General features: G+C 41.2%; 4 protein-coding genes across 5 annotated transcripts in view; 2 read left to right on the forward strand and 2 right to left on the reverse strand.

The window, feature by feature from the left end:
* Positions 1 to 6,227: 6,227 nt before the first annotated feature.
* On the reverse strand, positions 6,228 to 19,722 carry LOC307047491 (uncharacterized protein). Its single transcript, XM_079694502.1, has 2 exons — positions 19,018 to 19,722; positions 6,228 to 7,806 (listed from the first exon to the last, which is right to left on the reverse strand). Exons 1-2 carry the CDS (start codon positions 19,256 to 19,258, stop codon positions 6,761 to 6,763), a joined length of 1,287 nt encoding a protein of 428 aa, XP_079550628.1. The 5' UTR covers positions 19,259 to 19,722; the 3' UTR covers positions 6,228 to 6,760.
* A 7,613-nt stretch (positions 19,723 to 27,335) lies between these two features.
* On the forward strand, positions 27,336 to 39,940 carry LOC307013555 (uncharacterized protein). The gene is made up of 2 exons (XM_079640962.1): positions 27,336 to 27,487; positions 38,176 to 39,940. The coding sequence occupies exons 1-2, from the start codon at positions 27,358 to 27,360 to the stop codon at positions 39,267 to 39,269; spliced, it is 1,224 nt and encodes a 407-aa protein (XP_079497088.1). The 5' UTR covers positions 27,336 to 27,357; the 3' UTR covers positions 39,270 to 39,940.
* Positions 32,715 to 35,547, forward strand: LOC307045995 (uncharacterized protein). Its single transcript, XM_079692082.1, has 3 exons — positions 32,715 to 32,820; positions 33,093 to 33,185; positions 34,852 to 35,547. The coding sequence occupies exons 1-3, from the start codon at positions 32,716 to 32,718 to the stop codon at positions 35,101 to 35,103; spliced, it is 450 nt and encodes a 149-aa protein (XP_079548208.1). The 5' UTR covers position 32,715; the 3' UTR covers positions 35,104 to 35,547.
* Positions 39,941 to 66,465: 26,525 nt separating the features above from the next.
* LOC307013554 (uncharacterized protein) overlaps positions 66,466 to 72,089 on the reverse strand; it is a 13,928-nt gene continuing 8,304 nt past the window's right edge. Inside the window, exon 2 of one of the 2 annotated variants that reach the window (XM_079640961.1) lies at positions 66,466 to 67,932. In XM_079640961.1, the coding sequence (XP_079497087.1) occupies positions 66,923 to 67,932 (1,010 nt within the window). In that variant the 3' untranslated portion in view covers positions 66,466 to 66,922. Of the gene's footprint in view, positions 67,936 to 72,089 lie in introns of both variants that reach the window. The other variant, XM_079640960.1, reaches the window with a different exon arrangement.

Here is a 72,089-nt window from a genome sequence, read left to right on the forward strand (position 1 = left end):
CGGGCAGAGACTCAACAGGGCTGGTGAACACGTCGTGGTAGGTGCTGACAAGACACTCCTTGGTCAGGTCTCCCTTCCTGCAGTGCTCCACCTTATTCAGCTCCTCAGGAATGGTGAAGCGTATCAGACCAAGTCTCTCACATGTCTCACCCGAAAGCAAGGGCCTCTGGCCAGTATGCACGATCTCAAAGTCCAGTCTGTGCGTCTTACCCCTAATGACGCATTGTGTGCTGTACACACCTAATGAGCTCATCCACTCACTGTTGTATAGTTTTAATCTGGTGAGACTCTTCAGAAGAGGCGTTCTAGACGCCAGCCTCGTCTTGTCCTTGATGCTCATCACATTGCAAGTGGCTCCAGAGTCGAGCTGGCACCTCTGAACCCCACTTTGCAGTGGCAGGTTGACAAACCACTTTTTACCTTGAGTGTTCACAGCCCCCACGCTCTCCGCTGTGTACACGTCTCTCTCATCGCTGTCCTCCAGTTCCCCTGGCAACGGGTCATCCACAGCATTCAACTGGCGTGCCTGCTGGCCTCTTTTCATGCATACTTTTGCAAAATGGTTAGCAGTGCCACACGAGCGGCACGATTTACCAAAAGCAGGGCACAGGTCACGCCCACGCTTGTGCCGTGTGCCACAGTACTTGCATTCGCCAGCGTCTCTCATGCTCTGTGGTTGTGCAGATGTGTTGGTGGACTCGGATGGCCTGCTGGCAGACCTCCGTCCATATCGCTGTCCTTGTGTGGCATTAATGCTGTCCCCAGGTCCAGAGCTGCCCAGTGACATGGTTTTTAACTTGCTGTCCATGACCTCGGCTGCACGGCAAATTTTAATGGCCTCGTCCAATTTAAGGTCCTTTTCCCTTAGTAAACGACGTCTAGCACCCTCGTCAGTTATCCCGAGAACAAGCCTGTCCCTTATGAGTTCATCTTTTATAGCTCCATATTCACAAGAGGCAGCCTTTTCCCTCAGCCTGGTAGCAAACGCATCCAAGAGCTCTCCATCCTCTTGTTTAAGGTTGCCAAAAACGTACCTCTCAAAGATTACGTTCTTTGCGGGCGTGAAGTATTGCTCCAGTGCCACCAGTATATCACCCGCATCCTTTTGTTGGTCCGCGGTGAGTCCTAGGTTGTGTTTGTAAACATGGCGGCAGTCGTTCCCCATTAGCCTCCTTAGCGCAGCTGCTTGTACCGGCTTTTCTTTCTCGCTGAGCCCGGTCGCAAGCAGATAATCCTCAAATTCTGCTCGAAAGCTCACCCAGTTGCCGTGGATGTCCCCCGCCATCTTCATAGGCTCCGGAGGTGGGATGCTGGATGCCATTGTTCCAACGTGACGCTAATGCTAACAGGCTAACTGAAACTGCTAAACCTCACCAAAACAAATAAATGCACGCCGTCTCAGCGACGGACAGTAGCATGCAGTCCACAGCTGGGTCCTATTTGAGCTTCTGACACCATGTTTGTAGATGTAGGTGCATTAATAAACAAGGCAAATCAGGCTGTGTCTCAACGCCGTGTATTCACATTAAGCAGGTAATCATACAACTGGCGTAGAGTCACGTGAGGCAGATATATATATAACACAGGCACAATACGTCCACAGGGTGGAGCTGCAACCTAGCCTAAACCATTCTGTAACAGTTGTTCCTGGCCCTAGAACCACGATTTTATGGGGCCATTACATCACCAGAAGTCCCAATTTAAGGGGTAATTTCTCCCAAAAACAAAATGTTTACTCACTATATCAACAGCCCCACCAAAAATATTTTCCACCAGCTGCCACTGCCCTGTAGGATGGGCGCTGTAAGTGATGAAAATGGGGGATGTTGGCTTATCTGGCGCCCGCAGCTCACAGCCAAAATGCGAGGGAGCGAGGGGAGAGAGGGAGGGTGCACCGGTACCGGCTCTGTTGTTATTAGAATCTGGTGCTAGCTGCTAACGGAAGAAGAAGATGTTTCTACAATGATGTGGAGGGAGAGTCCTCTCCAGTCAGACTGAGCGGCTGATAACTACAGCTCAGTGAGGTAAAGGACTCTGAGTGTTTAGAAAGTTAACTTTAGTCTAAGTTCAAACGGTTTGGTCACAATTTATGTAAACACATATTTCCAAGGCAGTCCTTTATAATTATTGGGATAAACAGGTTTGAAATCATTTCAATGTATACTATAGGTAACCAAAAATATCCTTTAAAAAAGGAGAGATAAAATAAAATGCATAAATAAATAAATGTTAAGGTAAAATAAGATATGAATGAACAACACAAATAAAATAAGTTACATTCATTTGTTATTGGCTATGGGTTATTGGTTATGTTCACATGCTTATTTGATTACATCCACTTGTCTAAGATGACAACAGAGACTTTCGACCCAAAACCAGCTGTTGACTTGTGGATGCAAGCAGCTAATCAGACTCAACCAGAGAGAAAGTAGTAGGCCTACATCATCAGCTACCATGTCTGACAGAGAGGAAGACAGTGAGGAGAACAGTGAGGAGCAAAGTGATGACAGCTTGTAGGATTATTGGTCATGCTAATGTTGTCTTGTGTTCACCTCTGCATGTGTGTTCTGTGTTCACCTCTGCATGTGTGTTCAGTGCCGTGTGTCTGGCAAATAAAGTCAAGACCCCCTCAAAAGTTACGGTTCATTTCATTTTAAGGATGAGCACTAAGCAACATCTCCAGGTGCTCCTTTGAGAACCAGGGCAAAAAAGTTATGTGCACCCCTGGCCATAGAGGATGCTATTGCAGTAGTCGAGTCGTGAAGTGATGAATGCATGAATCAGGGTTTCAGCAGCAGAGGAGGAGAGTGATGGGCGGAGACGGGCAATGTTTTTGAGGTGGAAAAAGGCGGTCCTGGTGATGTGATTTATGTGGTGGTTGAATTTGGGCTGACTGTCGAAAATGACTCCGAGGTTGCGGATGTGAGGGGGGGAGATAGAGTTTGGCTGTCAATGGAGAAGTTGAAACTCTGGATGTCTTTGATATGGGATGGGGGGCCGATCATGATGATGTCTGATTTGGCGCTGTTCAGTTGGAGATAGTTTGTTTGCATCCATGCTTTTATTTTTGAGAGACAGTTGGTGAGAGTGGAGTGTGTTGTGGGGGTGATGGTTTTTGTTGAGATATAAAGTTGGATGTCATCGGCGTAGCAGTGAAATTGAAGGTTGTGGCGACAAATTATTTTGCCAAGGGGGAGCATGTAAAGGATGAAGAGGAGGGGGCCAAGCACCGAACCCTGGGGGACGCCTTGGGACAGAGGAGCAGTGGAGGAGGTGCAGTTGTTGATGTTGATAACCTGATGTCTGTCGGTGAGGTAGGATTTCAGCCAGGAGAGTGCAGGTTCAGTGATGTTGAGTGATGATTCGAGGAGGGACAGCAAGATGGTGTGGTTGATGGTGTCGAATGCTGCTGTGAGGTCGATGAGGAGGAGGATGGCTCAGGTTGCCGGAGTCAGAGGAGAGGAGGAGGTCTTTGTGATTTTCAGAAGAGCTGTTTCTGTGCTGTGTTTTGATCGGAAACTGGATTGAAATGGCTCAAAGAGGTCATTGGAGCTGAGGTGGGATTTTAGTTGTGAGGCAATGACACGGGAGATTTGAGATGGGCCGGAGGTTGGACATGATGTCAGGTGTGAGTCCAGGTCTTTTGAGAATGGGTGTGACAGCAGCCAGTTTGAGAGAGGGGGGAACTGATCCAGATCTGAGGGAGGAGTTAATGATGGTGGCGATGAGCTGGGACATGGCAGGGAGGCTCTCTTTAACAAATTTGGAGGGCATTGAGTTAAGTGTGCAGGTGGAGTTAATTCCAGTCATCAAGTGGGACAGTTGCATGGGGGTTACAGGGGAGAAGTGGGACAGGGGCTGTGATGTGAAGGGGGGGGAGCCAGGAGGGGAGGTGGGGGGTGCTGATGAGGGTGTCAGATTGCTGTAAATGTTGCTGATTTTGGTTTGGAAAAACGAGAGGAAGGAGTTGCACTGTTCGGTGGTGAAGGACGAGGTGGCGTATAATAATAGATATAATAGACCGTTCGTGATGGACTTTTAAAGGTAAGAAGAAGTTTAAAGATTTATATTGCGGATATTATCAGTACATCTGATTCAAATTAACATGTGTATTAAAGGATGTCTGTGGATTATCCCTAAATTAGTAGATTTAGGGAACGTTTACAGATAACAGATTAAGCCACGGGCGTCGCAGCCATTATATGAGGGTGGGACAAGTCCCCCCCACTTTTTGAAATGATTAGTTTAGACCCCCCCCCCCCCCACTTTTACCATGTGGAAAGTCCTTGAATCGGTCTATCCACTCGCCGCACTTTGTAGAGCGCTGTGTCAGTGCTTCACTATCAAATCCATTCCACTTGCTTATTGAGATAATGACCAAATCAATGAAACTCCGTCCCATGTTTTCAGTGCTGCTTTGTACCAAGGCAGATTCTCACATTGCGCGCGCATGTTCAAGGAGTGTTGCCATAGTTACGGTAGACAGCTCAGATCTGTTGTATGAAGCGATGCCGGTAGCGGAGGTAAGGCACACACACCAAGTGTTCAGGGCATTGTTAATACAGCGAAAAAATCCAAGCTGGCGATCTCTTGGTTTGATATGTTTTCTCCCCCAGACAACATGGACATAAGAAAAAAAAATTCAAAGAAGAGGAAAGTAAGTAATCAGCTGGTAGCAGTTAATCAGTTAACAGTGATGGCGGCGGCAAAAGCGTCTCACTTCTGGAGAGGAGTTTCGTCTTTATGTCATGATAGAGAGATACAAATACTGAATAGTTTAGATGAGAAAAGGCATCGAAATGCCAGGTTACTAGTATTTATCATGTAAACAGGGAACATGAATAACCAGATCTCTCTGTGCTCATGTAAACACCATGATGTCCATGAGACGCAGTCAGTGTGTTTTACTGGAGCCTCAGTTCGATAAGAGATTATTTTCTGAGTTCTTTAATTTAGGTACTCTCTCTCAAAATGGTAATGTGCATTATGTTTTAATTATACTTCTTATCATTCAGAAGATGTTTGTGTGTGTTTATGTTTTACTGTGACAAAAATGTTTGGGCAAAAAAACAGGATTTGTAATTAAACACAAATTCACCTTGTTTCTAATAAAAAGTGTTACTTCACAGTTTTACGACACATTAAAAAAAATGTTTACTTGTAAAATTATCTTTTAAATTGAGAAACATCATATGTGTAATTTGGGATCGAAAGATAATCTTTCTCTCTCCATTGACTTCAATGCACAATTTTTCAGAAATAAGGTCCCATGAGTCCCACCGGAAGGGGAGGGACTTCGCCTCTCTATTATCACCGTTCCAAGCAAACGAGGGCTTTTGTTTTGAAATCACTTCCGCGAGTTTCGCCCCGCCCCTCGCTCCAATGGCCATTAGACCATTTAGTAAGGTAAAACAACAAAAACAAAAAGGCCTCAGACGGTCTTCCGCTAACTTGTGTAATAAAGAAAAACAAATGGACCGTAGATACACGGATTAGGGCGACACCATCTGGTCACAACTTTAAATATTTGACCATGTTTATGTGCAAATGAAGAACTCTCACCGGTTCAGAACCTTTTTCCTTAAGTGAGACTCTTTTATTTTCTGACTTTATGGGTATTTCACTTTATATTAAATACATAACAATAAGAGTGCAGACCATCTAATACACTTCACTATGAATCCAGAACAATACAACTGCAGGAGTATGGATACAGCGAGATGTTTGCATGCATTTGGAGCCGATTTGGGCAGAATCCAGCAGAGTGGATCGTGCTGTTCATCCTATGTAATCTATATGTGAAGACAAAAGTCTAAATATTTAAGATAAAGCTGTGAAACAATCTCAATAATTGGCAGCAAAAATGTAAGGTTTTTTTAATGCATAAAAGGATACATGTTGAGATAGGAAGTTCTAATACCTTAAGAGAAGAGCTTGAATATTACAAAATAAAAAATACAAACTCTTTTGGCTCCTTCCTGTCTGGGTCTTTCTTGGCTTTGCTATCTTCTAGCTCTATTCAGGTTTTTGGAGTTTTTTAAAGCATACAACAGATACTTTCAGCATTATCGGAGCACGCAGTGGAAGCTTGGATGAAACACAGCGGACTTCTAAACAATGAACACCCGCAACTTGGAAGAAATAAAGTTGGGTTTTATGCGTTCTAATATTGCAATGCAAACCCATGATGTAATGACAGTAATTCAGAATAATTGATTCATTGAATGCTCATTTCAGTAGATTTAATCAAACAAAACACAAAGATATTGGACATGGCCTCAAGACTGTAACCTCTTCACATTCTGTTGAAATAGTCAATTACTAGCCTTATCTCACACATTGCTGTTTTGAATCTCTAATATGTGGATAACAGTTGAACTGCATGATGTAACATTTATGCCATCTGCTGGAAAGAAGACTTATCGCTCTGTTGGCGTTGTTTAGACAACAAACACAGAGTGAAGCTCTCATTTGATAAACAATCTTTGAGTACAGACACCGTCCTGCAGAGAGCACACAACCCAACAGCACGTTGTTGGTCTAGCATCACTTTACAAAATGTTGTCAAGGGGTCGAAGAAAAATGAACATTTGTGATTATTAGTGAATCGGTTGCAGGTGGGTGAAAACAGGCTAGGAGAGTAACGTATTACATGTAACGGCATCAGGATACAAAATAGACAAATGTATTCCCTTACCAACACACTTGGTCTTTTTAAACGATTACGCCATTTAAATCTTTTGTCACAAACTATGCAGATCTATTTTTCCTCTCCTGTGTGGATTCTCATGTGTATCTTTAAACTTTTACCCTGTGAAAAAGCTTTCTTACAGACTGTACAGCTGAATGGTTTCTCTCCTGTGTGGACTCTCATGTGTTTCTTTAAAGTTCCTTTCCGTGAAAAATGTGTCTTACAGACTGAGCAGCTGTATGGTTTCTCTCCTGTGTGGATTCTCATGTGTTCCTTTAAACTTCCAGTATGTGAAAAAGCTTTATTACAGAATGAGCAGCTGTGTGGTTTCTCTCCTGTGTGGACTTTCATGTGTTGCTTTAAATTTGCACTATGTGAAAAAGTTTTATTACAGACTGAGCAGCTCTGTGGCATCTCTCCTGTGTGGACTTTCATGTGTTGCTTTAAACTTACACCATGTGAAAAAGCTTTCTTACAGACTGTACAGCTGAGTGGTTTCTCTCCTGTGTGGACTCTCATGTGTGAATTTAAATGTGCACTGCGTGAAAAAGCTTTCTTACAGACTGTACAGGTGAATGGTTTCTCTCCTGTGTGGACTCTCATGTGTATCTTTAAATGTCCACGATGTGAAAAAGCTTTCTTACAGACTGAGCAGCTGAATGATTTCTTTTCAGCACTACGTTCTGGATCACTGACAGATTCATGTCTATTTTTCAATGAGTTTGAGCCTGAGGCAGGTTCTCTGGTCTCCTTCCAATCAGCACTGCCTTCAGTGTGGTCCTCAGTCTTTGGTTGTGAACTGTTCTCTGGATCTGAGTTCCTGGCTGGTTCTGGTCCTCGACAGTCATCTCCATCAGCTTCTGTTTCCATGTGTTCAGTTTCTCTTTGATGAGGCTGTGAGGACTGAGGTTTCTCTTCATCATCTTCACTCTTCACAGGGTCAGGAGTGAAAGTGGACTCGGTGATATCAGCCTCCTCCAGCTCCTGAAGCTGCTCTCCCTCCTGTTCCTGCTTAATGTGTGGGGGGGACTCTGGGTCCTCCTGGTCCAGACTGGTGCTCCACTCCTGCTTGTCAGGGAGAGGCTCTTCTTTAACCACCACCAGCTGCTGGACGTCTGCAGGAAACAGGAAACACAGTCAGAACAAACTGTTAAGTGTTAGCATTTAAAAATCTCATCACCATTACAATGGGGGACATTTTGCAGCCCTAATTAATGCCTTTGTTTTTATATTTTCACATTATCTTTCTTAGTCCCACCTATTGTGTATTTGTGTTGGCTCAAGTCACCTCATGTAGCCCAGCCCCTTTCCACTTCCAGTTAAAAATGTAAAAGGTTTTTTTTTTCTGGCGTAGCACTAGCCGCAATGTAAACAATGAATTGTATTTGGGATCGTTCACAGATACACTACGCCTACAGTAAAGAATGAAAATACTCTGTTACAAATTAAAATACTGCATTCAAACCTTCTTTAAGTAAAAGTATGCAAGTATTAACAGAACATTTTACGGCACCTTCCTATGGGCACCTTAGGGCGACTGTGGCTGTGAGGGAGTGTGGTCGTCTTTCAACCAGAAGGTTGTGGGTTCCATCCCAGCCCATGCAGTCAACATGTCGATGTATCCTTGGGCAAGATACTCAACCCTGAGTTGCTCCCGATGGCATGGCCAACGGTGAATGTGTGTGAATGTTAGGTACTAGAGTAAGGTACACTGCTCTGTATGAATGGGTGTGAAGGGCTGAATGACATGTAGTATGTAAAACGCTTTGAGGGGTCTTAAAGACTGGATAAAGCGCTATATAAGTACAGTCCATTTACCATTTACCTATATAACAGTAATGATGGTGCAGTAAAATGTTCCCTGTCAGTGTTTAATTTATTTTGTATGTTGCATTTTACTGCTGTACATGTTCAAAGTTGCGCTTGTATAAATGATTATAGATGAGGGAACCTGCTAAATGTTAAAGATTTTTTTATTTATATATACAATACCTTTCAAAAGTCTGGACACCTTCTCATTCAATGTTTTTTGTTTATTTTAATTTGTTTTTACTTTGTAGATTAACACTGAAGACATCAAAACTATGAAAGAACACATATGGAATTATCTAGTTAACAAAAAAGTGTTAAAAAAATCAAGAATATGATTTTTATTTTTAGATTCTTCAAAGCAGCCCCTTTTGCCTTGATGACAGCTTTGCACACTCTTGGCTTCTCTCAGTCAGCTTCATGAGGTCGTCACCTGGAATGGTTTTCTATTAACAGGTGCGCCTTGTCAAGAGTCAATGTGTGGAATGACTTGCCTTCTGAATGTGTTTGAGACCACCAGTTGTGTTGTGCAGAGGTAGAGTTAGTGCACAGTGGAAAGCCCTATTTGACTTCAACGTCCAATTGCTGCAAAGATCCACTACTGAGGATGAACAACAAGAAGAAGAGAATTGTTTGGGCCAAGAAACACAAGGATTGGACATTAGACAGTGGAAATCTGTACTTTGGTCTGATGGGTCCAAATGAGAGATTTTTGGTTCCAACCTCCGTGTCTTTGTGAGATGCAGAAAAGGGGAGCGGAATGTTTCTGCATGAGTGGTTCCCACCGTGAAGCATGGAGGAGGGGGTGAGATGGTGGTGGGGGGGGGGGGGGGGGGGGCTTTGCTGGTGTCACTGATGGTGATTTATTCAGAATTCAAGTCACCCTTAACCAGCATGGCTACCACAGCATTCTGCAGTAGCCAGCAAAATATAAATCATATTCTGGATTTGTTAACTAGATAATTCTAGTTAAAGGTGGGGTAGGTAAGTCTGAGAAACCGGCTCGAGATACACTTTTTGTTATATTCCATGAAATGCTCTGAACATCTTAACAAATTCTAGTGCCCTCGAGCTGGTTTCTCCAAAATTACCTACCCCACCTTTAACGTGTTATTTTATAGTTTTGATGTCTTCAGTATAAATCTAGAAAGTAGAACCAATTTAAATAAATAAAAAACTTCCAAAGAGAAGATGTGTCCAAACTTTTGACTGCGTCTAAAACTAGTGTATATCTCTCACAAAATATATATATATACACACACAGAATATATTATAAATACATGTTGGCAATAATTGATTGATGAGATTTTACATTAATTGATATTAATGTTTTAATTACTTAATGACCTTTGTACTAGTTCCCCTATTCTTTATCAAGTAACATTTTAGATGTGTTTAATTTATTATTGAAAATATTTATTAGGGATGCTCCAATCGCCAATTTTAGGGCCGATCGCCGGAATCAGTATCGGCCGATACCGATCCGATCGAGTGGGCGGGGCCTATGGGGATCTTCCATTTAAAGTGATGTTTAAAACTCAGTTAATGGGTCTCATTCACTGGCGCTTCCACAAACAACAACCAACATAATTATTACATTCAAATGAAGTACATTATTCAAGTTTACATTAACTTTGCATAATAACACGGGAGAAATGAGCGGAAGCGCTCTCCCCCTCTCTCTCTCTCTCTCCCTCTCCCTCTCTCCTGACAGCCGGTCAGTATCTCATGCAGCTCACTGATCCACTAATAAGTGACCCGACAGTGAAGAATAAACATATTTATAACTAGTTTAGCTTGTTCCAGAGGTAGATCAAATAGCTAAGTGTATTAGGTCTAACTCTTAGTGTGTGTTTCACTCCGCTCACCGGTCCGTCACAGCGGGTGGAGCTGCAGGATTTCTGCTTCACACACGTTGCATAATCTTAGAAATCAAAATCAATGTTTTATGGCATCATTTAGTTTAAACATACCGTCAGCTTAAATGCTGTTTTATTCTGAAAAATCAGAAGTTCTCTCACAATCTTAATGCCAAGCTTTTATTCTGAAAATCCTTCATCTCCGGTTAGCATTTAGCATGTGGCTAACATTCCTTTTCTTAGAGTTGTGAATGTAAAGTTAAAATGTACACGGAGTATTGCACACCAAAGCCTACTGACTTTAACACTACATCTATAGACATCGAGATATTACTATCGCTGAATATTAAATGAAGGTACAGTTATTTGAATAACTTTTGTTTACAAACGTGAGTTGGTATGACAACATCCGGAACTACCGTAAATGATAACTGCCGTAAAGTATTTCCAGTATTATTAAAGTAATGAATTACAGCCGTTAAAATGCAATAAATAAAAAGTTATGAAAGAGATAAGGAGGAGAAAAGGCGTGTGGATGTAAGCAATGAATGTAAAATGTCGAAATCCTCTGTTTTACGCCAGTGGCGGCTGGTGGAAAATGTTTTTGGTGGGGCTGTTGATACAGTGAGTAAAACATTTTTTTGGGGGAGAAATGACCCCTTAAATTGGGACTTCTAGTGATGTAACGGCCCCATAAAATCGTGGTTCTAGGGCCAGGAACAACCAGGCGGAGTCGGGCTGAGTATGCTAAACTAACTGCGGTCAAGCCAGCCTCCACTCGGGAAAACCTAGTCAAGCCAGGCCTCACGTGATATTTCGGTGCGCGAATATCCTATGCATTACGGTAGAGTAAAAAAAAAAATCATCCCTCTGTGTTTAGATGAGAATAAAACAAAAACTGTCCAGTATCATAGATCCATCTCACTCCAGGGTGATAGCAGGACACCCCATCTAGTCACTCAGAAAAAATCAGGACATTCTGATGTACAGTTTCAAAATAAAAGACCTTTGAAGTCTCATATATGAGCTATCATCCCTGTCCCCAAAGGTCTTTTATTTTGAAACTGTACATCAGAATGTCCTGATTTTTTCTGAGTGACTACATGGCATGGGGTGTCCTGCTATCACCCTGGAGTGTAATTTCTGACTGCCGCAAGCTGAAGCTTGGTTACTAGCTGGGTGTTCTCCAATAAGGGGCCGGGGGAAACAATGTTAGTGATTACTGGTTCCATGTTGATTTAATTTAATACAAATTGTTGGGGGGAACTGAAAGGCTATTACCGTACTGGTTACTTTGCAGCCCGGACATTTCCCCCAAAACACATTTAGACGCTATCGCAACACAGAAGTACCTTTCAAATCCCATCATTTTTAAGACCTTCTAAATCATATTTAAGACCTTTCTTATTTTTTTTGGTCATAGTTAAGACCTTTTTAAGGCCTTACATTCAGATTCTCAAATTTAAGACTTTTTAAGACCCCGCGTCAACCCTGAGGAGACTAAATACGAACATTATATGCAGACACAGACGTGGTTCAGAAACACAGAAATATTAGAAAACAGACCATTAAGGCAAAACATCTAGTTTGATGGATGCTGTCAAAACTCAACTACAATAATATGTGTGTGCGTGTGCGTGTGTATTTAGCACGGGCACATAGTATCTGTCCACGGCTGTTTGAAGAGCAAGCATGGGAAACAAAAGACAGTGTTTACCTCTTTGCATCCAGCTAGTCACACACACAGTTACAATCACACTCCCTGTAATTGACATAATGAATAGATAGTTTAGCTTCTCACCATCATTTGCTGTGGCCCACTGATGTTAACGATCGTAACTGAAAGGCTTTCTGTCAAACGTAAACATTCAGCCACGTGACTCGCAAACTCTCGCGAGAGTTTTACACAAGACGGATCCTTTCTAGCCATAACCCTGCACCGGGCGCTGACATTGGCGCCCGGTGATCATCAGATTTGACGACGCTGATTGGCTGAAATTATGTTTCGGAGCCATAGCTTACAGATAGCAACAGTCAGCTGCTAGTAGCTGCTGCTGCACTGGTTGAGGGCTCCTCTCTTAGCGCCCAGACGAGAGAGGGTAATGATACACGGGCAAGACCAGGCAGGAAACTTATATGTGACTTATCAGTAACTTTAGACATCGCAGTGTTTCCCCTACATACAACATACATTACTGGCATAGGCGAAACAGGCGGTCGCCTAGGGCGCCAGATCTGGGGGGCGCTGCGCTGGTAGCTCTGGGAGGGAAAAACATTTTTGACCGTTGGTGCTCATCCAAATGTTCGGCCTTGATGTAACAACATTCATAATTAAGTAAATGTAACACCCTTTTCACCCCGGTTACACTTTTAATTTGGCTTGTACGGTGGGCGCTGTAAGTGATGAAAGTGGGGGATGTTGGCTTATCGGGCGCCCGCAGCTCACAGCCAAAGTGGTAGCGTGGTAGCGAGAGAGCGAGCAAGGGAGAGGGCGCACCGGTACCGTCGCTGATGTTATTAGAATCTGGTGCTAGCTGCGCTAACGGAGATAAGAAGTAGATGTTTCTACAACCAGGGTGGAGGAGAGCTCTCCTGTCAGACTGAGAGGCTCAGTGAGGTTAAGGACTCTCTGAGTGTTTAGATAGTTAATTTTAGTCCAAGTTATCTCAGTGGGTTTCAAACGTTTTGACCACAAATTATGTAAACACATATTTCCAAGGCACTCCTTTATAATTATTAGGATAAATAAAAACAGGTTTGAAATCATTCCAATGTATACTATAGGACAGTAAACCAAAAATATTGTTTAAAGTTGGAGAGATACAAAAATGTGCATAAATAAATAAATGTTAACAAGGTAAAATAAGATATGAATGAACAACAAAAATAAAATAAGCTACATTTATTTTGTATTGGCTATGCTAGTTATTGGTTATGTTCACATACTTATTTGATTATTAAAATGTAAACCGATCTTTTTCATAAGAACGTTTTATAGTTGTGCCCCCTAGATCAGGTCTCTAGTAATTGTGTGCTCAAAGTGCACCAGATTGAAGCATTTTACATACCTCCGGACCCCCCTAAAGGATGTGACGTCCACCCCCCAATTCAAACATGTTCATACAATACTGAATACATTTGAAGCCATTTTTACATCTATTACCTAAGTCAATAAGTTTCTGCAGTGTATTTGTCTTTTGTAGAAATTTTTCATTTATTCTTTACACATAAGATATCGCCTAAAATCTCACCTAGGGCAGCAAATTGTCTAGAACCGGCCCTGGTAATAGGCCTCAAGAGCCTTTCTTGTGCAGACACATAGAAACAAATTGGCAGGGCGCACTTCACACGCACTAAAAAATTCCACGCGCTCCGCGCTCACATTATGCTCCATCCTAGGGGAAACACTGCATCGTAACACCATTTTAAACAAGATTTTATTGTAGATTATACATTTTACCGATACCAATTATATAATATTTACCTTGTTCATTAAAATGTAAAAAAAAATATATATATATTTTTTAATATATATTTTTTAATTTTAATTTTTTTAATGTGGGAAGAGGTGGGGCGGTGGCCCTAGCGCCCCATGGGCCGGCCGCCACTGTTTGACGCGATGTCGGACATTGAAGACTAACCTCTTAAGCCTCAAGCCTGTTTTTTCAGGTTTCAGGCTCGAAAATGACATGCCAGAACACCACTTAAGGCCAAAGGTCTAGAATAGAGGAAATGAGGAGCTAAGATGAGGCTTGACTTTTTTACTTATTTAGGCAGACATACAGATATTTGTCAGTGTGTGGCAAAATACAAGCAATATAAGATAACGCATATATAAATAATATACACAATAATGCCAAACCCTATAGAAATAATAATCTAGACAAGCTATAATACAACATGTCTCCCTTCTCTTATAATCATAAACACATTAACATATAATGTCAAACACTCTTTACCAGGCAACACAGAGATTCAAAGTTAAGTTACCGCTAATGAATAACGTTCCACTTCCGGTTGGCGGAAAGCGGCAGCAGATGCTCTTATTGTGAAACGCTACAGACATGCTACTTCCGGTAGCCGAGTAGCAGAGCAATAATGAACTGTAAACACATAATATCTCACCTTTAACGGCACATAAACATTTATCCACATAAACTACATCCTATTACATTAATAATATATCTGTGCCACTCAACACTGTGTATTTACACACCTAACTTTGAGACAGGAGTGCCAACTCACTTAAGTGACTTAATGAGCAGCCATAATAATCATGCACGCAGCATCTACCGATCACATGAGCATGGAGACTCTGCATTAAGCCACATCGGCACAGAAGTCATCACAATAATAATGAAGTGTAGAACAACATAACAGGCAGCACTGTGGACAAACACTCACGTTCATTTAGGCACACAATATGAAGCTTTAGACGGCATAACTTTCCTGCAACTACTGACGCACATTACCCTTTGATGTGTGACGTCACCCAAAACACGTGGGTTAGCCCCTCCCCACTATCTAACGGTGCCCACCTCAACACTGAAAGATACAAACTCGCGACGTTATCAACAAAGACGTACATCAAAACATGTGGCGCTTGGTAGCCCACAACGCTAACATGGCTTACCTTCGTCTTTGTCTAGTCTAAACTGGTCTTCAATGGCATTAAAACGAAAACAACGATGCTGTAGTTAATCCATAGGTTAATATCCAATGTGACTGTGTCCCTTTTGAAATGTTCTGATAATCCATAAGCAATAAAACAGATTTTCCGTTGCTTGATATCAGAGCAGGGATATTTCTCCCCTCTGCTGCAAGCTCTCATGCGCAGAGACGCCACCTTTTTTTGTGTGTGTGCAGGACGATTTCCCTTGGATTCTATTGGCTCTAACGGTCAGAAAGAGATGTCACATGTCAAAATCAAAAGGGAGGCCAGAGATATGGAAAATCAACCCAAATGGCCCCAGAAGAGGTTTTTTTTGCTAAATCTGTCTGAAAAGGTCAAATATCACTTGTTTTACATCAATCTTGATACAGGGTACTTATATGTTGTACTTTGGATTCCTAAAGCTTTTAGTCTACTAACCCATCATCCAAAGTTTTCACTATAAGTACGAAATATTTTTTGGACGGACACTATAATTTACAGTTTTTTTACCATGTTCAATCTGAATTTTCTTTAAAATAAAAAACATCTATATTGATACTGACTCTTCTACATCCAACTCACAGGTTTATCATTACTTTGAGAAAAAAGATTATTAATTTAACCCTTTTAGAAGGGAAGATATGGCCATTTGTTCTGGGAATGTCATTTTCGAGCCGGAAATCTGAAAAACAGGCTTGGGACCTAACAGGCTAACCCCTAGATTCCACCGGGTCCGTTTGCGGCGCGTTACGGCTGCGCTGCGTTACGGCTGCGCCGCGGTGCTCACGGCGATCGTGGCCACTCTAGTCAATGGGTGATATTCTACCACACGCGGCGCGTAACGGCTCAGAAGCGTCCCAGAAGCGGCTCGGCGCAGGGCTCCTCTAAAATTAGGATGAATCCTACTTTTGTCGCGGCGCAGCCGTAACGTAGGCAGGGAGTGGAACGGTCAGAGCATCCGGGCCAGGCCCATCCCCCACATATACTAATTTTGCAGATCCCCCCTCCTTCATCACAACACCTTCACTACGACACGCACGGAGCTTTTCATTCTGGAGGTGGAAAAACACACAATTTTATATGATGTAACCAATGCTTTTTACAAGGACAACATCAGAAAGGACAAGGCCTGGTTTTTAATCGCTGGAGTATATAGCATATGCATATATATATATATATATATATATATATATATATATATATATATATATACATACACACACAAAATAATTTTGCAGACCCTATCCCTCCATAGTGTTTCAAGTAGGAGGAGAAATGCCAGCGTTCTCCTCAGGTTTACAGGCACTGCGTACATTATACATATATAGAATAATTATGATGATGAATGCATTTTTTTACCACTAGAATACAGCACATCTTTGATTCATGTCGTCTATAACTGGAATATTATAATTATTATTAGCTTTGTCTGTACAAAGTAGTCTGTCCAGGAAATATGCCCAAATCTGCGAGCCGGCAGGCAAGAGGCTCCGCTTCTGAAATGCTTCTGAAACGCGTCCGGTAGGGTATGACGCCGGAGGAGGCCGGACCAAAAACGTGGCACAGCCGTAACGCGCAGAAGACGGACCTGGTGGAATCTAGGGGTAAGGCGGGGGGGCCCCCCCTTCTTCAGCACGAGAGAGGATATAAGGCGGCGGGTGAGCACAGCTCTGCCCTTCCTTCTTCGCAGCTGCCACCACCGAGACAACACCGGCATTTGTCTCTTCTTTACCTTCTGCTTGTTCTATTACCACGTTACTTAATTAAAGTACCCATTTGAACCTTCTCAGAGACTCCATTTGTCTCTTTATTTTAAGTTTCTCTCCTGGGAGCGAGAGGAGCATCACAGTTTTCTTCAATACCGCTATTTTATTGTCCTTTTCGGACACCTTAAAATACTGCCAGACTGGTGAAGCTATTTTGGCGAGCTTGTTTTGCCGCGCACAGAGAAAAGTGTCATGTATTTTACGTCATCATTTTACGTCATGCGATCGGCATTTTTAGAGCGTCCAATCGATCGGTAGAGAGTGAGTATCGGCCGATATCGATCGGTGGCCGATCGATCGGAGCATCCCTAATATTTATTCATTCATTTCTTTATGAATTATTCTCCCGCAATTTGAATTAATCCAAAGTATTTGTTTTTATTTGCTTTTACACATTTAAAAAGAAAGGTGAATAAAGAAGCACATTAAAACTAAAGTATCAATGTATGTCACATTTAACCAACTAGTGCCCACATGCATGGGTCATATTTAAATCAGCACATTAAATGGCATATTATTCAATGTATGTATTTTTATAAATATATTTATTTTGGTAGGTTTGCTCTTCCGCAATACATTTTAATTATTATAATAAAGTACATGTGTCTAATAATACTTACCAGGGTTCCCACGGGGTCTTAAAAAGTCTTAAATTCAGATTATCAAATGTAAGACTTTTCAAGGCCTTAAAAAGGTCTTAAATATGACCAAAAAAATAAGAAAGATCTTAAATATGATTTAGAAGGTCTTAAAAATGATCGGATATGAAAGGTACTTCTGTGTTGCGATCGCGTCTAAAATGTGTTTTGGGGAAAATGTCCGGGCTGCAAAGTAACCAGTACGGTAAGAGCCTTTCAGTTCCCCCCAACAATTTGTGTTGAAATAAATCAACATGGAACCAGTAATCACTAACTTTGTTTCCCCCGGCCCCTTATCGGAGAACACCCAGCTAGTAACCTAGCAACCAAGCTTCAGCTAGCGGCAGTCAAAAACTCATGTCTCTTCGAATCTACTTACAAATAAATATGGGGAAGTGTAAGTTCAACCGTATTTGGTTGGAAAACATCGAATTTAGTGCTTGGTTGAAACCAGTGGAGGGGAACGTGTTTGAAGCCTGCTGCACCTTTTGAAAAAGAAATAAGCGTTTGTTTTGCTAATGTAGCGTTAGCTACTGCAGCAGCTCCCACAACAACACCGGGGGACCTCCGGGCGACGTTTGGGTCTACGTCAACCCTAAAAGCGGAGGTGCTGTAGACGCTAAATACCGTAGCTAATCACCAATCATACAACAGCAACGATGAAAGATTGTAGCCAAGGCAGCAGAGCCACACACACACACACAATAATTGATATCACGATTATTAAATATGATTATTCATTGACTTTGAAAACATCTATTTATTGAACTTTAAAACAAATAATAATTTGAACAGTATCTTTTTAACTGTTGATTACCCTGAACGTATAATTCAACTGAAAAACCAATACAAAAATAAATGATATTTAAATAAATATCAAAAATAATAAATACCAATAAACAAGATCCATAATATTTTAGAGCGCACTTCCACAAGCTACTAAACATATATAAATATCATAAATAAATATAAATTAGACTCAAATTAATTAGAGCAAATATGTGGTAGTGCACTGTCACAACCTAACAAAGCTAAATAATAGTTTTTTTCGATTATGTTGTTTTTGTAATTGTGGCAGGCCAAAATCGTAATTGCGATTAAAATACGATTAATTGCACAGCCCTAACACACACACAAGCACATAGAGACACACACACACACACACACACTTTTTGGCTAACACAGTTCTGTACTGTTATGCTGTTATGTTCAGTCCTTGTTCTTATGTTGAACATGAATACATTTACTTTGTAAGTAATTGTGGGACGTATTTCTTCTTTCATAGCAATTTTCCTTTATACTTTCTTGCCGTCAAATAGGTCTTAAATTCTACTCAAAGTGGTCTCAAAAAGGTCTTAAAAAGTCTTAAATTTGAGTTGGCGAAACCTGCAGGAACCCTGACTTACATACTTTTACTTAAATAAGATATGAATGCAGTACTTTAACTTGTGATGGAGTATTTTCAGTGTGCTGTTTGTGCTTTTACTTAAGGATGTACTACCTGCAGCAGGTGCTGCTAAAGGGTCTAAAGTGTTATTAATGTGATAATAAAGTGCTACTGAAGAGTGTAAAGTGTTAATTAAGGGTAAAGGGAACAGACCTGCTCTGTGGATCCGAAGCTGAGGCTGTAAAACAGCGTCCAGTAGTTTCTGGAGTCTCTTGTTCTCCTCTTTGGAAAGAAACAGCTCCTCCTCGAGCTCTGCTATTGTTTGTTCAAACAGAGCAAATAGCTCTTCATCAGCAGCAGTGAGTTGCTGCTTCTTCAACGACAGCAGCTTTTTGACTTTACTCATGTCTCCTAGATCACCTTTCCCTATTAAACACACCGTTTCTCTCTCCATCAAACTCTCAATCTGACTAGTGTTGCTAACGTGTTTCCAGCTAGCATGCTAAGCTAGCTCCTATAGTCCGAGGTAAACGCTCCAGAAAAAAGAGCACAGAGTTCATTCAGAGGTTTATCCAGGAACAGATGATGGATCAGTAGTGCTGGAGCTCACACACACTTTCTCAGGAATACACAGAGAGAGAGAACCGTAGCGACGAGACGCCACATGGATCCAGGTTCTTCGGTTATGGCTAGAAAGGATCCGTCTTATGTAAATATGACGTCACGTTCTCGTTGTAACTCTCGTTGTAACTCTCGTTGGAGCGGCTCGGAAACACATCTACAGCAGTGACATGCAACATACACATTAATGCAGCAGCAATATTAATAGAGAAACATCAGACATAATAGTGAAACACTGAAAGGGAACATTGTATTGCACCAGGAGCTATCTTGGGACTTTTACTGTGACAACGTTGACTTGCCTGTGAATAAAAAATAAACCATAGTGTTGGTGATCTAGAGTTGTCATTCTTCTTTGAACAGCAAGACCGCTAACACCCTATTTCAACAATCACACTCCCTGTCATTGACATCATTAATAGATAGTTTAGCTTCTCACCATCATTTGCTGTGGCCCACTGATGTTAGTTAACTATCGTAACTAAAAGGCTGCCTGCCAAACGTAAACATTCAGCCACGTGACTTGCAAACTCTCGCGAGTTTTACACACGATGGATGTAGGCTTGTTTGAGACAAGCGAGACCTGCGCAGACCTGCGCAATTTCGATCAACGTCTTGCTCGTACGTTGCATGATGGTTAGTCATTTTGTCCGACTTGCTCTGGAGGCTCGCTCACATGAGACGTTGAAATCTCGCGGGACAAAGACGCCCGCAGCCTTAAGAGTATATTAAAAAAAATATTAAATAAAAAAATTTTTTTTTTTTAAAATATATATTTCAAAAATATATATATTTTATATTTTTAATTTTTAATGAACAAGGTAAATATCATACAATAGGTATCAGTAAAATGTATAATCTACAATAAAATCTTGTTTAAAATTGTTTTACGATGTCTAAAGTTACTGATAAGTCACATGTTTCCTGCCTGGCCTTGCCCTTGGCATTAGTTTATCATTACGGGGCGCTGCCCCCGAGCCAAACAGCAGCAACCAGCACGTTGCAAAAGTCTCAATAGTAAACTGTGCCGCCGAAACATAATTTCAGCCAATCAGCGCCGTCAAATATTTTGGTCACAATAATGCTGTCGCCATAAATCCACAATGTTGTCTTTTCCGGATGTTCCGTCAACAGTGCATGGTAGATATATTTTGCATTTATTAATAGCCCTCACTTCTTTCCAAAAATCCATAACATTGTTTCTTAGTAGCTTCTTAGCCATGGAATCGGCCCTCATGGCTTGCTCATTTTTACAGATGAAGCGAATAGCTTACTTGTATCTTGCATTAGTAAGCTTCTTGTACTCAAATACAGACCCTTGTTTGGGTCTGCCTGCCATAGCCCATGATTTAGTGGCTTCACAGGCTTCAGCATGACACTCAGCCACATACCTATTCCAGCCAGGCCTGATGTTATGTGTCTTATAGTTACTTTTGTAGTAAGGCTTACTGCCTTCATACAGAGCACTTACTATATCATTTTACATGGAGCGGATATCACCCCTATGCTTTGCATCCTTACAATTAACATCACTACACATAATTGCTTCTCTAGGTAGATGAATATTAGTTAAGGATGTATCCGTCTGAGCATAATAGGATGTAATGTCTTCCTTTGTGAGGGTTGACCAGTCTAGTTTTTCTGTTTGAGCACTACTTACATTTCTGGTTAGCCCAGGTAGATCAGTCGTTTCTGTCGCATACAGAATGCTCATTCCCTCAAGTGAAGCATGCACATCAGCTGTACTAATACAATGATCAAGCCATGACGTAGTATGCCAGGCCTCGCTAATGTAGGTATAACTATCTGCAGGCAAAAGCACCTTGCTTGACAATATAAAATTGTTATCGTGACAGAACTGAGCCATATGCTTGGCAAATAATGAGTTCCTGTCTGAGATATCTGCATTCATATCCCCAATGATATACACACAAGAAGTATTGCTTGGAATAAAGGAATTAATGAAAGCAAGCCTATTTAGATATTCATCCTCATTCTGATGACATTCATTGGGTGTATACACATTTAGAATAATACAATTTCCTTGTCATTGTGAGTAAACTTTATTGCAATGCACCAGTCGGCACAAAGCCTAACCACATTTATTGATGAATCAAGGTTCTTATTCCACAGGATAGCCACACCCCCTGATATCCTTCCTCTGACTATTCCCATGCCAAAGTCAGTAGTAGACTCCCCAGCCCCATGGAAATTATCATTGAAAGAGTTCAGTTTTTCCAAGTCTTGCTTCGCTAAAAATGTCTCTTGCATACATATTATGTCACAGTTCTCCAGAAGGTGGTCAACTACCCATATACGAAGGCCACGACAGTTGTACGACAAGACCCGAATAGTCATTTAGCGAGACAAGTGAGTGCCCATAGCACCAGCAGGCACACTCATTCCCCCCGCAGTAGGTGCAGTGTTTGAGCCGATAGCTCTGCGCGGAATATCACCGGACAAATGCCCTTTCTGGCCAGATCTCCGGATTGTACATTTCACTGACCTCATTGCATTCAGCAGATACTTTAAATGAACCGTATCTACCGTGTAGTTTTTTTTGGCAACAGGCAACCTCACGGTCAAGTTTTTCTTTAAGATACACAGACAAAGTTTCAGCATCTAGGTCTGGTGAGAACTTGGAAGCAAAAACACTCACCAGCTTAGTCTTGATCACTTTGATGTTGCCCGAAACTCCGGTGCCAACAATAGGCACGTTACCAGATTTATTTTTCCGCTCGGGAGCAACAGTGTGCAATCTTGGTTTATCAGCAGCCTTCTCTGAGGCATGACGTCGGCCTTTTTTCACAACATGACTCCACTTTGGAGAGCCTGGCAAACACGTTGATCAACTGGGACTATCCATTGTTGTAGCGCTCTCCACGTTCAGAGCAGAGGCCCCCGCCGCAGCCCTCACTCCGAAGCCCAAGTTTGAGGCTCCTGTCTGTGCTGCCCCCAGTGCTGTGCCGTCTAGGCGGGCCCCGTCCACCGCCGCCGCATCTGAGCCATCAAGGCCCCGTGTCAGGTCAGTGGAGCGCTCTTGTGCACACACGCGGTGATCAATCTCCACTGTGATAGCACGAACATCTTCAAGGTGAGGTCGCCATGGGGGTCCGTCCTCTAATGCCGATTGGTGGTGTGGATGTTATCCTGGGTAACGGCCTGGCTGGCAGCCGGGTGTGGGCTGAGGGTCCACCGCCTACCATGCAGTCATCTTCACCCACTGTGACTGTTAACGCAGAGGAGAATGTTAAGTGCTCTCCTGGAGTGTTTGTGGCTTGCTCTGTGACCCGGGCTGTGAGCCATGCACAGCAGGAGTCTGAGCAGGGGGAAGAGGTCAGTGAGATCGATTCTGTGGTTATTCCTGACTTGTTGTTGTCTGTATCCCGCAGTGAGTTGGTGATAGAGCAGAAAGCGGATGTCTCCCTCAGTTCGTTCTTTGAGGCGGTTCTCTCCACCGAGGATGGTAATGGCGGGAGGATACCTGCCTGATGAGCTACATCTGGGGAAAAGAATATAGGAGGAGCCCAGCCGGATACGTCTCTCTCACTCCTCTGGGCACTCCCTCTGCGCCGGCTTCAGGGACCTATTGCTGGTGTACATTCAGTTGTTTGTGGCTGAGAATAAACTGTTGTACTCTTACCTCTCGTCTCGCCTCCCTGCTTTATGTTTCAGCCCTGGAGCCGGGTTGTAACAGTAATCTATTGAAGATTTTGAATGAACAGGTACTTCTTTACCTTTCTGTATGGGCCCGAGTGTATGTCTGCCGGCATTGTTCAAGCTCCTTTGAAAACTGCAACCGCTCTCCTGGTGTGGCGAATATCACGTCGGGGATTCACCAACTATTAGGATCTCAGTGTGTGGAGTTTAAAGCAATCAAGTCACAGGAGAAAGGAAATACAGTTTAAAGACGGCCGGCAAAAATCACCGACTGTGTGAACGTGAACATTAATAGAATATCACCTCCCATCTTCAGAGCAATCTGACTATTATAACATTAGCGCTAAGAAAGCTTACTTAAATATCTGCCACAACATAAGTAACCGGATCAGAGTAACATTAAGTACAGTCCGCGGCATATCACATCATAATGTATCATATATCTCCTTATCTGAGTCAGCTGAACCGTATCATGCTCAACATGTTTCATTGCATGCTCAGGATGGAGGCACAAATATAATGCCATACACATGAGGGGGTTCAAGGGAATGAGCATGCTGATAAGTTAGCAAAAGAGGCGTTAGGAAAGGAAATAGCAAGACCAGTTTCACTTGGAAAAGGAGAAGGAAAAGCAATAATTAAGAAGAAGGGTATGGAAATATGACAGACAAGGTGGGAGGAGATACCACAAGTTACAGAAATCAGTCACGATGTTTATAATGGGAAAAAGCAAAGTTGAAGAGTGCAGGGGGTGTGGAGTGAAAGAAAAATGTGGAACACATCATATTACACTGTAACATGTACAAAACAGAGTGGGAACAACTAAGAGACTGGGTCAGAGAGGCAGGAAGGGAGTGGAGCCTGATGGGGACACTGGGAACAGAAGGTGAGGGGGTAAGAGAGGCAGGAAGGGAGTGGAGCCTGATGGGGACACTGGGAACAGAAGGTGAGGGGGTAAGAGCTACCAGGAAGGGAGTGGAGCCTGATGGGGACACTGGGAACAGAAGGTGAGGGGGTAAGAGAGGCAGGAAGGGAGTGGAGCCTGATGGGGACACTGGGGGGCGCCGTAAGGGGCTGAAAAGTTAGGACGATTCTAAGGGCCCGTGACTGACAGGGGCCCCAAACATTTTTAGAACATTAAGAAAAAATGAAAAGAAAGGAGAGAAAGTCAAGAGAGAGGGACTAAAGGGCGATAGTATGTCACCCATTTTTTCAAAAGAAGAGGTGGGTGTGGTCCATGAGTGGTGGAAATTAGTCTGTTAGCTAAGCGTAGTCCATTGTAAATACTAATTGTAATGTTTTGCTGACATTAAGTACTGTTAATATCTTCACAGAAAATGCTGAGGTTTTTCATTTCCCTCCTCTTTTAGCTGACATTTAATAAATGCAGGTACATTTTTAGCAGCTATTCATATAAATCATTTGTCCCTCCCCCTGGTGCCAGGACCAACAGATCCATCTTTAGGCTCCGCAGCCCTGTCCCCCCATAAGGCTTTGCAGTCTTGCCATGCAGTCCATTGAAAGCCAGTTGGCTAGAAAGTTGGACTTCAAGGACTTGATCAGTGACTTTGCCTGTAAGAAGGCTAAGCGCTGGGCTCTTGGTGAGTAAGGCTGAGCCAGGGCTCGTAATAACTGTCAAAGAGCAACTTCCAGGTTAAAGACACCTGTGAATAAATGTGTAGGAAAATGATGAATACACTAGATTTTCCCAAAAATATAGAGAAATATACACTACAGTGACATCTGGCGTCGTTTTTGTAAGAAATGTTCACTTCCGCATAAAAAAGCCTCGGCACGTGACCTCCCGCGTGTGACGTAACATGGGGGAAACAAGGGGGAGAGCGGCCGGTGTAACGTATTAATAAACATGGATCCCAATGCTAGTTTTGACACAGAAGAAGTTGAACATGAATATTTGAATGCATATGACGGACCACAACCTTATAATTATGAGCCTGCTAGGCGTCCAAGAGACCAGGAGCAGCCAAGGATTAGAAGAAATAACGGCCATCGGAGAGAAATTGAGCTGTGGTGTGAGGAGAACCAGTGGAGAACTGGGCAGCTATCTTGGTGAGTGACCGGCGTTAGCTACAGAATGTTAGCTAACGTCAAATCACAACATTGTGAAGTTAGCTATCATATATCAGGCTATAACTAAAGTAGCATTGATAATATAGTAACGTTACTGGCAGGACTGTTGATACTGATCCATAACAGAAACTAATGCGCAAGTATCAGCCGTATCTCGCGTTACCTAATGCAACTCCACACTACGGTGCTGTGTACCGGAGGAGAGACGCGAGATACGGCTGATACTTGACGATCTGGCGGAGAAAGGTTGTCGAGCCTCCGTTGATATGTCGTTGTAAATGGCTTGATGGAAAGCAGGTGTGTAGTCGGGGAGTGTGCACAGCTGATTGCAGCAGGTGAGTGGAGGTTGAGCCGGGAGCCAGGAGTGACAGCCACCACGCACACACAAACAACACAGACAGGGGGAAACAAACAAACACAAAGGAGACGGCTGGAGCAGTACAGCCACCACAGCGTTACCTAATGCAACTCCACACTATGTCTTACGGTGCCGTGTACCGGAGGGGAGAGAGAGAGAGAGCAGCGAAGGGGGGAGAGAGAAGTAATACGGTTTTCTGATAAAGCTGTGGAGAATATGTGCTGCAGGGAGGTGGATGCACAACGCACCCAGGAACGAACGCTACCTCCGGTCCTTTTTACTGTGGACTCGATGTCCTGACAGGCTGGTATTTGTGCAACCTGCACAAACACAATACTGCACCATGATTAAAAATGGTGAAATACAATGTAAAACTACCGAAAAATACCAGCTCACTTAAACACAACCGCTCAACTCAATGCAACTACTAACTATACCCGCGGTCAGAGAGCGGAGATGTTTCCCCTGTGTGATGTAATATGACGCGTTTGACGTATGACCTTAAAAAAAAGCAGTTGTTAAGAGCAGAGCTCAAAATTGCTCCTTTCCCTCTGAATTCCTTATCTCTCGTAAAACATATCAAATCCTACATTCACTTTTTTAATTGTAATTTTCAAGCAAGTTTAAGCATAAATGTAGGAAAAAAAACAACCTGCAAGATGCTCTTTAAAGGGCAAGGCTATGGTAACAATATTGGATCACTACACAGAAGATGCATGATGAGAAAAAGACTGAGAACAGGTAATAGACTCTGATTTCGCACCACCATCAGGCCTTTTCACTTCCATTTCCGTTTTGTTGTCCGTTTACACTTTAATACCCGCTTATTTTGTCGTTGGTATGTATATTTTAATTAAAAAACCTGCAGCTTATGTTCTTTTTTTCGTTATAGCATTTTATAAATGATAATATTGGTGTTAATGTTCACTTTATTTAAATTTAAGAGGTCATGTATGTTTAAGTTATATTTATTTTTGATTTATGAATATTCCATTCAATATTAAAAAGGCATGTACACCATAAAAGATGACTATTGAGATCTATTGTCAGGAATGTTAGTGTTATATCAAATAGTGAATTCTACTGCAGCAGAATGTTGCACGTCTGCACAGTGTTATATGTTCACCGCTCAGTGTCAGTAAATATTGTGTGGTTAGTATTGGACTACAAGATTGATGCAACAAGCCTGTACAGGTAGAGTTATTTAAAGCATAAATGAGTCAGTTGGGTTCTGGAGGTGTGGTTACAGCATTGTGCTTGGTTGGCGTGGCCCAATGTGATATCTTTTCATGGGGCCCAAAATCCCTGGCGGCGCCACTGGGAATAGAAGGTGAGGGGGTAAGAGCTAAACAACACAATGGTATAATTCCACAAGTGGCGATATGATGATATGGTGATACACTCTCTTGTACAGTAGGTGGCGGTATGCACCTTAAAGCTGTTTGCAGTCCGCCAAAAACCAAGAGAAGAAGAAGAAGAACCTGGATCCATGTGGCTTCTCGTAGCTACGGTTCTCTCTCTCTGTGTGTTCCTGAGAAAGTGTGTGTGAGCTCCAGCACTACTGATCCATCATCTGTGTGTCTGGATAAACCTCTGAATGGACTCTGTGCTCTTTTTTCTGGAGCGTTTACCTCGGACTATAGGAGCTAGCTTAGCGTGCTAGCTGGAAACACGTTAGCAACACTAGTCAGATTGAGAGTTTGACGGAGAGAGAAACGGTGTGTTTAACGGAGTCTGCAGGGAAAGGTGATCTAGGAAACATGAGTAAAGTCCAAATGCTGCTGTCGTTGAAGAAGCAGCGACTCACTGCTGCTGATGAAGAGATGTTTGCTCTGTTTGAACAAACAATAGCAGAGCTCGAGGAGGAGCTGTTTCTTTCCAAAGAGGAGAACAAGAGACTCCAGAAACTACTGGACGCTGTTTTACAGCCTCAGCTTCGGATCCACAGAGCAGGTCTGTTCCCTTTACCCTTAATTAACACTTTACACTCTTCAGTAGCACTTTATTATCACATTAATAACACTTTAGACCCTTTATCAGCACTTGCTGCAGGTAGTACATCCTGAAGTAAAAGTACAAACACCACACTGAAAATACTCCATCACAAGTTAAAGTACTGCATTCATATCTTATTTAAGTAAAAGTATGTAAGTATTATTAGACACATGTAATTTATTATAATAATTAAAATGTATTACGGAAGAGCAAACCTACCAAAATAAATATATTTATAAAAATACATACATTGAATAATATGCCATTTAATGTACTGATTTAAATATGACCCATGCATGTGGGCACTAGTTGGTTAAATGTGACATACATTGATACTTTAGTTTTAATGTGCTTCTTTCACCATTTCTTTTTAAATGTGTAAAAGCAAATAAAAACAAATACTTTGGATTAATTCAAATTGCGGGAGAATAATTCATAAAGAAATGAATGAATAAATATTAGGGATGCTCCGATCCTCCTATCGGCCGATACTCACTCTCTACCAATCGATCGCAAAACAAGCTCGCCAAAATGGCTTCATCAGTCTGGAAGTATTTTAAGGTGTCCGAAAAGGACAATAAAATAGCGGTAGCCTATGCAACGTGTGTGAAGCAGAAATCCTGCAGCTCCACCCGCTGTGACGGACCGGTAAGCGGAGCGAAACACACACTAACGGCCCGTCCATACAGCGGCGTGCGTTGACGCTTGCCGGCGGGCGTGTCTGACACTCGACCACCAGCCAATCACATGAATCTCCCGCCCCTGACACACAAGCAGCGGTTTGATTGGCTAGAGCTTGTACTGGCATATGATTCGATTGGCTGACGCTTCTGCTGTGGCGTCAAAAGTTGAGAAATGTTCAACTTTTGAAGCTTCGGTGGAAGCTTCAGCCAATCAAATCCCATTTATGCAAATCTGCTAGTACAAATATTAGCCAATCCATCCGCGTGTATGCTGGGAGGGACACACTACAGGTCATTTCCTCATATTCCAAAAAATGGAGGAGAAATTAGTCATAGCGGTAGGGAATCACCCGATCTTGTACGATCAGTCCCTGTTCACCTACCGGGATACAAACCGGAGGAGCAATACATGGAGGGAGGTAGGGCTGTCCCGAATACCATTTTTCGGGCTCCGCATATTCGGTAGTAATCAGCAGCGAATATTTGGTGCGGAGAGATTTTTCTTTTCTTTTTGTATACATTTTCTCAAAAAAAGATTTTTTTCAAATACATTTTTTTTTTTCAAAAAGGTTTCATAACACGCTCCGAACCCGAGACACCTGACAACACGCTGTTAAGCAAAAACGCAGAAAGAGCATACTATTATGATTTATATTTATTTATTGTCTCAGTACTTGCAAACATTAAAACTAAATGTGTCCTCTGTAGGGTAACTGTAGGGTCTGCTGTATTGTTGATGGCTGGGATGCGTGGGGATGCACCTATGGACACAAGTTATTATTAGGCTGAGCTACTCAACTTTATGCCAATAATTGCCTTAGCCCCAGATGTTCCCACATTACTCCTATTATTTTCACTATTCGGATAAAATTAAAAAGCTAATATAAAAAAACAATTTGGTTGCTTGCAACTATTTTCCAAGCAAAGTAAGTGCACGTTTTTATCATGTGTAACGTTACTGTTTAAACGGCGGATAAAGCAGCTTCACCATGGCAACTTGACAACAGCTAAGCTAAGCTAGGCTACTACTTACAGCATCCAGGTAACTTTTCAGAGTTGTTGTGCCACCGTGGTAGGCCAGTTTCTTATCGCATATTTGGCACATATTCTTCTTACCGTCTTCCAATTTAAAATGGTCCCACACAGCTGAAGTCTTCTGCATTTTGTGGGTCAAACGAGGGGAAGGGAGGTGAAGCGTGCCGTTTGCGTTTGTGTCTGTGAGTGAACGCGATGTCAGGAGCACAGGCTGAGATTGTATATATTTCCGAATTTTAACAGTGCAATTCAAAAGTATAAATATAGTATAAGAATATGGCAATTTGCCTTTTATTAATAGCATACATTTAGAAAAAAAAAAAAAAAAACGAATATCCGAATAATGAAATTGAAACCCGAATAGTTGGCCAACGAACGAATAGTCGAATATTCGGGTACAGCCCTAGAGGGAGGTGGCAGAGACAGTGGGTGAAACTGGTAGGTTTTCGCCTGTTTGTGGAGTTTATATCCAGTTTACTTTGTAAACTGTATGCCGGGGCAGGAGATTCATGTGATTGGTTGTTGGTCGCGCTGCTCGCGAGAACTCCCCAAACTTCAGACACGCCCACCACTAAGCTTAAACGCACGCCGCTGTGTGGACGGGCCGTAAGAGTTAGACCTAACACACTTAGCTATTTTATCTACCTCTGGAACAAGCTAAACTAGTTATAAATATGTTTATTCTTCACTGTCGGGTCACTCATTACTGGATCAGTGAGCTGCATGAGATACTGACACACTCAAAAAACTGACTTTTTGGTGTAGTAAAATATATTTAATTAACCGTCGTACTTTTTACATGGTAATATCAAGATTCACAAAGAACTAAACATTTTTTAAGTAACATTTTAAATCTATACACCTTTTGTTCATGTAATACATTTACAGCCAATCAATCAATCAATCAATGTTTATTTATATAGCCCAATATCACAAATGTTACATTTGTCTCAGTGGACTTCACAGTTTGTACAGAATATCAGTATGACAATACGACACCCTCTGTCCTTAGACCCTCACATCGTACAAGGAAAAACTTCCAGAGAAAACCCACAGTTTAAAGGGAAAAATGGGAGAAACCTCAGGGAGAGCAACAGAGGAGGGATCCCTCTCCCAGGACGGACAGACGTGCAATAGATGCCGTGTGTAAATTGAAAAGATAATACATTTGCAACATAGGTAGTCCAAATGTTTTGAAATGCATGTGTGTATAATAAGAAGATGAATCCACGAGGATATCCATCCAGGACTTATGATCCAGGACCGCAGCCACGACTCAAGATCCAGGACTCGCAATCCATGACACAGGACCGCAGGATCATCCATGACTCCGGATCCCGGCGTATATAGACACCGGTGTGGGAGGAGTATGTTTTATTATATATTTACTCATACTATTTAAATTATTTATAGTCACTGCTCATAAACCTTAAAATGCTAAGTAGATGTTCATCTAAAACCATAGTAGCTTTTTGAATCCGCGCATGTGTCTTGACAAGACAAGATACCCGCGATTTTGGACGACGGTTCAGTTGGGTTTGCACTTTGAAGGCTGTCGGAGGAGCTACAGGGCTGGAAAAACAAGTGTTGGTAAGTTATTGTCTCTCTGTTAAAGACTTATGATAATATGTGTCTTTGTGCATAATAGCCTGATTCGTGTTTGCTTGAACCATGTTAACGTTTCTGTGCATTAGCTCACAAAGTTGAGAGATTATGTTTTAGATATGTTACGTGCTGTTAGCTAGCTAACATTAACTGTAATTTACCAGATAATTAAAAAAAACACTCACATGAACCTAAAGAAGGTTCCACGTTTTATTTCACGTCTATAAAACTAAGGGCATAACAGTTGGAATAGCATTGTCAAAAGCAGAGGAGAGGAAAAGTAATGTTAGCTGAGTTAGCGTTAGCCACAGTTTTCCAAAATTAGCTTTGTCATCCTATTTTTTTAAACATTCAAAAAAATATGTACAGAAACCGAAGAGGTTACAGTGCTTGCATTATTTCAAAGACGTCAATCTATTGTGTTGTATAGATATATTAGCTACTGAAATTAGCATGCTAACTGTCTAGCCCTTGCATGTCCTGATTTGTAGTACCACTTCTTACTCGAGAGGCGATAGAGAGTCACTGTAGCGTCAGTCTGCCCCAACATGAGAGGACAAAGAAGTCGAGTTGGCCAGAAGGCTTGTCCTGCGCGTTTTGAAAGTAGTTTAATGTATTAACGTTAGTGGCAGACACAAAAAAAACTATACACGGACCAAGCAATCCCAAATGAAGCTAATTCACAGTAAACACACACACGGCTTAAAATGTCTTATTATATTGTTTTTTTTTTACAGTAAGTGAAAGTATTTTTTCTGCCGTTGGAGACCTGTGAGTCAGTCACTAATTATAATCCAGTGATATAATACATATTATTGTCGAAGGAGCCATTCTGCATAATGACTACTTTCTTTTTTTTTTAAACAATATGTTTATTCATTTTTCATTCTTTTAAACAAGACACACCATCCCTTACAAAACGTACGACAACAACACATTAAAATAAAACAAATTATGTGAAAGACAAAGAAAATACATTACAAAAATTAAATTGAAATATAAAATATATTATAAAAAGACATTAATTAAATTAAAATTAAATTGAGCAGTAACAACATTATCCTAAAAAGTGTACATAGTCACAGCAGTTTAAGAAGTACTTTACTTTTCCATTCAACCAGATCGCTCTCATGGATTCCCATTGTTATTTCTTAGCATGTTTGACACGTTAACATCGCCTAACAGTTGAGTAAACGGCCCCCAAACCCTATCATAGGTTTCATTTTTCCTTTTCAGAATATACGTTATCTTTTCCATACAACAACAATTACTAATTTCCCTCAGCCATTGGCCCACGTGTGGCCTCTGAGTGTTCTTCCATGACAAGGCAATCGAGCGTTTTGCTTGGAGTAAACACATGTTTATGAGATTATTTTTATTCTTTGTTATGACTGGGGTGGAGGGGTAAAGTCCCAAAATAAACAATTTAGGATCAAGTGGTATTTTAACATCTAGCATTTTGTGAATTATTTGTGAGATCTCGCACCAGAAAGTTGCTTTCTCTTTGCACTCCCACATGCAGTGAAAAAGTGTCCCTTTAGACTGTTCACACTTAGTACATATATCTGGAATGTTATTATTAAACTGATGTAATCTCACAGGTGTTATGTACGTGCTCATCAACCAGTTGTGTTGTAGCAATCTTAATCTGGTATTCACAGTTTGTCTATGTGCCTCAGTACATATCACACCCCAGTCATCCAAGGAAATATCCTCCTGTATATCTCCCTTCCAGGCGTTAAGCCTTCATTTTGTATCAGACTTATTGGCCCAGTTCCTCATGTTGTGCTTGTGATTACTTTGTCACTTCAGATAAAGGCGGAATTCGTGCGAATAACTACAATTTCGCTGGAGCAGAGCTTCATGTACAAACTCGACCACGACACACCAAAACGTATTGCCCTGATGAAGGCCAAGGGAGGAGTCCTCGGGACCAAGCTGAGGCCGTTCCTGGATAAACTGAGTCAGGTATGCTTGTTCAAAATTGTGCATGATCACATTTTTTTCAAGGAAGACAGACCTCACTCACACACACATCGCCCAATGCTTACACATATACAGCACACATCCTGACACTCGGTGGTTTAAATGCACCGGCATGGTCCATCTTTCCATGGCGCTTACTCAGTTTGCTCAAATCACTCCTCCTCGCACATGTATGCTCTTGTTTTCTTCCTTGAAAGTCTATTGTGTATGAATATTAGTTCAGTATTGATGACACAATATTAATCTCTTTACAGAAGCAAAGCATGGACATGAGGCGTGACTCTGTCATCCGCAGCCTCATACTCTACCTTGGCGAAAAACAACAGGATCTTTTTGAAGATTGCCTGGTAAAGCATGATTTTTTTTTTTTAAATGACACTGTTGTAACATTTTAATGTTAAAACAGGAGGTCTTTAGAGGGAGATGGCAGCTCAACAGTTTATGTCATATAAAAGTGGTTTACATCATCTGGAAGCTGGGTAAACATTTTCTAGTCACAAATCTATTCTAAACATAGTTTATTATTTAAATTAATTAAATTGTAATGTTTTCAGTGCATTACGGCTCAGAACATTGGTCCAAGTATTTGAGAGATGCTATCCTGCTCTATTATGTCCCTTAACTTGTTGCAGCAATTTTTGTGTTGATACCATTTAATACACAGACTTGCTGCTAAATGTAAGCATATTAACCACTCGAGAATTGCCAAATATGGTCAAAAATTCCTTCAAAGTATCACATTAGGACATCAAGACATAGAATAATCTATGCTGTGATTTGGAATAGAAAAATCTGAATTCTTTTAAAATGTCTGCAAGAATTGCATTTTTCCGCGATTGGATGGTGAGCACTTCTGTTCTGGAAACTGCTCAGAAACCCCCTTTTTTGTAAATAAACCTAGGAACGCCATACATCCTCTGAAAGCCCTCCGTCTTTAGTTTATGGCTGTGACTATCCTATAAGCCACCACAGCTCTTTTTATACTGTGAAGTCAATCTTCAAAAAATGGTTTCACTCCAATGGAATGGCTCCTATGGGGCTTAACATCATCACACATGAATATAATTGGGCTCATTGGATCCACATATCCAATTCATGCAATTCCAAGACCCCAGCATGCAAACATATTCAAATACAATGTTTTAAGAAAGGCGAAAACAACACATTTATACTGCATGCACAGAACTGCATGTTTTTCGTCCCAAAATGCATGTGATCAGCATGAAGTGTCCATGTGTGTAAAGAGGAGCCTCGTGGGTATCCAGAGAACACATTTTCATTCAGATATCTTGAGCTTAAAGGTCAGAGGATGACCCCTTTGAATATTGTCATGTCATTTTCCCCTCGCCAAAATGTTGCCTATCTTTGCAACGTTATTTAGCCTCTTTGCTGACCAGCATGACATGGTTGGACAAGGCACCAATGGATTCCTCAGATCCTAGTTTCATATGATATCATCTAGCTTCAGAACTGAGCCCTCTAGAGCAGTGTTTCTCAAACTTTTTCATACCAAGGACAACTTAACCAATAAAAAAACACTCGCGGACCACCTATCTCCACAAATATAAAAAAACACATCGTTTTTCTAGAGCAGATTACCAATTGCCTGATAATGGTACAAACAAGTGGCAACATGTGTGATGAAGGTGTTGCACTGGGCTATTTCATGCAATCAAAAGTGAAACTTAACCTCGTTCCATTGCGGAGAGATTCCCGCGAGAGTGCGGAAAACTTTAATTAATTAATTTCAAATGTGAAATGTTACCAATATACTCACGGACCACTAGGGGGCGCTCACGGACCACCAGTGGTCCGCGGACCAAACTATGAGAAGCACTGCTCTAGAGCTTCTGAAAGACAGTACAATTGGCCGGCCCGGATTAGGGCCCTAGGGTCTCAGAGTTAAGGATGGTCTTTAGCACATGTGTTGATTCTGCCCTGATAATGAAGTGACTTTGAATGAATCAAGCATTCTATGTTTCTCACTTCATTTGTCTTGTAAATTGTATCCAGGAGGACAGCCGCAGTGATGCAACTGAACACGTCCTGAAGATCCTGGTTGTCCATGGTGCCAATGGAGAGGATCCAGTGGATGCAGCCCTCCTGCTTGAAGGCAGAGAGATGATGCCAGGATGCGGCAGTACTGCCGAGGCATGCACGCTGCTTATGGGGCTGATTTATGCCTTAAACCTGGCATACCCCCCAACACTGCGCTACTTGAGGTGTTCCAGAAACCTTTTCTCGGACTGGATGGGATTAAGCTGACCCCAAAAGTACAAGCTTTGAAGGTGAACCTGCTGTCTTAAAGACATGGTAAAAAACTATCTTGGATCGTACATCCCAACTGACTTCTTAATATGTAACGTCCACTGTCCATGTTGCAATTGCTCAGTTTCAGGTAGCCGTATCAATCTCTGTCTCCCCCCTCTGCCATTTCTTTCTTTCTCCGTATAAACATTTCTCCCTCTTTCTCTCTCTCACACGGATTACAGTTGTTGCCGTCTATTCATATTCTGTTATGTTTTTTCCCCCTCCTTAAGTAAAGAAACGTTTGTATTGAATGTTTAAAAAGCACCACTCCAAATCTATGATGGAGGAGATTTTAAGTTAATGTAATTATAATGTTAATGTTGCATGCAGTTATTATAATGTTTATGTTGTCGGTTAATAGTGATTGAATTGTTGACAAAATAAAGTTTAATTGTATTTTATTTTAGTTGTGTGATTTCTGCTCAATGTATATTAAATGCATAGATTATTACATTTATTAGGTAACATTTTTCAAAAGTAAATGAGTCACAATTACATAATTAAAGTGAGTAATGTAACTTCAAACAAATGAGTAATTCAACATTTTAAACAGAAAAAATATGATATAATCTACTTATTTACTTCATAACAGTAACTATTACAGATATATAATATTTACTTAATAATTTGATAACAGTGATGTTTCTGTCCATGAAGAAAATAATTAGACTTTACTTAATTAGTTCAAATAAATATAACGTGTAACTTAAACATTATTAAGTAAGAGTTACTTGATACTTTCACAAATGTTACGTCTGGTGATAAGTACATCTTACTTGATACTGGAAAGTAAGTTCTACTTGATGTTACAGCAGTAAAATATACTTTAAAAAAGTAAATCAAGTAAATCCTACAAGTCGTTTCTTTCAGCACAGGCTGTCAGGAGAGGGAGAGAGAGAGAGGGGGAGAGAGAGAGCACTTCCGCTCATCTCTCCCCTGTTATTATCCACAGTTAATGTAAACTTGAATAATGTACTTCATTTGAATGTAATAATTATGTTGGTTCTTGTTTGTGGAAGCGCCAGTGAATGAGCCCCATTAACTGAGTTTTAAACATCACTTTAAATGGAAGATCCCCATAGGCCCCGCCCACTTGATCAGATCGGTATATCGGCCGATACTGATTCCGGCGATTGGCGATCGGCCCCAAAATTGGCGACCAGAGCACCCCTAATAAATATGTTCAATAATAAATTAAACACATCTCAAATGTTACTTGATAAAGAATAGGGGTACTAGTACAAAGGTCATTAAGTAATTAAAACATTAATATCAATTAATGTAAAATCTCATCAATCAATTATTGCCAACATGTATTTATAATATATTCTATGTATGTATGTGTATATATATATATACACAGAATATATATATTTTGTGAGAGATATACACTAGTATTAGACGCAGTCAAAAGTTTGGACACATCTTCTCTTTCAACGTTTTTTATTTATTTAAATTGTTTCTACTTTCTAGATTTATACTGAAGACATCAAAACTATAAAATAACACATTAAAGGTGGGGTAGGTAATTTTGGAGAAACCAGCTCGAGTGCGCTAGAATTTGAAAATACACAACCGGAAAAATCTGCCACTTCCTTACAGAGCCCCTCCTCTAACACACGAACGCGCACATGACCAATGAGGCCACAAGATCAGTTTGTGCACAGATGGAAGGCTGACAGGCAGGTAGGCCATCCAGTTATTTTAGCCGGCTCAGATGATTGGTCGTGCTTTTTACAGTACCACGGCTTCCACAGATGAAATATGTGTTTATGGATTTTTTGTCAAAGCACTTCAGATATTCATTGCTATCGGGATGTTAAGAGCATTCCATGGAATATAACAAAAAGTGTATCTCGAGCCGGTTTCTCGAACTTACCTACCCCACCTTTAACTAGAATTATCTAGTTAACAAAAAAGTGCTAACAAATCCAGAATATGATTTATATTTTGCTGGCTACTGCAGAATGCTGTGGTAGCCATGCTGGTTAAGGGTGCCTTGAACTCTGAATAAATCACCAACAGTGACACCAGTGAAGTAAAAGTAACTCTTGCTCTTCCTTTCCCGGGGGGTCCTCATGAGAGCCAGTCTCATCATAGCGTTCCATGGTTGTTGCGACTGCACTTGAGGATACATTCAAAGATCTTGACATTTTCAGGATCGACTGGCCTTCATTTCTTAAATTCCAGGTGACGACCTCATGAAGCTGACTGAGAGAAGCCAAGAGTGTGCAAAGCTGTCATCAAGGCATAAGGGGCTACTTTGAAGAATCTAAAATAAAAATAATTTTCTTGATTTTTTTTAACACTTTTTTGTTAACTAGATAATTCCATATGTGTTCTTTCATAGTTTTGATGTCTTCAGTGTTAATCTACAAAGTAGAAACAAATTAAAATAAACAAAAAACATTGAATGAGAAATTGTCCAGACTTTTGACAGGTACTGTATATAAAAAAACACAAATTTGAACATTTAGCAGGTTCCCTCATCCATAATCATTTATACAAGCGCAACTTTGAACATGTACAGCAGTCAAATGCAACATACAAAATAATCAAGAAACAACATAAATTAAACACTGACAGGGAACATTTTACTGCACCATCATTACTGTTGCATAGGAAGGTGCCGTCAAATGTTCTGTTAATACTTGCATACTTTTACTTAGATAAGGTTTGAATACAGGATTTTAATTTGTAACAGAGTATTTTCATTCTATACTGTAGGCGTAGTGTATCTGTGAACGATCCCAAATACAATTCATTGTTTACATTGTGGCTAGTGCTACGCCAGAAGAAAAAAACCTTTTTACATTTTTAACTGGAAGTGGAAAGGGGCTGGGCTACATGAGGTGACTTGAGCCAACACAAATACACAATAGGTGGGACTAAGAAAGATAATGTGAAAATATAAAAACAAAGGCATTAATTAGGGCTGCAAAATGTCCCCCATTGTAATGGTGATGAGATTTTTAAATGCTAACCCTTAACAGTTTGTTCTGACTGTGTGTTTCCTGTTTCATGCAGACGTCCAGCAGCTGGTGGTGGTTAAAGAAGAGCCTCTCCCTGACCAGCAGGAGTGGAGCACCAGTCTGGACCAGGAGGACCCAGAGCCCCCCCCACACATTAAGCAGGAACAGGAGGGAGAGCAGCTTCAGGAGCTGGAGGAGGCTGATATCACCAAGTCCACTTTCACTCCTGAACCTGTGAAGAGTGAAGATGATGAAGAGAAACCTCAGTCCTCTCAGCCTCATCAAAGACAAACTGAACACATGGAAACAGAAGCTGATGGAGATGACTGTAGAGGACCAGAACCAACCAGGAACTCAGATCCAGAGAGGAGTTTACAACCAAAGACTGAGGACCACACTGGAGACTCTTCTGAACCTGACACTGAAGACTCTTCTGAACCTGACACTGAAGACAGTGCTGATTGGAAAGAGACCAGAGAACCTGCATCAGGCTCAAACTCACTGAAAAATAGACATGAATCTGTCAGTGATCCACAACGTAGTGCTGAAAAGAAACCATTCAGCTGCTCAGTCTGTGAGAAAGCTTTTTCACTGAGTCGAGGTTTAAAGAAACACATGAGAGTCCACACAGGAGAGAAACCACACAGCTGCTCAGTCTGTAAGAAAGCTTTTTCACATAGTGGACATTTAAAGACACACATGAGAGTCCACACAGGAGAGAAACCATTCACCTGTACAGTCTGTAAGAAAGCTTTTTCACATAGTGGACCTTTAAAGGAACACATGAGAGTCCACACAGGAGAGAAACCATTCACCTGCTCAGTCTGTAAGAAAGCTTTTTCACAGAGTGGACATTTAAAGACACATATGAGAGTCCACACAGGAGAGAAACCACACAGCTGCTCAGTCTGTAAGAAAGCTTTTTCACATAGTGGACATTTAAAGACACACATGAGAGTCCACACAGGAGAGAAACCATTCACCTGTACAGTCTGTAAGAAAGCTTTTTCACGGAGTGGACGTTTAAAGGAACACATGAGAATCCACACAGGAGAGAAACCATTCAGCTGCTCAGTCTGTAAGAAAGCTTTTTCACAGAGTGGAAGTTTAAAGATACACATGAGAATCCACACAGGAGAGCAACAATAGATCTGCAAAGTTTGTGACAAAAGATTTAAATGGTGTAATTTTTTTTAAAAGACCAAGTGTGTTGGTAAGGGAATACATTTGTCTATTTTGTATCCTGATGCCGTTACATGTAATACGTTACTCCCTAAGCCTGATTTCACCCACCTGCAACCGATTCACTAATAATCACAAATGTTTATTTCTTCGACCCCTTGACACTATTTCTTGTTTAATAATCATTACATCTCCTCAGGACCAAGTTCCCGTGTCCTGCCTTTGACCTGCTGATCACCCACTGCTCATTTAAGGTGAACTCACCTTTACAAGGGACCAGCTAGTCTTAGTGTCTTAATGCTAAAGTTTTGTAAAGTGATGCTAGACCAACAACGTGCTCTTGGGTTGTGTGCTCTCTGCAGGACGGTGTCTGTACTCAAAGATTGTTTATCAAATCAGAGCTTCACTCTGTTTTTGTTGTCTTAACAACGCCAACAGAGCGATACGTCTTCTTTCCAGCAGATGGCATACATGTTACATCATGCAGTTCAACTGTCATCCAAATATTAGAGATTCAAAACAGCAATGTGTGAGATAAGGCTAGTAATTGACTATTTCAACAGAATGTGAAGAGGTTACAGTCTTGAGGCCATGTCCAATATGTTTATGTTTTGTTTGATTAAATCGACTGAAATGAGCATTCAATGACTCAATTGTTCTGAATTACTGTCATTACATCATGGGTTTGCATTGCAATATTAGAACGCATAAAACCCAACGGAAGAGCGTCTGAGAGGCCTTTTTGTTTTTGTTGTTTTACCTTACTAAATGGTCTAATGGTCATTGGAGCGAGGGGCGGGGGGAAACTCGCGGAAGTGATTTCAAAACAAAAGCCCTCGTTTGCTTGGAACGGTGATTCAATTATAATCAAGGTGAATTTAGCGATCACAACGAAAACGGCCAAGACACACATTGAGCCCAGAAAATGAATGTTATTAAGGGCTGTAAATATAATAAGCCTGTGTTTAAAATGGACAACATTGTTAGGAGATTTAAACTATACAGCGATTCTGCACTGCGGTCACTCAGCCGTCTCTCGAGTTTGTTTTTTCAAATCAGCTGCTCTTCATGTGACGGAGAGCACCAGAACGCAGCTCCCGCACTTCAGATAAGGAGCCGTACACATGCCGCAGTTTTTCATCATAAGAGGGCAACCAGAGTGACAGAGTGTGTTACTTTGCTGAAGGATAGTGGGACCAGCTATCCAGGCTAGACTCTAAAGACTTTCCAAGGTGTAAAAATGCTGCTGCTGGAGTACTGACTGGAAGTATTGCTGATATCATGTCTACCATCCTCTTAAAATACTCTGTCCAACAATATCAGTCTCAGGGAGAAATGTTTTCGCTTATTAAAAGAAAAACATGCATTCTTGTTCTCAGGAGGGGACATTGACAGAGGATTACTGGAAAAGTACACAGTAAGTACTTCATAATAATTGTGGGGGTGGTTTCACTAGTACTGAGTCCAACAGGATCAATCTCACGAAGAACTAATGGCAACAAAAAATAATTCCCTCATCAAACTTGATGTTGTTCTCAGCAGGGGACTTTGACAGAGTATTTCTCCAAAAATACACAGTAAAAGTACTTCAATGTATTGTAAGTAGTAGGCTAACTAATACAAAGTCAAACAGTATCAATTTCATTAAGAACTAATGATAACATTGTATTTTTATCACTCATCAAAGACAGCAGATAACATGCATTATGTACTATGGAGGGGACTCTTTTCTTTTAATCTCCTATTGCCCCTCTAGGGCATAAGATCCCAGGTCTGTTGCTGGTTCCCAGAGTACACAAAATAAGGTCAGGTGCTAGAGCTTTCGGCTACCAAGCCCCGTTCCTCTGGAATCAACTTCCAGTGACAATTAGGGAGGCAGACAGTGTCCACACATTTGAGAGTAGGTTAAAGACTTTCCTTTTTAGTACAGCGTACAGTTAGGACTGGTTTTAAACCCCCTTTTGTACATCCTCATGGACCCTTCGTTTTATGGAATTGTATTTATTGTATTCTAACTGTATTTGTGTCATTGTGTGATGTTTCTTTTTAGATTGGTATTTTCACATTGATCTTATAAGATACGTTTGTTGTTTTTACATTGTTTTATATTGCCAATTGTGTTTGTTGACTTGTGAAGCCCTCTGAGACAAATAGGATTTGTGATTTTAGGCTATATAAATAAACTTGAAGTGAATTGAATTGAATGTTATAATTGTGGCCAAATGGGCCATTGGTCCAGAGATTGTCCACAACTACTAATGCAATACCATAGACCAGGGGTCGGCAACCCCTGACACGCGTGCCAGCATTGGCACGCGGCACCGTAACCAGTGGCACACTAGGAATAAGTGGAATAAGTGGAATAAGTGTGCAAAATATTGAAATTGTATTTTCGGATCCTGAACGAGACCCCCGCCAGAGCGCGTCTCCCCGTTACCTGCAGAAGGAAGCCATGCACGCAACGCAGCCCCGCTCTCTTTAACTCCAGGCGACTTTCTGCCGCTTTCCTCCGTGGTGCAGTGCTGATCGTTTCACCACGGAGGAAAGCACTTCACTAATTGCAGTACCCATAAGGAGCTGTACAAATGACGCAGTTTTTGCGTGGCTGTGTATTTAGTTGAAAGCCCAGTGGGGATCTGCTCATCTCTCATCGAAATAATATGCTACAAAGGGGCGGACTGGCCATCTGTGTGTTGAACTTTCCTGTCGGCTCCCAGACCGTAGTCGAGGAGGGCAGAAGCAACAAGCTTCAGGTTCAATAACCCACTTTAGCTTCAATGACTGGAGAGAGGCGAGCTCTTCTTGGGAGGCCGTTGCATTTATTTAGCTGTTCTTCTGTTTCACAAAATACATCACAGACCTCTGTTTTTCTGCTTTCCCGTTTCACTTCCAGAAACATACACGTTCCCTCAATGTCGCTCTACCATCCACAAACACACATGCACAAGCCACACCCCTCTCTCTCTCTCTCTCTCTCTCTCTCTCTCTCTCTCTCTCTCTCTCTCTCTCTCTCTCTCTCTCTCTCTCTCTCTCTCTCTCTCTCTCTCTCTCTCTCTCTCTCTCTCTCTCTCTCTCTCTCTCTCTGTCTCTTAAAGGGACAGCGATCTCATCTCACTCTGCATGACCCTAATATCATAACGTGTGTTCTGGAGAATCACAGAACGGACGATCGTCCTTATTATTATGCCGTTTAAACCAATTATTTAAATGTGTTTGTTAAATTCGGCATCATAAGTTGCGCTGACAGGTCCACACACTGCTTCCCCGCAGCGAGGCTCCCCCGCCCTCCTGCTGATAGTTCATGAGCGTCAAGCTCTTCAACCCCCCCCCCCGTTGATAATTCTCGATCGTTGGCATGCTGATAACACATTTTTTTTTAAATGGCACTTCATATCAAAAAGGTTGCCGACCCCTGCCATAGACTGTATATATAAATGGACGTAGGGTCCGTGACGTCACCCATAGAGCCAAACAGCAGCAACCAGCACGTTGCAAAAGTCTCAATAGTAAACTGTGCCGCCGAAACATAATTTCAGCCAATCAGCGCCGTCAAATATTTTGGTCACGAGGGCGCTCACGTTGGCGCCCACGTTGCTTACGTGCGTAGACGTGAGTTGTTTCTTAGACTCGTGAGGAACTGGGGTAGTATCTATAGTAACGCAGTGTAGGCGGAGCCGTCACTTCATCTTCAATGAGCTACCCAGAAAAACAACACAGCCGTTAGCTCTTAGCACTCAGAGCTCACAGTTCTTCATATCTGTTCAGAAACTAGACAGAAGTTAAACAAACAAACCACATACTGTCTGTGTCATGGCGAATACAGTCGCTGGTTTATTTCTGTCTGTATAAGCCGTTGTTGTGAGTGTGGACGGTCGGAGCATTTAAAACGTTAGCTTAGCCAAATCTCCATTAGAAAACACACATTTTAAAAGGTTTTTCGCCTGCCGTCTGTCTGCAGACTTATCAAAGCCTTAATTCATGGTTTTTACTATCCGGTATCAGTATGTTGTTACTTCGGCATCATTTTGAAACGTGTATTACAATTAAATCACGGTCAAATATGTTCATCTTGTTGTAGTTGTAGCCCCCTTGACAGCGATTCTCTCTCTAGTTTAGCCTACTCAGCCCGACTCAGCCTGGTTGTTCCTGGCCCTAGAACCACGATTTTATGGGGCCATTACATCACCAGAAGTCCCAATTTAAGGGGTCATTTCTCCCCGAAAAAAATGTTTACTCACTAAATCAACAGCCCCACCAAAAATATTTTCCACCAGCCGCCACTGCCCTGTAGGATGGGCGCTGTAAGTGATGAAAATGGGGGATGTTGACTTATCTGGCGCCCGCAGCTCACAGCCAAAATGCGAGGGAGCGAGGGGAGAGCTATGGGGGAGAGAGGGAGGGTGCACCGGTACCGGCTCTGTTGTAATTAGAATCTGGTGCTAGCTGCTAACGGAAGAAGAAGATGTTTCTACAATGATGTGGAGGGAGAGTCCTCTCCAGTCAGACTGAGAGGCTGATAACTACAGCTCAGTGAGGTAAGGACTCTGAGTGTTTAGAAAGTTAACTTTAGTCTAAGTTCAAACGGTTTGGTCACAATTTATGTAAACACATATTTCCAAGGCACTCCTTTATAATTATTGGGATAAACAGGTTTGAAATCATTTCAATGTATACTATAGGTAACCAAAAATATCCTTTAAAACTGGAGAGATAAAATAAAATGCATAAATAAATAAATGTTAAGGTAAAATATGATATGAATGAACAACACAAATAAAATAAGTTACATTAATTTGTTATTGGCTATTGTAGGTTATTGGTTATGTTCACATGCTTATTTGATTACATCCACTTGTCTAAGATGACAACAGAGACTTTCGACCCAAAACCAGCTGTTGACTTGTGGATGCAAGCAGCTAATCGCAGACTCAACCAGAGAGAAAGTAGTAGGCCTACATCATCAGCTACCATGTCTGACAGAGAGGAAGACAGTGAGGAGAACAGTGAGGAGCAAAGTGATGACAGCTTGTAGGATTATTGGTCATGCTAATGTTGTCTTGTGTTCACCTCTGCATGTGTGTTCTGTGTTCACCTCTGCATGTGTGTTCAGTGCCGTGTGTCTGGCAAATAAAGTCAAGACCACCTCAAAAGGTACGGTTCATTTCATTTTAAGGATGAGCACTAAGCAACATCTCCAGGTGCTCCTTTGAGAACCAGGGCAAAAAAGTTATGTGCACCCCTGGCCATAGAGGATGCTATTGCAGTAGTCGAGTCGTGAAGTGATGAATGCATGAATCAGGGTTTCAGCAGCAGAGGAGGAGAGTGATGGGCGGAGACGGGCAATGTTTTTGAGGTGGAAAAAGGCGGTCCTGGTGATGTGATTTATGTGGTGGTTGAATTTGGGCTGACTGTCGAAAATGACTCCGAGGTTGCGGATGTGAGGGGGGGGAGATAGAGTTTGGCTGTCAATGGAGAAGTTGAAACTCTGGATGTCTTTGATACGGGATGGGGGGCCGATCATGATGATGTCTGATTTGGCGCTGTTCAGTTGGAGATAGTTTGTTTGCATCCATGCTTTTATTTTTGAGAGACAGTTGGTGAGAATGGAGTGTGTTGTGGGGGTGATGGTTTTTGTTGAGATATAAAGTTGGATGTCATCGGCGTAGCAGTGAAATTGAAGGTTGTGGCGACAAATTATTTTGCCAAGGGGGAGCATGTAAAGGATGAAAAGGAGGGGGCCAAGCACCGAACCCTGGGGGACGCCTTGGGACAGAGGAGCAGTGGAGGAGGTGCAGTTGTTGATAACCTGATGTCTGTCGGTGAGGTAGGATTTCAGCCAGGAGAGTGCAGGTTCAGTGATGTTGAGTGATGATTCGAGGAGGGACAGCAGGATGGCGTGGTTGATGGTGTCGAATGCTGCGGTGAGGTCGAGGAGGATGAGGATGTTCAGGTTGCCGGAGTCAGAGGAGAGGAGGAGGTCTTTGTGATTTTCAGAAGAGCTGTTTCTGTTTTGATCGGAAACCGGATTGAAATGGCTCAAAGAGGTCATTGGAGCTGAGGTGGGATTTTAGTTGTGAGGCAATGACACGTTCAAGTATTTTTGACAGAAAGGGGAGATTTGAGATGGGCCGGAAGTTAGACATGATGTCAGGTGTGAGTCCAGGTCTTTTGAGAATGGGTGTGACAGCAGCCAGTTTGAGAGAGGGGGGAACTGATCCGGATCTGAGGGAGGAGGTAATGATGGTGGTGATGAGCTGGGAAATGGCAGGGAGGCTCTCTTTAACACATTTGGAGGGCATTGGGTCAAGTGTGCAGGTGGAGTTAATTCCAGTCATCAAGTGGGACAGTTGCATGGGGGTTACAGGGGAGAAGTGGGACAGGGGCTGTGATGTGAAGGGGGGGGAGCCAGGAGGGGAGGTGGGGGGTGCTGATGAGGGTGTCAGATTGCTGTAAATGTTGCTGATTTTGGTTTGGAAAAACGAGAGGAAGGAGTTGCACTGTTCGGTGGTGAAGGACGAGGTGGCGTATAATAATAGATATAATAGACCGTTCGTGATGGACTTTTAAAGGTAAGAAGAAGTTTAAAGATTTATATTGCGGATATTATCAGTACATCTGATTCAAATTAACATGTGTATTAAAGGATGTCTGTGGATTATCCCTAAATTAGTAGATTTAGGGAACGTTTACAGATAACAGATTAAGCCACGGGCGTCGCAGCCATTATATGAGGGTGGGACAAGTCCCCCCCACTTTTTGAAATGATTAGTTTAGACCCCCCCCCCCCCCCCCCCACTTTTACCATGTGGAAAGTCCTTGAATCGGTCTATCCACTCGCCGCACTTTGTAGAGCGCTGTGTCAGTGCTTCACTATCAAATCCATTCCACTTGCTTATTGAGATAATGACCAAATCAATGAAACTCCGTCCCATGTTTTCACTGCTGCTTTGTACCAAGGCAGATTCTCACATTGCGCGCGCATGTTCAAGGAGTGTTGCCATAGTTACGGTAGACAGCTCAGATCTGTTGTATGAAGCGATGCCGGTAGCGGAGGTAAGGCACACACACCAAGTGTTCAGGACATTGTTAATACAGCGAAAAAATCCAAGCTGGCGATCTCTTGGTTTGATATGTTTTCTCCCCCAGACAACATGGACATAAGAAAAAAAAATTCAAAGAAGAGGAAAGTAAGTCATCAGCTGGTAGCAGTTAATCAGTTAACAGTGATGGCGTCGGCAAAAGCGTCTCACTTCTGGAGAGGAGTTTCGTCTTTATGTCATGATAGAGAGATACAAATACTGAATAGTTTAGATGAGAAAAGGCATCGAAATGCCAGGTTACTAGTATTTATCATGTAAACAGGGAACATGAATAACCAGATCTCTCTGTGCTCATGTAAACACCATGATGTCCATGAGACGCAGTCAGTGTGTTTTACTGGAGCCTCAGTTCGATAAGAGATTATTTTCTGAGTTCTTTAATTTAGGTACTCTCTCTCAAAATGGTAATGTGCATTATGTTTTAATTATACTTCTTATCATTCAGAAGATGTTTGTGTGTGTTTATGTTTTACTGTGACAAAAATGTTTGGGCAAAAAAACAGGATTTTTAATTAAACACAAATTCACCTTGTTTCTAATAAAAAGTGTTAGTTCACAGTTTTACGACACATTTAAAAAAATGTTTACTTGTAAAATTATCTTTTAAATTGAGAAACATCATATGTGTAATTTGGGATCGAAAGATAATCTTTCTCTCTCCATTGACTTCAATGCACAATGTTTCAGAAATAAGGTCCCATGAGTCCCACCGGAAGGGGAGGGACTTCGCCTCTCTATTATCACCGTTCCAAGCAAACGAGGGCTTTTGTTTTGAAATCACTTCCGCGAGTTTCGCCCCGCCCCTCGCTCCAAATGGCCATTAGACCATTTAGTAAGGTAAAACAACAAAAACAAAAAGGCCTCAGACGGTCTTCCGCTAACTTGTGTAATAAAGAAAAACAAATGGACCGTAGATACACGGATTAGGGCGACACCATCTGGTCACAATTTTAAATATTTTACCATGTTTATGTGCAAATGAAGAACTCTCATTGGTTCAGAACCTTTTTCCTTAAGTGAGACTCTTTTCTTTTCTGACTTTATGGGTATTTCACTTTATATTAAATACATAACAATAAGAGTGCAGACCATCTAATACACTTCACTATGAATCCAGAACAATACAACTGCAGGAGTATGGATACAGCGAGATGTTTGCATGCATTTGGAGCCGATTTGGGCAGAATCCAGCAGAGTGGATCGTGCTGTTCATCCTATGTAATCTATATGTGAAGACAAAAGTCTAAATATTTAAGATAAAGCTGTGAAACAATCTCAATAATTGGCAGCAAAAATGTAAGGTTTTTTTTAATGCATAAAAGGATACATGTTGAGATAGGAAGTTCTAATATCTTAAGAGAAGAGATTGAATATTACAAAATAAAAAATACAAACTCTTTTGGCTCCTTCCGGTCTGGGTCTTTCTTGGCTTTGCTATCTTCTAGCTCTATTCAGGTTTTTTGAGTTTTTTTTCTAGCTCTATCCCTGATCATTTTCAGAACCTGAAGGCTCTCTACGGACTATCTTCTGGTTCTCCTCTGGATCCATCCACTATCTGTTGTCTCTGTCCAGTGAATTACACTTTGTTACTGGAGCAGGTAAAGCATGCAACAGATACTTTCAGCATTATCGGAGCACGCAGTGGAAGCTTGGATGAAACACAGCAGACTTCTAAACAATGAACACCCGCAACTTGGAAGAAATAAAGTTGGGTTTTATGCGTTCTAATATTGCAATGCAAACCCATGATGTAATGACAGTAATTCAGAACAATTGAGTCATTGAATTCTCATTTCAGTAGATTTAATCAAACAAAACACAAACATATTGGACATGGCCTCAAGACTGTAACTTCTTCACATTCTGTTGAAATAGTCAATTACTAGCCTTATCTCACACATTGCTGTTTTGAATCACTAATATATGGATGACAGTTGAACTGCATGATGTAACATTTATGCCATCTGCTGGAAAGAAGACGTATCGCTCTGTTGGTGTTGTATAGACAGCAAACACAGAGTGAAGCTCTGATTTGATAAACAATCTTTGAGTACAGACACCGTCCTGCAGAGAGCACACAGCATGTTGTTGGTCTAGCATCACTTTACAAAACGTTTGCATTAAGACACTAAGACTAGCTGGTCCCTTGTAAAGGTGAGTCCACCTTAAATGAGCAGCGGGTGATCAGCAGGTGAAAGGCAGGACACAGGAACTTGGTCCTGAGGAGATGTAACGATTATTAAACAAGAAATAGTCGAGTCAAGGGGTCGAAGAAATGAACATTTGTGATTATTAGTGAATCGGTTGCAGGTGGGTGAAATCAGGCTTAGGGAGTAACGTATTACATGTAACGGCTAGGGATGCACCGAATATTCGGCCACCGAAAATTATCGGCCGAAAATGGTTAAAAAGGCCATTTCGGCTTTCGGCCGAAAGGGTTTTAGCACCGAAAAAATATCACCGAATGTCAGAGAACAGGGTTACGTTGATCATACTCCGCATATTTGTCCGGGTGTTTTGATTTCAAGTGGTGGAGTTATCCCGAAGTGGTGAAAGTCTTTGCAGTTACACCCCCTCGAGAAATGTCAGCTGAACACGTTTTACAAATCGCAATCCGCGCCTCTCTCTCTGATACTTTTAAATATCTCCAAGCGGCAGGCATGGTCGCACGCCGTGCTTGCCGCCGCGTTTTGATTACATCATCACAACACGTTAGGTTACCAAACTAATAGGTGCATTTGTTGTTGTTGAAGGCCTGGCTGTTAGTCTTTATTTACACTATTTTGTTGTAGGCCTACAACAAAAAAAAACAAAAATATATATATATATATATATATATTAATCATTTTCGGCCTTTTGGCATTCGGCCAACTGTTTCCTATTTTCAGTATCGGTTTCGGCCAAGAATTTCCCATTCGGTGCACCCCTAGTAACGGCATCAGGATACAAAATAGACAAATGTATTCCCTTACCAACACACTTGGTATTTTTTAAATTTAAATATTTTGTCAAAAACTTTGCAGATCTATTGTTCCTCTCCTGTGTGGATTCTCATGTGTATCTTTAAACTTCCACTGTGTGAAAAAGCTTTCTTACAGACTATACAGGTGAATGGTTTCTCTCCTGTGTGGATTCTCATGTGTGTCTTTAAATGTCCACTCTGTGGAAAAGCTTTCTTACAGACTGAGCAGCTGTGTCGTATCTCTCCTGTGTGGACTATCATGTGGTCGTTTAAACTTACCCTATGTGAAAAAGCTTTCTTACAGACGGTACAGCTGAATGGTTTCTCTCCTGTGTGGATTCTCATGTGTATCTTTAAACTTCCACTATGTGCAAAAGCTTTCTTACAGACTGTACAGGTGAATGGTTTCTCTCCTGTGTGGACTCTCATGTGTGACGTTAAATGTGCACTCCATGAAAAAGCTTTCTTACAGACTGAGCAGCTGTGTGGTTTCTCTCCTGTGTGGATTCTCATGTGTCTCTTTAAATGTCCACTCTGTGAAAAAGCTGTCTTACAGACTGAGCAGGTGAATGGTTTCTCTCCTGTGTGGATTTTCATGTGTTTCTTTAAACCTCGACTCAGTGAAAAAGCTTTCTTACAGACTGAGCAGCTGAATGGTTTCTTTTCAGCACTACGTCGTGGATCACTGACAGATTCATGTCTATTTTTCAGTGAGTTTGAGCCTGAGGCAGGTTCTCTGGTCTCTTTCCAATCAGCACTGTCTTCAGTCTCAGGTTCAGAAGAGTCTTCAGTTTCATGTTCAGAAGAGTCTCCAGTGTCAGGTTCAGAAGAGTCTTCAGTGTGGTCCTCAGTCTTTGGTTGTAAACTGCTCTCTGGATCTGAGTTCCTGGTTGGTTCTGGTCTTCGACAGTCATCTCCATCAGCTTCTGTTTCCATGTGTTCAGTTTGTCTTTGATGAGGCTGAGAGAACTGAGGTTTCTCTTCATCATCTTCACTCTTCACAGGGTCAGGAGTGAAAGTGGACTTGGTGATATCAGCCTCCTCCAGCTCCTGAAGCTGCTCTCCCTCCTGTTCCTGCTTAATGTGTGGGGGGGGCTCTGTGTCCTCCTGGTCCCGACTGGTGCTCCACTCCTGCTGGTCAGGGAGAGGCTCTTCTTTAACCACCACCAGCTGCTGGACGTCTGCAGGAAACAGGAAACACACAGTCAGAACAAACTGTTAAGTGTTAGCATTTAAAAATCTCATCACCATTACAATGGGGGACATTTTGCAGCCCTAATTAATGCCTTTGTTTTTATATTTTCACATTATCTTATTTAGTCCCATCTATTGTGTATTTGTGTTGGCTCAAGTCACCTCATGTAGCCCAGCCCCTTTCCACTTCCAGTTAAAAATGTAAAAGGGTTTTTTCTTCTGGCGTAGCACTAGCCGCAATGTAAACAATTAATTATATTTTGGATCGTTCACAGATACACTACGCCTACAGTATAGAATGAAAATGCTCTGTTACAAATTAAAATACTGCATTCAAACCTTCTTTAAGTAAAAGTATGCAAGTATTAACAGAACATTTGACGGCACCTTCCTATGTAACAGTAATGATGGTGCAGTAAAATGTTCCCTATCAGTGTTTAATTTATGTTGTTTCTTGATTATTTTGTATGTTGCATTTTACTGCTGTCCATGTTCAAAATTGCACTTGTATAAATGATTATGGATGAGGGAACCTGCTAAATGTTCACATATGTGTGTTTCTTATATACAGTACCACACTGTAAACATTTTTGTTTTTTACAGTTTTTCCCCAGAAAAAATAATAGTTTTTTGCTGTATTTCATAATTACAGGAAATCATAATCAATTTACAAGAATAAACGGTTCATTGAAATGTGTCATGTATTTAAAAAAAAAAAAAAAAAAGGAACACATTATTAATCAGTTTTTTTTGCAGTTTTTAAATGCGAATTTAACAAAACTAACCGTAAAAATAAATGATTTTCTATTGGCAGCATTTTCTGTAATTTTACTAAAAAATACTTTTATTATGGCTATAGATCACTATCAAATACATAACAAATACTTTAATACTCATTTAAAAAAAATCATAATTGCAAGAAAATATATGAGTAAAGAAAGAAATATTTTGTAATTTTGCTTAATTTAACCACTACTTTACATTTATAAACTGAAAAACACAGGTATTGACTATCCTAGTATGGTAAAAAAACAAAACTACTTAACACATTTTGACTTTCACTTTATTGCTACATTGGTATTAATTTGACGATTTAATTGTTAAATATATGAATTTCACGTTATAAAAACTGTGTAAAACCATAGAGTTAAAAAAAAAATGTGGCTGTTATTAACATGTTGGGTGTGAATTCCTACCAGAGCACAATTCAGATATAAAATGATGCTATAACCCACCAGTAACAGCCATAGGCTGTGGGTTATAGGAGACATTTGTCTATGCCATGATACATCTATAAACTAGCTCAAGTAACATTGACCTGCTGATCTCTTTCAACACAAGAAAAAGCTGTGTACATTTCTGACATCATTTAGCTTTTCAGATCATCAGAGACGTGAATCTACCGCAAAGTGCCTTGTGCAGCTCACACAGAGTGCATTCTCGTAGCGATTGCTACAACTGCATGTGTTTGTTAGGAAAGTAGCTTTAAGAAATGTATCAATGTTCTAAAATGTGTGACTTTAACTCAATATTTAAAAAACAGAGTGATTGGCAGACAGTATGCAAAAAACATATTGAGTTTCACTGTAAGTAAAAAATGAAAGGATCTAGAAGTTAAATAACATTAGCATCTTCCATAGGCCTTATCACACTAGCATGTACAATCAAGCCAATAGCATAACGTGCTAGCAAGCACTAACAGCCAGACTCTGAATATCAAAACCTTGTTAGCAGTTAGTGCTACCACTATGCTCAATTGGTATTAGCATTGCAATTACAGTAAAACAAACAACCTATGTTGTCCTTGTGGACGTCTAATAATATCCATCATATTGAAAGAACAGGCCTTCACCAAAGCATGTTGACAAAGCTAGTAACAACAGCGAAAGACCTTTACAATCCAAGTCAATTAACTTAAATATGTATTGTGATAATGTCCCACACAGCTAGTTGGTTACAACAATCTGCAGTGATGTCACAGGGATTTCAGGCAGCAGGTAGTTGAAGGTTGAAGTTTAGTCCATTTGCTATGGCTACAACTGCCTCATGGAACAACAACGTTTTCCTTTCGGTTTGTTTAATATAGGAATGCATCTTTGTCTATCAAAACTTTGCTTCTGTAGATCTCCCATCTGACTTTATTGTGAGCTTGTGTTTTCAAAAAGTAAATTGAGCATGTTTTATGAGACTGAACAGTCACATAGGGTATTTGACTCTCTTAAAACCCAGGTAGTTACAGAATAGGTGTCTCAAAAATAAAGCAATCAGGAAGGCAGTACTATGCATGACTACAAATGATAATAAACTATATGTAAGGCAAGGCAAGTTTATTTATATTAGGGGTGCACCGAATGGGAAATTCTTGGCCGAAGCCGATACCGAAAATAGGAAACAGTTGGCCGAAAACCGAAAGGCCGAATTTTTTTTACCACTGTTGTTCAGCTACCTGATTATGGAAAAAGACATGATTATGGCAAAACTTAACTTAAATAATAATCACTATTATGGGTCCATAACACATTTATTCAGCACTTTTGAATGCATACAGTACATTCATTCCAAGTCAAGTGCATTTTCTTTTCTCTGTAGGATAACTACAACAAAGTGCATTCCCCCCCCCCCCCCCCCCCCGTCGACAGGGGGTCGCCAGTCTCTGGCACTGTTAATTTGGGGGTCGCGGGCTGAAAAGTTTGGGAACCCCTGCATTATATATGCCAGTGGTAGCATGTATATGTTAAAGAGAAGAGGCCCCAGGATGGAGCCCTCAGGAATCCCACATGTCATATTTGTCAACTCAGATTTGTATTTACCTATAGAAACAAAGTTGTTTCTGTCCTTTAAAGAGCAACTTCCAGATTAAAGACACCTGTGAATAAATGCGTAGGAAAATGATGAATACACTAGATTTCCCAATAAATATACAGAAATATACACTACAGTGACATCTGGCGTCGTTTTTGTAAGACATTTTCACTTCCGCATAAAAAAGCCTCGGAGCGTGACCTCCCGCGTGTGACGTAACATGGGGAAACAAGGGGGAGAGCGGCCGGTGTAACGTATTAATAAACATGGATCCCAATGCTAGTTTCGACACAGAAGAAGTTGAACATGAATATTCGAATGCATATGACGGACCACAACCTTATAATTATGAGCCTGCTAGGCGTCCAAGAGACCAGGAGCAGCCAAGGATTAGAAGAAATAACGGCCATCGGAGAGAAATGGAGCTGTGGTGTGAGGAGAACCAGTGGAGAACTGGGCAGCTATCTTGGTGAGTGACCGGCGTTAGCTACAGAATGTTAGCTAACGTCACATCACAACATTGTGAAGTTAGCTATTATATATCAGGCTATAACTAACGTAGCATTGATAATATAGTAACGTTAGTGGCAGGACTGTTGATACTGATCCATAACAGAAACTAATCCGCAAGTATCAGCCGTATCTCGCGTTACCTAATGCAACTCCACACTACGGTGCTGTGTACCGGAGGAGAGACGCGAGATACGGTTGATACTTGACGATCTGGCGGAGAAAGGTTGTGGAGCCTCCGTTGATATGCCGTTGTAAATGGCTTGATGGAAAGCAGGTGTGTAGTCGGGGAGGGTGCACAGCTGATTGCAGCAGGTGAGTGGAGGTTGAGCCGGGAGCCAGGAGTGACAGCCACCACGCACACACAAACAACACAGACAGGGGGAAACAAACAAACACAAAGGAGACGGCTGGAGCAGTACAGCCACCACAGCGTTACCTAATGCAACTCCACACTATGTCTTACGGTGCCGTGTACCGGAGTGGAGAGAGAGAGAGCAGCGAAGGGGGGGGTGGGGAGAGAGATGTAATACGGTTTCCTGATAAAGCTGTGGAGAGTATGTGCTGCAGGGAGGTGGATGCACAACGCACCCAGGAACGAACGCTAGCTCCGGTCCTTTTTACTGTGGACTCGATGTCCTGACAGGCTGGTATTTGTGCAACCTGCACAAACACAATACTGCACCATGATTACAAATGGTGGAATACAATGTAAAACTACCGAAAAATACCAGCTCACTAAAACACAACCGCTCAACTCAACGCAACTACTAACTATACCCGCGGTCAGAGAGCGGAGATGTTTACCCTTTGTGATGTAATATGACGCGTTTGACGTATGACCTTAAAAAAAAGCCGTTTTTAAGAGCAGAGCTCAAAATTGCTCCTTTCCCTCTGAATTCCTGCCCTTATGTCTCGTAAAACATATCAAATCCTACATTCACTTTTTTTTTTAATTATAATTTTCAAGCAAGTTTAAGCATAAATGTAGAAAAAAAAAAAACCTGCAAGATGCTCTTTAAGTGGGATTCAAACCAATGTAGAACTGTTGCTGAAAATGTCCCACCCAGTTTTCCAGTCGGTCTAGTATTATGTTGTGGTCAACAGTGTCAAACGCAGCACTGAGATCTAATAATACTAACACTGAAGTTATGCCACTGTCTGTGTTTAAGTGGATGTCATTGAAGACCTTTACAAGAGCAGTCTCAGTGCTGTGGTTTGGACGAAAGCCTGACTGGAACACATCGAAACAGTTGCAAGAAGTTACTCAGCTGTTGAAAAACAACTTTTTCAATGATTTTACCTCGAAAGGGGAGGTTTGATATGGGCCTGTAAGTGTTAATTACTGAAGCGTCTAGATTATTCTTTTTTAAGAGCGGTTTAATGACTGCAGTTTTCAGGGCCTGTGGAAAAATACCTGAGTGAAGAGATTTGTTTACTATATGAAGTAGATCTGAGGCCATGCAAGGCAAAACATATTTGAAAAATCCTGTTGGAATAATATCAAGGCAGCAGGAGGATTTCAGAAGTTGAATAATGTCCTCCACGTTTTTATCATTAATCTGATGGAATTGTGTCATGGTGTTTGTATTGATATTAGGTTGACATAGGGACAACACATTTGCTGTACCTGATACAGAGGCACTGACTGCTTGTCAGATTTTCTGAATTTTGTCAGTGAAGAAGGCAAAATCATTGCACGCCCTGGTGGATAGAAATTCACTGGGGGGTTAGTTAGTCTGTCGACGGTAGCAAACTAAATGTACTAAATGTACACGTTGATTAATAGCTGCTTAACTTGTACTTGGGACAGGACTGCAAAGTACAGATGGGATATTCCTGATCATAATCAAACTTATATAAATGTGCACCAACATTAGTTACCAGTGTTCTCTATTCTCAATTTAAAAGAATAAACTGACAATAAAGAAGTCTTCTAACATATTTTGCTTGTGTCTTTGGCAGGGGCGGATCTACCGGGGTGACATGGGGTGGCAACTGCCACCCTAAAAATAGCCTTGCCACCCCAGCTGCCACCCCAGTTGGCAGCTTTGTTTTGAAATAAAAGTTGTGGCTCATCGGACATTTATGAGAGAAAATCTTTAATGTCCGAGTGCAAGTGAATGCAGCACAAGACGCGAGTCTTGTAACCCCTGCCCCGGCTCTGGCGCGAGCGTGGAAATATGATTCCATTTGAACGGGACGGTGCAAAACGAGAAGCATTCAGAGGGTCTATGATTAGGATCGGACCCAAGTAAGTAGACGGAAGGAATGAGGTATTTGCCGTCTACAATGACAGAGAATAGACTGTCAAGTTTGGCTGTACTCAGCATTGAATCAAAACGCACTAAAGCTTTGGGTCTTAATATGTGTATACATATTTTTTCTTTGAGATAACAGTTTTAAGTACTGGGAAAGTCAAAGAAGACGGTATGTAAAACTACACTGCCCAGCCAAACAAAAGTAACTTTCATATAACTAGGCCAGCAGTAGCCTACGTAAGGGCTTTCCACTGGATAATAACTGCAGAGATGTGTTTTAGCACGATACACGTTTTTAACCCTAACTGATGCACTTCTTTAATGCGTGTTCTTTCTGTTGTAAAGTCAAGGTTGTAACTGTTTGCAGTAAAGTTGTGGGGCGCTGAACTGTTCCTTTGATTCTTATGAATTTTGATATATGATAGTAATTAATTCTTTCAAATTTGAAGGAGGGTGAGCAAGCATCTTGAGGAACATTCATCATTAACTCCTCCAATATAGTTTTTTCAATAATAAGTGAATATGTGAATCATAACAGTGATTGACAGAATTATATGATTGTTAATAGTATCATATTCATTCAGACAAACATCGATGAGACAGTTAATTAATGTACTTATTGCAGCAGTCTGCATAGATTTGGTACCCCTGCTGGTCTAAGAGTGAAACAAACTCATTCAGTTATTGTTCAGTTAAAATTCATTACATTTTGTCTGCCACCTTATATATTTCTATTTAAGGCTTTACTGATGTGCCACAATAATGTCACCTGATGTTATTGAGTTAAAATATAAAAAGTGTGGTTTTCCAAGTTAACATTGATTGATATAACTGCGATTAAATCACCATATACTTCTGCCCCTGGTCTTTGGAAGGCCTTCAGTGTTCGTTTTTTATTTATCAACTAGTTACATTGTTATTTTGTAAATTAAGAAAATAACATCCAAAGAATTAAACAATTATAATTGCAATGTAAATAGTTTGCACCCCATTGTTTTGCTTTTAAATTAATCTTTATGGTGTGGTGTTACCAATTCTTAAAATAATACAAGGATTATTGGCAATCAATGTTAATGCATGTTAATGCAGGAAACATATACATCTTTCAGGTCTGCCTATATGATTGCCAAAAAATAAATAAATAGGGCTCCCCCGAAAGCAAATGGGTAATTCGAACACTGTTTATACCTAATTCAGCTTGTTCCAGAGGTAGATCAAATAGCTAAGTGTGTTAGGTGTAACTCTTAGTGTGTGCTCCGCTCACCGGTCCGTCACAGCGGGTGGAGCTGCAGGATTTCTGCTTCACACACGTTGCATACCGCTATTTTATTGTCCTTTTCGGACACCTTAAAATACTGCCAGACTGATGAAGCCATTTTGGCGAGCTTGTTTTGCCGAGCACAGAGAAAAGTGTCATGTATTTTACGTCATCATTTTAAGTCATGCGATCGGCATTTTTAGAGAGCCCGATCGATCGGTAGAGAGTGAGCATCCCTAATATTTATTCATTCATTTCTTTATGAATTATTCTCCCGCAATTTGAATTAATGCAAAGTATTTGTTTTTATTTGCTTTTACACATTTAAAAAGAGAAGGTGAATAAAGAAGCACATTAAAACTAAAGTATCAATGTATGTCACATTTAACCAACTAGTGCCCACATGCATGGGTCATATTTAAATCAGTACATTAAATGGCATATTATTCAATGTATGTATTTTTATAAATATATTTATTTTGGTAGGTTTGCTCTTCCGTAATATATTTTAATTATAATAATAAAGTACATGTGTCTAATAATACTTAAATACTTTTACTTAAGATATGAATGCAGTACTTTAACTTGTGATGGAGTATTTTCACAGTGTGGTGTACTTTTACTTCAGGATGTACTACCTGCAGCAAGTGCTGATAAAGGGTCTAAAGCAGGCATCCTCAAAGTCCGGACTCCGGTCCGTATCCGGACCGAACCACAACTGTCTCTGGACTCTGAGCAAATTATACTTTTCATATGTATTATCTGTTATCTGCAAGATATCGCCGCAACACAACGAGTCAAAATTCTCTGCTATGTCCACTGCAAACAGCGCTCTGCATGTCCGACTGTTCCACTGTCTTGTGTGTGTGTCTGCCCTAGGGATGGGTACCGAGAACCGGTACTAAGTCAATACCGGTACCTGATTGGACGGTATCGGTATACCGTTAAGCCGCTGGACAAACGGTGCTGCTATCGGTATATCTGTTACGTCTACTTCCTTCGTTTAACTTTAAACCATTCTGGTTGGTTGGGAACCCTCATCCCGTGTGATGTATCCGGTTTGAGACCCCTCTGATTGGCCACTGTAAATGCCACTCGTCATCTCTCTCAACAGCGCTCTTATTATTGTTGTGAGACTCCCGCAGGCATGGCGGACAGAGCGAAGCGATCCAAGGTCTGGGTGCACTTTTAAAAAATGTAGTGGCGATAGTGCAAGGTGCAATCTATGTACTCAATTAGTTGCTTGTAAAGGGGGTGACACAAGCAACTTAATGACGCAGTGCTAGTGCTAATAGTGCTAGCGGGCTTCAGCCGCGCCGTGTGTAAATGTGGCCTGAGCGAAGGCTCGCAGGCAGGTTAGCTGCTGCGCACGGGTAATATGTTTTGTTTACCTGAGTGCAATCTTGCAGGCACATCGTCTTGTCTTTTTTTTGTTTATTAACACTGACAGTGTATTAATGTGAGCTCCTACACCTATAATAATTTGGCCTTTCATTGAATACTTTATAAACCAGTTAAACTTACAGATGTCATTGTGAATTGGAAAACTGCATTTAAATGTTGTTAAAGGTCAACGTTTCAATGTATGGTTCAGCAATTGTTGGTCGTTTACTAGGAATTGACATATTTTAAGCTCAAATACGTTGTTCTATGTTTAAACCTTCAGACACATGTTGACGTGTTTCAGTTCAGCACATCATTTATTTTGTGATGATTTAAAAGTACAATCCAGAATAATATACGTACTCGCCTTTATCTTTTTGCCATCTTAGCCTTTTGACCAATTTCTTCATATCACAGTTTTGCATGATGTCACTGTAGGACAATGTTTTAACGATCTCTTGTCGAGCTAGGTTGTCAGTTTGAAATGTCTGGATGAAGATGTAAATGATTTACAAATGTTAAAAAATGCCTCTTTTCATCCTCTGTCTGAGGGAAAACCCCAAAAAGCATGATAGGGCGAACCAGGCTCCTTTAAGTTATTATTTATTTGTGTCTGCTTCTGAGAAGCTAGTGTATAAGTTATACAGTTATTTCTGCAATTAAAATAGAATTACTGTTTAATCTTCACATTTTTTTTTCATGTCTATAATTTTGAGCACCAAAATTATTGAAAAGTATCGATAAGAGTATCGAAAAATACCGATACCGATAAGCAGTACCGGTACCGGTATCGATAAAATCCTGAGGGATCAAGCACAGACACAATAACAATGAAAACTGCATACAGATTACTTTTGTTTTTGCAACCTCGTGTTAAGAATCTTGTTGCAATTGTTTAAAAGTTTGAATGACCGTAATAAACGGACCTTTGTCTCATTGAACATTTTTTTGGACCTTTAAGATTTGTATTTGAGTACCCCTGGTCTAAAGTGTTATTAATGTGATAATAAAGTGCTACTGAAGAGTGTAAAGTGTTAATTAAGGGTAAAGGGAACAGACCTGCTCTGTGGATCCGAAGCTGAGGCTGTAAAACAGCGTCCAGTAGTTTCTGGAGTCTCTTGTTCTCCTCTTTGGAAAGAAACAGCTCCTCCTCGAGCTCTGCTATTGTTTGTTCAAACAGAGCAAACATCTCTTCATTAGCAGCAGTGAGTCGCTGCTTCTTCAACGACAGCAGCATTTTGACTTTGCTCATGTTTCCTAGATCACCTTTTCCTGCAGACTCCGTTAAACACACCGTTTCTCTCTCCATCAAACTCTCAATCTGACTAGTGTTTCTAACGTGTTTCCAGCTAGAATGCTAAGCTAGCTCCTATAGTCCGAGGTAAACGCTCCAAAAAAGAGAGCACAGTCCATTCAGAGGTTTATCCAGACACAGAGATGATGGATCAGTAGAGCTGGAGCTCACACACACACTTTCTCAGGAACACACAGAGAGAGAGAACCGTAGCGATGAGACGCCACATGGATCCAGGTTGTTGTTGTTGTTCTTCTTCTTCTCTCGGTTTTTGGCGGACTGCAAACAGCTTTAGGGTGCATACCGCCACCTACTGTAGAAGAGTGTGTATCACCATATCATCCTATCACCACTTGTGGAATTATAGTACCTGTCCGGTAGAGAGTAGGTCGGACATGAACGCTGCCACGCCAAACAATTTGCGTCACCACGCCAGGCTGCAGCCACCACAGTTTCGCACCTCAGTTTAAATAGCCGGTGCGCAGTAAGCACAATTGGTAAGCTGGCACGGTGCCAAGCAGCGGCACAGAGGGAGGAGACCTCCGGTCACATTTGTTCACGCAGAATTAAACCCTCTGTGTTGCTCCGATACTTTTCTTTTCTGAACTGACACTTGACCTGCCGTGCCTCGGGGAAAAAAAGACGCTAACTACCTAAAGATAATTAGCCATCCCCGTGTGGAAACTAACAAAGCTATCTGGAGCCCAGGGAAGAAACAAAAGCAAAGAGGAGGAGAAACGGGACAAAGACAAAGGTAAATAATTGGTTTAACCCTCCGGTATCACTGTGGACGTTTTTGTCCATATGGGTAATTTTTCACTTTTCATTTTGCAATAACTTTGGTTGTGTTAAAAAATTAGATCGAGAAAATAGCCTTGTTACAAAAAATCAGGCCGTTTGGTAACAAGGCTATTTTCTCGATCTATTTTTTTCCAAATCGGTCTTTAATCCCCTCTGTAACAAATCGACTACGCAAATTAGTAATTCGAGACAAAAATGTCCACTGCAAAATACTTTGATAAAAACATTATATTAAAAGGTTTTTTTCACAACTTTTTTTTGGGGTTCAATCTTTTAAGCAACTTCCGCCCTAATAGAAAATACCAAAAATGTAATCATTTTCAGGATTTTAACCCTTTAAATGCCATTTTGAAAACATGAAACTGCTGTTTTTTTTCATGATGAAATAAGAGAAAATTTGTTATTTTCCAAAAAATACATATATGGTGACTGGCTCTTTTTTTTTGTAACAGTCTTGGATATGTCAAAGATTAGCAGCAAAATTTATTTTTTTGCATTATTAGTTTTTGCACAAAATCAGATTGAACAAAAAAGTTACATATTAGTCATTTGGGACAAAAATGTCCACTTCTAAAAACTACTCTAAAATGACAACAGATTAATATTTTTAAAAACTTTTTGGGGTTAAATCTTTCAATCAACTTCAGTCCTGATCAAAAATACCAAATGTTAAATTATGTTCAGGATTTTAACCCTTGAACAGCCAGTTTGAAAACAGGAATTTGCGTTTTCTATGAAAAACATGCACAAAAAGGCAGTTATTTTCCATATAATGAATGTTGGGGGGGTCGGCTTTTTTTTATCACAGTCTTGGATATGTTAAAGATTAGCAACAACATTTATTTTGGTGGATTATTAGTTTTTGCACAGAATCAGATTAAACAAAAAAACTCACAAATTTGCCACTCCCATTATAACCACATCTTTTGATCTCTCAGCCATACCGGTATAAAATCATGCATTTTGTAATGTCAGGGTTTTATATTGGAGGGAAATAGTTCAATTTGTCCTTTTTATTCTATATACGCGTGGGCCCTGAAACCAAACCTCTGGCAGCAGGAATTTAGTGCGGCGTTTCCTCATGAGAGGGAAACCAGATTTGAAAAAGTTTTGATATCCACCCACTGTCATGATGGACACGATCCTCGGGATAGGATAGTGCAGAGGCATGTAGTGCAGCTACGGGATGGGATCCTCTGTGTCCTCTCCACTTTCAGGGGAAGGGTCGGACGAAGAAGGATCAGACTCCACCACAAACTCCACATCAGATTCTCCTTCTCATGTTTGGCAAAAAGGTGTTTTATCCTTGTGCTGACTCCTTTCAAGCACAGTTCAGATCCACACCAGATTCTCCTTCTCAGGGTGTTTCTGTTTCAGAGGATGAGTCCTGCAGCTGAAGTTACGGGCTGCTTGAGACCTCTTGTCCCACAGAGAGAAGCTCCTCTTCATCTTAGTGCTTGTTGCATATCACAGGAAGGAAATGACCATCCAGCCAAACCACACATATTTCAAGCTTTGGCTTTACAGCCAGGTGTTTTTATTTACTTCAAGGAGTGTATGTATGGCTGTGTATGTCTGTTTGCTAAAGAGACATTATCAAAGGACTTTGAAGTTCCAAACAATTCAAAACATGGAGGTCAAGCTGGGTCAAGATCATACATCTGTTTACCTCAGAGACACATGAAACAGCACAAATGAAAAACAAAACGCCATGAGAGCACACTTACTCCTGTATCATTCTCACACACAATCACTCACACACACACAAGGTATAAGGAGGTTTAATATGTACGAGCGTGTATGAGTTAGGGAATGAGGGAGTGAGAGAAAAAGAGAGAGAGATAGAAAGATATGAGGCGAAAACTACGACTTGCTGTAAACCAAATCTACTGTATATTGTTGTCTCTGTACACACACACACACACACACACACACACACACACACACACACACACACACACACACACACACACACACACACACACACACACACACACACACACACACTAGTTGCATACATGTATTCCAATGGCTGTCAGGGCCCCATTATACAACAGGCAAATAAACCAAGAAATGACAAGCATGTAATTCAATGGTAAAATGTCACATCTGGTGATATAGAATAAAAAGGACAAATTGAAATATTTCCCTCCAATATAACCTGATTCTGTGCAAAAACTAATAATCCACCAAAATAAATGTTGTTGCTAATCTTTGACATATCCAAGACTGTGATAAAAAAAAAAAGCTGACCCCCCCCCAACATTCATTATATGGAAAATAACTGCCTTTTTTTAATGTTTTTCATAGAAAATGCAAATTCATGTTTTCAAACTGGCAGTTCAAGGGTTAAAATCCTGAACATAATTTAACATTTGGTATTTTTGATCAAGACCGAAGTTGATTGAAAGATTTAACCCCAAAAAGTTTTTAAAAATATTAATCCGTTGTCATGTTTGAGCAGTTTTTGGAAGTGGACCTTTTTGTCCCGAATGACTAATATGTAACTTTTATGTTCAATCTGATTTTGTGCAAAAACTAATAATGCAAAAAAATCAATTTTGCTGCTAATCTTACACACAATCCCTAATCTTTGAGTACAGACACCGTCCTGCAGAGAGCACACAGCCCAACAGCACGTTGTTGGTCAAGCATCACTTTACAAAACGTTTGCATTAAGACAAGGATTGACCCATCTCTCAACATGGCGGCCGTGAGGCTCGCCCCAGTGCAAGCTATGTTTATTTCTGTCGTACTTTTGTCTGCCCTATATGTGTAAAGTTTCATGTGTTATCCAATACACCCGCTGGGACCTACTAAACTTCAGACACAACCAACATGCAGTTTTGGAGTCATCAACGTCTTTTTCACCTGGCCTCCCAATGCCATGGCAGCAAACCGGCAAAGGGAGCAGGCGCTCCGGTGTCCTATCGCGGTTCAAGAGGCGCCCATACCGACCCCCACTCCCTGCCCTTCTGCTGTCAAATGTAAGATCTCTCAGGCACAAGATGGATGAACTTCACCTCCTGATCCAGTCAAACAAAACCTACGGCGACTGCTCCGCCATCTTCCTGACTGAAACCTGGCTGGATCATTCGATTCCCGACCAAGCAGTATCACTCGCAGGATACACACTCCACCGAGCCGACAGGTCAGCGGAACTAACACACAAATCTAAAGGTGGTTCAGTAGACTGAAGAGAAACAAGGCGGCAGGCCCAGACAACATCAGCCCTGCGGCACTCCATCACTGTGCTGCAGAACTGGCCCCTGTTTTCACCAACATCTTCAACTCCTCCCTCTGCCAGTGTTCAGTTCCTCACTGTTTTAAGGAATCCACTATCATCCCTGTACCCAAGTCTAATAAAATATCCTGCCTCAATGACTACAGACCCATAGCCATCTCTGGCGATGAAATCATTTGAGCGCATCATTCTCAGGCACCTTAAAACCAGCACCTCCCCCCTCATGGACCCATATCAATTTGCTTAGAGAACCAACAGATCTGTGGATGACGCTGTCAACCTGGCAATCCATCACACTCGACAACACCTGGAATCCCCCAACACCTACGCCCGCATCTTGTTCCTGGACTTCAGCTCCGCTTTCAACACCATCAACCCGGACAAACTCTTCAATAAACTAATGGACATGAACACTGACCCCTGCATCTGTCCCTGGATCCACAGCTTCCTCTGGAACAGACAACAACGGGTCAAAATGAACAACTCCACATCTCTCCCTCTGCACCTCAGTATAGGAGCTCCACAAGGCTGTGTCCTATCCCCCTGGTTATTCTCACTCTACACAAACCAACTCACATCTCAGCACCCCACAGTCAACATATATAAATACGCAGATGACACAACAATAACAGGACTCATCTCAAATAATAATGAAACACAATACCTCACTCAGATCCATCAAGCAGTCACCTGGTGCTCAGAAAACAACCTCCTACTTAACACAGTAAAAACCCAAGAAATAATCATCGACTTCAGGCGAAAGCCACAGCCCAAATCACCTCTATCTATCTCCGGCAAACTCATTTCCACCACAGAATCACTCAAATTTCTTGGCACTCACATAAGCAATAACCTCAAATGGAAGACCAACACAGACCACATCTACAAAAACGCCAACCAAAGGCTATTCTTTCTGCGGCAGCTCAAGAAATACAGAGTGAGGAAACATCTCCTAATCCAGTTCTACACAGCCATCATCCAAAGCATCCTCACATCATCCATCACAGTCTGGTACAGGAGTTCAGACAACCTCTCCCGAAATAAACTTCAACGTATTGTCAATAAAGCATCAAAAATCACCTGCAGTCGCCTTCCATCACTCGAATTACTTCACCACCAACGAGCTGTCACAAGGGCAAGGAAAATCATTTCTGACGCCCTCCCACCCAGCTCACCATGTCTTCCAACTTCTGCCGTCACTGTCCACCCACCAAAACCGCCCGCTTCAAAAACAGCTTATTCCCCTTTGCAATACGGACACTAAATGGACTTTAAATAACCCCAATGAACAATCACAATCCACCACACCTTGAACTTTATGTATATATTAGGGCTGCAAAAAAATATTATCGCCACCCTTTATTTTAACGCGATTAACACATGTGTATTTTTTGTCCTCGGCCGCCCCGTAGTTTCAGAGCGCATCGAGTTTAAAATACCATCTACAAGCTGATGCTGACAGCCCCGCTCCTGCCGCCCGCTTGCGGCAGACCACACTTCCACGCTCACCGGCAGGCACCGACTGGCCATTGGGAGGACCGGGAGGGTGTGTGTATGTGTGGCGCGAGAGAGAGACCTTACGTGTATTGTGGTTGTTGTTAGCATTTGGTGCTAGCTAGCTGCGCTAACGGATATAAGGAGCTGTTTCAATGAAAACAGAGGAGCGACACTTCACCGACAACTGCGCCGAGCACTTGACTTTATGCAGGTAGCCAGACAGTGGGACATAGTACGAGAAGTCAGCACACTCAGCACGGATAGTGTGCGCAACATGATTGCAGCGTGCGTGCGTGCGCGTGTACACACACACACACACACACACACACACACACACACTTTGTATTGTATGATAGAGGTTCCAGATTGAATTGAGGCGAATATTTGTAATGTTCAGAGGTTGTTGTGTTTAATATTCATGAGAATATTTGTCATTGTTCAAATGATAATAAACATTTGCATAAAGCATATTTGTCCACTCATATGTTGATAAGAGTATTAAAAACTTGAAAAATATCCCTCTAAGGTACATTTAGAACAGATAAAAGATGTGCGATTAATCGCGATTAACTATGGACAATCATGCGATTAAATATTTTAATCGACTGACAGCCCTAGTATATATGTCATGATGTATGTATTTGCCCTGTGCTGTGTGTTGTACTTTTTATTGTCTGTTTATTGTATGTTGAATTGTATGGAACAAGCTGTAATAATCTGCACTGAACACGAATTCCACCAGCTTGGCTGTGTGGTCATTAAAGATTCTAATCTAAGACACTAAAACTAGCTGGTCCCTTGTAAAGGTCAGTCCACCTTAAATGAGCAGTGGGTGATAAGCAGGTTAATATATATCCTTTATTTAACCAGGTAAAAGACTCATTGAGATTAAAATCTCTTTTCAAAGAGTGACCTGGCCAAGAAGGGCAGCATGTACAAAGTTACAACAGATAAAACACAGACATGACAGGCAGACAAAAACAGCTGTAAAACACAAATAAAATGGCACATTAGCCAGTCAATATGCGAAGTAAAACAAACTATTAAAAATCAAAGTTAAAGGCAGGACACAGGAACTTGGTCCTGAGGAGATGTAACGATTATTAAACAAGAAATAGTCGAGTCAAGGGGTCGTAGAAATGAACATTTGTGATTATTAATGAATCGGTTGCAGTCGGGTGAAAACAGGCTTAGGGACTAACATATTACTAACGGCATCAGGATACAAAATAGACAAATGTATTCCCTTACCAACACACTTGGTCTTTTTAAACGATTACGCCATTTAAATCTTTTGTCACAAACTTTGCAGATCTATTTTTCCTCTCCTGTGTGGATTTTCATGTGTATCTTTAAATCTCCACTATGTGAAAAAGCTTTCTTACAGACTGAGCAGCTGTATGGTTTCTCCCCTGTGTGGACTCTCATGTGTGACTTTAAATTTCCACTCTGTGAAAAAGCTTTCTTACAGACTGAGCAGCTGAATGGTTTCTCTCCTGTGTGGATTATCATGTGGTCCTTTAAACTTCCACTATGTGAAAAAGCTTTCTTACAGACTGAGCAGCTGTATGGTTTCTCTCCTGTGTGGATTCTCATGTGTGTCTTTAAATGTGCACTCCGTGAAAAAGCTTTCTTACAGACTGAGCAGCTGTATGGTTTCTCTCCTGTGTGGACTCTCATGTGTGACTTTAAATGTGCACTCCGTGAAAAAGCTTTCTTACAGACTGAGCAGCTGTGTGGTATCTCTCCTGTGTGGATTCTCATGTGTGTCTTTACATTTCCACTTATTGAAAAAGCTTTCTTACAGAATGAGCAGGTAAATGGTTTCTTTTCAGCACTGCGTTGTGGATCACTGACAGATTCATGTCTATTTTTCAGTGAGTTTGAGCCTGACGCAGGTTCTCTGGTCTCTTTCCAATCAGCACTGTCTTCAGTCTCAGGTTCAGAAGAGTCTTCAGTGTCAGGTTCAGAAGAGTCTCCAGTGTGGTCCTCAGTATTTGGTTGTAAACTGCTCTCTGGATCTGAGTTCCTGGCTGGTTCTGGTCCTCGACAGTCATCTCCATCAGCTTCTGTTTCCATGTGTTCAGTTTGTCTTTGATGAAGCTGAGAGGACTGAGGTTTCTCTTCATCATCTTCACTCTTCACAAGGTCAGGAGTGAAAGTGGACTTGGTGATATCAGCCTCCTCCAGCTCCTGAAGCTGCTCTCCCTCCTGTTCCTGCTTAATGTGTGGGGGGGGCTCTGGGTCCTCCTGGTCCAGACTGGTGCTCCACTCCTGCTGGTCAGGGAGAAGCTCTTCTTTAACCACCACCAGCTGCTGGACGTCTGCTGGAAACACACAGTCAGAACAAACTGTTAAGTGTTAGCATTTAAAAATCTCATCACCATTACAATGGGGGACATTTTGCAGCCCTAATTAATGCCTTTGTTTTTATATTTTCACATTATCTTTCTTAGTCCCACCTATTGTGTATTTGTGTTGGCTCAAGTCACCTCATGTAGCCCAGCCCCTTTCCACTTCCAGTTAAAAATGTAACTCAGTTTCCGTTACTACATGGTGCGTTACTCCGTTATATTTTCTATAGTCTCGGCTCCCAGACGTTGGTGAGCGGCGCCAACAGCGAGGCGAACAGAGATGAGAACTGTACTTAAGTACAGTACTTGAGTAAATGTACTTAGATACTTCCTGTGTCACATGCGGAGACACGCTGTGGGCATTTTTGTTTACTAACAAGACTATCATGGCGGCAGCGGAGCTCAAGTCGAGTTTCTCCGCCTGGAGATTGTTATGTATGTGTCACATCAGGTGTGACTGTGCCTTTAAGATGGCACCGAGTTTTGGGATGTGTGAACCGGATACAGTTGTGTTGTTGCGGTGTTGTCATTGGAGCGTATGCAACAACGTGTTCAATAAACGGTCAACCTAAATGTCGTAGTCCATAGTCTTATATATACACAACAGAGATATTCTCACTATTTCACTTTTGTCGAGCACAAAGAAAAGAAGGTTTTAGTTAAATGTAAGTTGCGTCGTGGCGGGTCAAAGATCCTATCTACTGCCCAAAACAGCAATTAAAATCTGTTGAAACATCTGCAGAAACAACATGCTGGGACGAAGCTAGTAGCCTAGCTAAGACCACAGATCCAGACTCATCCGACGCCACTCCACCTCCACCTAAGCAACAGCGGCTGGATTTTAACCGAGGGACTGCTAGCCAGGGAAAAGTTGATAAAGCCATTGCACGGTATGTTGTAGAACACATGCAGGCTATTTTTCCTATTTCTATTGCTATTTCTTGATCAACAGATTGTATTATTCTCCAATGCAGTAACAGTACTGAAATGAAGGCTATAAGGGCATTAATGGGAGCCTTTTTTTAAGTAACTAATGCGTTACCTGTACTGTTGTTGGTGTAAGTAATCAGTAAAGTAACTAAGTTACTTTTGAAATGAAGTAACTAGTAATGGTAACTAGTTACTGGTTTTCAGTAACTAGCACAACACTGGTTATAGGAGACATTTGTCTATGCCATGATACATCTATAAACTAGCTCAGAGCTGCCAGCATTCACTGCAGGCAAACCTAATGTGACCATTCACTTTTGATTTCTAAGTAGAAGAAGAAGAAGATATAATGTATTCATCCCTCAGAGGGAAATGTCTTCCCCCACTCTGTTGTGTTTAAAACATTACACACACAGGGAGGATGTACATGCACAAACACACAGAGCATATACAGTGGGGCAAAAAAGCCGGCTATAAGGCAGCCTCTCTGCGATCCCCTCTCCCCTCTCCTATCCGCATGTGGTTGTGTTTGTGCATGTACAGTACATGCACAAACACAACCACATGCGGATAGGAGAGGGGATCGCAGAGAGACTGCCAGATAGCTGGCGCCAGGGAGCAGTTTTGGTGTTTGGTGTGTTCACAACCCAAGTAACATTGACCTGCTGATCTCTTTCAACACAAGAAAAAGATGTGCCAATTTCTGACATCATTTAGCTTTTCAGATCATCAGAGACGTGAAGCTACCGCAAAGTGCCTTGTGCAGCTAACACAGAGTGCATTCTCGTAGCGATTGCTACAACCGCACCGTGTTTGTTAGGAAAGTAGCTTTAAGAAATGTATCAATGTTCTAAAATGTGTGACTTTAACTCAATATTTACAAAACAGTGATTGGCAGCCAGTATGTAAAACACATATTGAGTTTCACTGCAAGTGAAAAATGGAAGGATCTAGAAGTTAAATAACATTAGCATCTTCCATAGGCCTTATCACACTAGCATGTACAATCAAGCCAATAGCATAACGTGCTAGCAAGCACTAACAGCCAGACTCTGAATATCAAAACCTTGTTAGCAGTTAGTGCTACCACTATGCTCAATTGGTATTAGCATTGCAATTACAGTAAAACAAACAACCTATGTTGTCCTTGTGGACGTCTAATAATATCCATCATATTGAAAGAATAGGCCTTCACCAAAGCATGTTGACAAAGCTAGTAACAACAGCAAAAGACCTTTACAATCCAAGTCAATTAACTTAAATATGTATTGTGATAATGTCCCACACAGCTAGTTGGTTACAACAATCTGCAGTGATGTCACAGGGATTTCAGGCAGCAGGTAGTTGAAGGTTGAAGGTTAGTCCATTTGCTATGGCTACAACTGCCTCATGGAACAACAACGTTTTCCTTTCTGTTTGTTTAATATAGGAATGCATCTTTGTCTATCAAACTTTGCTTCTGTAGATCTCCCATCTGACTTTATTGTGAGCTTGTGTTTTCAAAAAGTAAATTGAGCATGTTTTATGAGACTGAACAGTCACATAGGGTATTTGACTCTCTTAAAACCCAGGTAGTTACGGAATAGGTGTCTCAAAAATAAAGCAATCAGGAAGGCAGTACTATGCATGACTACAAATGATAATAAACAATATGTAAGGCTAGGCAAGTTTATTTATATTAGGGGTGCACCGAATGGGAAATTCTTGGCCGAAACCGAAAATAGGAAACAGTTGGCCGGAAACCGAAAGGCCGAAAATGATTAATAGAAATATATATATATATATATATATATATATATATATATATATATATATATATATATATATATATTGTATACATTTTTTACCACTATTGTTCAGCTACCTGATTATGGAAAAAGACATGATTATGGCAAAACTTAACTTAAATAATAATCACTATTATGGGTCCATAAAACATTTATTCAGCACTTTTGAATGCATACAGTACATTCATTCCAAGTCAAGTGCATTTTCTTTTCTCTGTAGGATAACTAGAACAAAGTTCATTCAGAGCAAAGCCAAGGTGCTTTAAAATAAACATCTAGGCCAGGAGGCCTACAACAACATAGTGTAAATAAAGACTGTAACAGCCAGGCCTTCAACAACAACAAATGCACCTATAAGTTTGGTAACCTAACGTGTTGTTGTGATGACGTAATCAAAACGCGGCAACAAGCACGGCGCGAGACCTTTATATATACAGTCTATGCGCGCGACCATGCTCGCGCCTGGCTCACAGCCAACATGTCTGCCACATTGAGATATTTCAAAATATCAGAGAAAGAGGATTGCGATTTGTAAAACGTGTTCAGCTGACATTTCTCGTGGGGGTTTAACTGCAAAGACTTTCACCACTTCGGGATTACTCCACCACTTGAAATCAAAACACCCGGACAAATATGCGGAGTATGATCAACGTAACCCTGTTCTCTGACATTCGGTGATATTTCTTCGGTGCTAAAACCCTTTCGGCCGAAAGTGCCTTTTTAACCATTTTCGGACGATAATTTTCGGTGGCCGAATATTCGGTGCATCCCTAATTTATATAGCACTTTTCAACACAAGTCAATTCAAAGTGCTTTACAAAAAATGAAAGACATTAAGAAAATGGCATTTAAAATCAGTCATTAAAAAGAAAATCAAATAAAAGAAAAAACACATGGATAAAAGTTACAGTGCAGTTTAAGATATGAATAGTTCAATTAAAAGCAGCGACAAAAAGAAAAGTCTTCAGCCTGGATTTAAAAGTAGTAAGAGTTGCAGTGGACCTGCAGGTTTCTGGGAGTTTGTTCCAGATATTTGGAGCATAATAACTAAACGCTGCTTCTCCATGTTTAGTTCTGACTCTGGGGACCGAAAGCTGACCAGTCCCTGAAGACCTGAGAGATCTGGATGGTTCATCATTTAGCAGGAGGTCACAAATGTATTTTGGTCCTAAACCATTCAGTGCTTTATAAACAGCAGCAGTATTTCGAAATCTATTTTTCGACACACAGGAAGCCAGTGTAAAGACTTCAGAACAGGAGTGATGTGATCCACTTTCTTAGTGTCAGTGAGGAACCAGAGTAAAGACTTCAGAACTGGAGTGATGTGATCCTCTTTCTTAGTGTTAGTGAGGAACCAGTGTAAAGACTTCAGAACAGGAGTGATGTGATCCACTTTCTTAGTGTCAGTGA

The sequence above is a fragment of the Notothenia rossii genome (genome assembly GCF_949606895.1).
Source record: "Notothenia rossii genome assembly, chromosome: 7".
Classification (NCBI taxonomy): Eukaryota; Metazoa; Chordata; class Actinopteri; order Perciformes; family Nototheniidae; genus Notothenia; species Notothenia rossii.

What these genes read in the sequence shown, in the direction of transcription:
- LOC307013555 (XM_079640962.1), top strand. Translation starts at nt 27,358, where the DNA reads ATGTTTGCTCTGTTTGAACAAACAATAGCAGAGCTCGAGGAGGAGCTG. An exon ending in GCTTCGGATCCACAGAGCAG is followed by an intron (nt 27,488 to 38,175) that starts GTCTGTTCCCTT and finishes TGTTTCATGCAG; the next exon opens with ACGTCCAGCAGCTGGTGGTG.
- LOC307045995 (XM_079692082.1), top strand. Translation starts at nt 32,716, where the DNA reads ATGTACAAACTCGACCACGACACACCAAAACGTATTGCCCTGATGAAG. An exon ending in TCCTGGATAAACTGAGTCAG is followed by an intron (nt 32,821 to 33,092) that starts GTATGCTTGTTC and finishes ATCTCTTTACAG; the next exon opens with AAGCAAAGCATGGACATGAG. An exon ending in ATCTTTTTGAAGATTGCCTG is followed by an intron (nt 33,186 to 34,851) that starts GTAAAGCATGAT and finishes AATTGTATCCAG; the next exon opens with GAGGACAGCCGCAGTGATGC.
- LOC307047491 (XM_079694502.1), bottom strand. Translation starts at nt 19,258, where the DNA reads ATGGAGAGAGAAACGGTGTGTTTAATAGGGAAAGGTGATCTAGGAGAC. An exon ending in GCTTCGGATCCACAGAGCAG is followed by an intron (nt 7,807 to 19,017) that starts GTCTGTTCCCTT and finishes TGTTTCCTGCAG; the next exon opens with ACGTCCAGCAGCTGGTGGTG.